Source organism: Mytilus edulis, chromosome 5 (genome assembly GCF_963676685.1).
Source record: "Mytilus edulis chromosome 5, xbMytEdul2.2, whole genome shotgun sequence".
In the NCBI taxonomy this organism is placed as follows: Eukaryota; Metazoa; Mollusca; class Bivalvia; order Mytilida; family Mytilidae; genus Mytilus; species Mytilus edulis.
In genome coordinates this window covers 79,588,460-79,649,407 of record NC_092348.1, presented here as the reverse complement: position 1 = coordinate 79,649,407, position 60,948 = coordinate 79,588,460, and the positions used below count along the sequence as shown (strand labels likewise).

The 60,948-nt window shown below is 32.6% G+C and overlaps 3 protein-coding genes across 6 annotated transcripts in view; all 3 read left to right on the top strand.

The window, feature by feature from the left end:
• Positions 1 to 3,621: 3,621 nt before the first annotated feature.
• LOC139525481 (uncharacterized) lies at positions 3,622 to 21,795 on the top strand. Of its 4 annotated transcripts, none has more exons than XM_071320856.1 (4): positions 3,622 to 3,704; positions 9,195 to 10,101; positions 13,937 to 14,078; positions 15,571 to 21,795. In XM_071320856.1, the coding sequence occupies exons 2-4, from the start codon at positions 9,229 to 9,231 to the stop codon at positions 18,936 to 18,938; spliced, it is 4,383 nt and encodes a 1,460-aa protein (XP_071176957.1). In that variant the 5' UTR covers positions 3,622 to 3,704; positions 9,195 to 9,228; the 3' UTR covers positions 18,939 to 21,795. The 4 variants fall into 4 exon arrangements, with proteins under 4 accessions (XP_071176957.1, XP_071176955.1, XP_071176958.1 ...); XM_071320854.1 differs by lacking the exon at positions 3,622 to 3,704 and adding an exon at positions 3,857 to 3,971; XM_071320857.1 differs by lacking the exon at positions 3,622 to 3,704 and adding an exon at positions 3,914 to 4,073.
• A 9,538-nt stretch (positions 21,796 to 31,333) lies between these two features.
• On the top strand, positions 31,334 to 43,645 carry LOC139525483 (uncharacterized). The gene is made up of 4 exons (XM_071320858.1): positions 31,334 to 31,406; positions 33,567 to 33,636; positions 34,846 to 34,996; positions 36,232 to 43,645. Exons 2-4 carry the CDS (start codon positions 33,574 to 33,576, stop codon positions 39,840 to 39,842), a joined length of 3,825 nt encoding a protein of 1,274 aa, XP_071176959.1. The 5' UTR covers positions 31,334 to 31,406; positions 33,567 to 33,573; the 3' UTR covers positions 39,843 to 43,645.
• Positions 43,646 to 58,610: 14,965 nt separating this feature from the next.
• Positions 58,611 to 60,948, top strand: part of LOC139524538 (zinc finger protein ZFP2-like) — a 13,454-nt gene continuing 11,116 nt past the window's right edge. The window contains exon 1 of the mRNA XM_071319383.1: positions 58,611 to 58,999. Coding sequence (XP_071175484.1) covers positions 58,805 to 58,999 — 195 coding nt within the window. The 5' untranslated portion in view covers positions 58,611 to 58,804. The remainder of the gene's footprint in view (positions 59,000 to 60,948) is intronic.

The following is a 60,948-nucleotide window of genomic DNA, read 5'->3' as shown; positions in this document are numbered from 1 at the left end:
TCATTTTAAAGGAAATTAAATGTATTTTCCATTCATATCAGTAACAGGTGTTAAAAAATTGAGATATAGTAGAATTTCGTTTGATAAAAAGCCTCTGAATTATTCTTTGTGTTATTTTGTCCATCGGGACATTTTATTGGACACGGGAAAAATGACGATGTTTTTAAAATAAGACCGCAGTTACTTAATGATGACTTCAGATAGCTTCTTCGGGACATGTATAATTTTTCTGATATTATTAAAATGCATTTTCGTCCATAATATCTTATGAAAGTGAAGACAGAAAAAAAATTACGGGTTGAGCAGCTAATTGGGACATTTTTTCTCTTTTCTATTTAAACTCTTTTGACGACCTTCCTTCTCTTAAAATCAAAAACGTCTGTTACTTCATTTTAGGTTAAATGTATACAAAACAATTGCAAAATATTTAACCATTCTACTTACTAATGAATTCGCACTGGGATTTTAAAGACTCACATAAAACAAAATTGTAACAGCGGGACACCCTTGAAATGACGTTAAAGGCATCAAAATGAGCAAAGTTTTTCATTAAAAAATAGAAAAAGCACAAAATCATCTATGTTATTGATTTCTGTGGTTTATTTCCTTTCGAATGATATGCATAACATGGATATTTATTGTATAGGATAAGAGCTTGGATTTGAATAACCCGCCTTCTAACCCATATTTCCAAAGTGACACCAATATCGTGCGCAACGTCTCGGCAAACGTTTTTCCAATTTTGCTAACCCTTTTCAAGCACCCTTGATCCGACCTAATTGATATGTTTGATAACGCAACCAAAGCAATGCAATGTTTATCCAACAAAAAAAGTTATCTGTATCATAAATTAAATTAGTTTTAGGAGACAACAATTTGATTCTTGGTGATGGGGAATTTTTTGTCACTTTTTGGGCAAGCAGAAAATGAATATTCTGGCCACGACCTCAATGAAAATAAACAATCTGGGTCGCGGCTGTTTTACTTGTAGATATAACTATTGAGCTGTTGATGTTTATGTTGTGTAATGTTGTCTTGAACTAATATTGATGTTTTTCTCAATCGCGATTGCCGAATATATATTTATCTAAAATTTCTAGATCTCGAAGCATATAAAATAGTTCCAAACTTTTTTATTTGATTTTTATAAAATCCATCTGATTGATTTAGATAGAAACCATATTTTAAATAGATTTTTTTTTAATTTTTGAATACTAGGTACATGTAATTTAACATATAAAAAAGAAGATGTGGTATGATTGCCAATGAGACAACTATCCACAAAAGACCAAAATGACACAGACATTAAAACAACTATAGATCACCCTACGGCCTGCAACAATGAGCAAAGCCCATACCGCATAGTCAGTTATAATAGGCCCCGATAAGACAATGTAAAACAATTCAAACGAGAAAACTAACGGCCTCATTTATGTAAAAAAAAAATGAACGAAAAACAAATATGTAACACATAAACAAAAGACAACCACTGAATTACATGCAGGCTCCTGTATGCTTTTCTTCTTTCAAACTTTGCTGCTTAACTATATGGCATGCTTTGTGTGAGATTCAACTTTGAATTAACTTTACATGTTTCTGTGATTTTTAGCGCTTGTGTCAAGTTGTTTATTTTTGACTGTATATATATTATTTTTTTCTTTTGACAGTCCACCCTTTATCAATTCCAGACATGATCAAAAGAGCATGTAAAATTTACTTTTTTTTTGAAATACCAATAACCTTCAGGGGGCTATCAGGTAACATCTGTCTCCTATGCATATATATTTTCTACAAAGTTCATTATAGGATTAAACACATTTTTTCTAGAGGTTATTGATGTGTAAACCGGGGCGATTAACTCACAAACTGAATAAAAGTCCGAAGGACTTTTATGTTGAGTTTGTGAGTAAGAGCCCCGGTTTACACATCAATAACCTCTAGAAAAAATGTGTTTAATCCTTATAATTCTTCAGCCAAACATTTGCCATATTTAATAAACATTTTTTTGTTGATGGCTACTAAATATATTTACCATCGTAACTATAGGAGTACGCCGCCATCTTGACTTTCTAAAAACCATTAATGTCCGATAAATACAACGGAATCTTAAATAAAATAGCACCTACCTCAAAAACTTCATTTTAATTAAATGTTATCCGAATTTGAAGCGTACACGTAACGAAATAATCTTTCCCTTGAAAATTTCTATTCGTATGACGTCGTGTTCTGCCATGACGTAAATTCGCCAAATCCTTCATGAAATTTCGCGGAATTTTATTAAATTTTATTTTTATAAATTTTCGAAGCTTTAGTGCATTACATTTATTTCTTTGTTTGTTATATATGCACTAGAATAGTCACAACTGTTATGCAATTGTTTTTAAATCACAATATGCTGAAAATCCCGGGATCACTGCAAGCTTGTGTATCGCGCATGAATAGATTACAAAAGTAGTTTCGGAAACATGGTTTATCGAAGTGTAAACTTAGAGAAAAATTCTAATTGACCAATCCAATTCAAGTATTCATAGATATGCAAATCATATAAGAATTATCAATTATTATATTTTCGTAATCCCAACTTTGTTAAGGATGTTCGCTACTCTGTTTAAAAATAACAAGCTTTTTGAAAGACTGTTATGAATTGAAAGTATATAAATTAAGAAATTAAAAAAGTAGAAAAAAATGGAGGGTCTGTGTGCTTGTTTTTAAGATATAAGCCATTGGAAATTTGGCGGGAAATAATTATCTCTAGATTGTTCATATGGGGACGAAGTCCCCAATTACGGTAGAAAAATCAATAAAAAAAAAAAAAAAAAAAAATCGGGAAAATTTCCCGAATTTTTCATTCTACTAATGAACTCAAAATCGTTAACTTTTTTTTTCAGATCTAGTTCCTGTTCCGGTTTTCCCCGCATTTGCGCAGAAATCTGTCTTGTTTGCATGAGACTTTGAAAAGAAAATTATATGTATCAGTCTAGTAAAATATAAGATTGGAACTCAATACAATTTCATTTTTAATAATTGTTTGATTTGAAAAAAACGTTACCTGATGGAAGCGTTTCTTTTGTTTACATTGAATATGACGTCATAACTTAAACAACGTCACAACTAAATCCCTAAACCACAGAACCGAAATCGGGAACGTTACGGTATTTCCGTTTCCTTTATTAACATGTTTGAAGTAAAAAAAATAATACATACAGACTTCGTCCCCATTCACAGGTTATGCCTGCCTCATATTACATTTAACATTGGCACATTTTTTGTTTCAAAAACTATGAAAAAATAACAAGGATTTTATAAGATTTTGAAATATGGCTTTTTAAACTTTATGTTTTAAAATTATGAACAGAAAAATAGGGTTAGTGTGCAATTTTTTTTAATGACAATACATGGATAAAACCAAAGGATTCCGAAAATCTGTCAAAAATTCAAAAAATAGAGGAGCAAACATCCTTAAACTACAAGAATCAATTTGAAAAAAAAATGTCGGGTCTTTAATTGAGATCATATTTGAATAGCCATGTAGACAAGTATAAAGCAGAGTTTAATTAAAAACAATTAGCCACTTTTCCATATTTTGATACTGCGCTGTTACAATTACGGAATAACGTAACCGTTCCGGATTAGAGCTGTTGGCATCTGCTTCCGGTTTGGATACCATATGCGCGCTTATTCTGACCTTTGTGGCTATTTTTATGGTATTAATATAATATCAGTCTCTTTTTGTATATTAGCGATATTATAATGTGTGCCACCTTTGTAACTATGATAGCACTATTTTCATAATATTGAATTCAGCATATTCGAATGACCATTCATACAAGAACACAAGAACAATAACTCAATTCCTGTTCTTGGCCTTTTCAAAATGGCGACGAACATTTACGAAAAATCCAAATTCAGGAGTTGAAAATCTGGCCTCTATCTGTTTATATTGCTGAGTTTCTTCTTCACAACACAATTATGTATGTTGTATAGGTTAAAATATATATAAAGTACCGTTCTATAAGCCCAACGAACTTTTGAGATGGTGATTTAAATTTTAAAATAACTACAGATTTTGGAAGGTACAAAATTTACAAGTAAAGAAAGTTACCTTTTATACAGAAAAAAACCGAAGTAGTTTCCGTGTCTGAACGTAAAAGATAAAAATTCTGACTTTAAGTCAACATGAGAAATAGCACATTAAAACTAAAATCTAGAGCTGATTTGAAGCTCATGACTTCCCTGCAGTAGATGTACATTGAATGATAAAAAAACTGAAAATTGTGAAAGAAATATTCACTTACAAAATGTTTCAGCCACACTGCTAGTCCAAATAATTATGACATCTTGAAAGGCTATTATATTTTTTTTCTTTGACTCCTTACATCGTTGCAGGAAGGTGTCAAAGCAAAAATTTAAAATAGCCTTCCAAGACGTCATAATTATTTGGACTACCACACTGTCAGATCAAGCTAAGGTTTTTTAAGGGCATACAATGCAGTTACAGTGGAGATGATGACGTTGCTAACATAAAATGTGATTTTCGCAACATCAAACAGTGGTATATTTGGAAAAGATGCATTTTTGATTGATTTTCATCATTCAAATTGATATACAACAAATGTACATGTAACATGAAAACGAGTTCATGGACGCCTCGTTTTTATGCCCCACCTACGATAGTAGAGGGGCATTATGTTTTCTGGTCTGCCTCCATTCGTCCGTCCGGTTAAAGTTTTTGGTCAAGGTAGTTTTTGATGAAGCTGAAGTCCAATCAACATTGAAACTTAATACACATGTTCCCCATGATATGATCTTTCTAATTTTAATGCCAAATTATAGTTTTGACCCCAATTTCATGGTCCACTGAACATAGAAAATGATAGTGCAAAGTTCAGGTTAAAGTTTTTGGTCAAGGTAGTTTTTGATGAAGTTAAAGTTACATCAACTTGAAACTTAGTACACATGTTCCCTATGATATGATCTTTCTAATTTTAATTCCAAATTAAAGTTTTGACGCCAATTTCACGGTCCACTGAACATTGAAAATGATAGTGGGAGTGGGGCATCCGTGTACTATGGACACATTCTTGTTAAAATGACATTTGGTTTAATTACGTATGAAGATTATTTGTACCAATTTTCATAAAAAAGTCAATAATGCAATTTTCTTTAATTTGATATATATTAATATAGAGTGGGTGGGAGGGGGGGGCTCATTTTCGTCATAACTTTCCATGTTTTCTGCAGTTTATGTTCAGATCTTTATGTTTTTGGAGTATACTGGTATTTCTATATGAAGATAACATCAAAAACAAAACATTCTTAGCTTGAAAATGTGTTTCTTTGAAAAAATTTGTCTGAAAAGTTAGATAAAAGGCTAATTGAAATTTCCTCATGGTTTTGTCAAAGGGGGACACACATTCGCCTATTTTACACATCTATTTAAAACCAAATACCTGAAGCTTTAAACAATATTTATCAAATCAATTTCATTATAGATGAATAGCAGACATTTCAAAGGTGTAAAGAACTGAAATTTAGGTCACTCAGTCAAAGAATAACTAAGAAATACTTCTTTGAAATAATTTTTTCATTCAGGGAATTGGCTGAAAGTCGTGGTCTGTTTTTCAATCCTTTGCGGTAAGTGCCAAAATTGTGTCTAAGTCATATTCGTATAATAATATAGTTTACCGGCATATTATTTCTTCCATTTCACCTATCCTTTGAAGCTTTTACACCTCAAAATCATAAAACGGCGAAATTGTGTCCCCTGCTAATATGAGCGCCCCACTCTACAGCAAAAAAATACTTTTTTTTTTTCTTAATTCATAGGATTTGATAAAAATGAGTTATTTCTTAGAAAAAAGCACAAATTTATTGGATACTTCTATAGAATAGATTTTACAAATAATTTAAAAAAAACAGCTTATGCTTAAATCTTTTAAAACAAAAAAGTTATGTAATTCTTGCGAAAGAAGACGTCAACAAATCTGAATTTTGAACAAATATCTGATATTTCAACCTCATTTTACACAAAAAGTAGCACATGAAGGTATATTTTTTAGAACATATTTGATTTAATCAGGTAAATATAGCCTATATATGCAAATTTTCATCAAAATTTCAATATTGGATGAAAACTGTATCATATGCCCTTAAGCCAAAGTTTGTAGCCACACTATTTTGTAATGTTCCTAACATGTTTAACCCTGCCACATTATTTATGTATGTGCCTGTCCCAAGTCAGGAGCCTGTAATTCAGTGGTTGTTGTTTGTTTATGTGTTACATATATTTGTTTTTTGTTCATTTTTTAGCTCACCTGTCCCGAAGGGACAAGTGAGCTTATGCCATCACTTGGCATCTGTCGTCGTCGTAAACTATTTCAAGAATCTTCTCCTCTGAAACTACTGGGCCAAATACTTTCAAACTTTAACTGAATGTTCCTTAGGGTATCTAATTTATAAATTGTATCCGAAGTTTTGATCTATCAACAAACATGGTCGCCATTGCTAAAAATAGAACATAGGGGTCAAATGCAGTTTTTGGCTTATAACTCAAAAACCAAAGCATTTAGAGCAAATCTGACATGGGATAATATTGTTTATCAGGTCAAGATCTATCTGCCCTGAAATTTTCAGATGAATCAGACAACCCGTTGTTGGGTTGCTGCCCCTGAATTGGTAATTTTAAGGAAATTTTGCTGTTTTTGGTTATTATCTTGAATATTATTATAGATAGAGATAAACTGTAAACAGGAATAATGTTCAGCAAAGTAAGATTTACAAATAAGTCAACATGACGGAAATGGTCAGTTGACCCCTTTAGGAGTTATTGCCCTTTATAGTCAATTTTTAACCATTATTCGTAAATCTTAGTAATCTTTTACAAAAATCTTCTCCTCTGAAACTACTGGCCCAAATACTTCCAAACTTTAATTGAATGTTCCTTAGGGTATCTAGTTTGTAAATTGTATCTGAAGTTATGATCTATCAACAAACATGGTTGCCATTGCTAAAAATAGAACATAGGGGTCAAATGCAGTTTTTGGCTTATAACTCAAAAACCAAAGCATTTAGAGCAATCTGACATGGGATAATATTGTTTATCAGGTCAAGATCTATCTGCCCTGAAATTTTCAGATGAATCAGACAACCTGTTGTTGGGTTACTGCCCCTGAATTGGTAATTTTAAAGAAATTTTGCTGTTTTTGGTTATTATCTTGAATATTATTATAGATAGAGATAAACTGTATACAGCAATAATGTTCAGCAAAGTAAAATTTACAAATAAGTCAACATGACAGAAATGGTCAGTTGACCCCTTTAGGAGTTATTGCCCTTTATAGTCAATTTTTAACCATTTTTCGTAAATCTTAGTAATCTTTTACAAAAATCTTCTCCTCTGAAACTACTGGGCCAAATACTTCCAAACTTTAACTGAATGTTCCTTAGGGTATCTAGTTTGTAAATTGTATCCGAAGTTATGATCTAACAACAAACATGGTCGCCATTGCTAAATATAGAACATAGGGGTCAAATGCAGTTTTTGGCTTATAACTCAAAAACCAAAGCATTTAGAGCAAATCTGACGTTGGGTAATATTGTTTATCAGGTCAAGATCTATCTGCCCTGAAATTTTCAGATGAATCAGACAACCTGTTGTTGGGTTGCTGCCCCTGAATTGATAATTTTAAGGAAATTTTGCTGTTTTTGTTTATTATCTTGAATATAATTATAGATAGAAATAAACTGTAAACAGCAATAATGTTCAGCAAAGTAAGATCTTCAATTAATTCAATTGACCAAAATTGTCAATTGACCCCTTAAGGAGTTATTGCCCTTTAAAGACTGTTTTCACAATTTGTTCATCATGTTGACTTACTTTAAAAAATCTTCTCCTTTGAAACTGCTGTATCAATTTCAGCCAAACTTAGGCTAAATGAGTTTCAGAGTATCTAGTATAAATTTTATATTTTATTTCCTTGTATGTCAAGAAACATAGCTCCTATGGCTAAAATAGAACATAGGAGAAAATGATTATTTTTTTTGGCTTTTGAAGAAAATAGGACGATCCAAAAAACATTTAAATAAATTGAAAAGCCAAAATAATCATTGATGAGAGATTTAACCAAAAGAATTAAGGTGAGCGATTCAGGCTCTTGAGAGCCTCTTGTTTACATAAATAAGGCGGTTAGTTTTCTCGTTTGAATTGTTTTGCATTGTCTTATCGGGGCCTATTATAGCTGACTGTGCGGTATGAGCTTTGCTCATTGTTGAAGGCTGTACGGTGACCTATAGTTATTGATGTCTGTGTCATTTTGGTCTTTTGTGGATAGTTGTCTCATTGGCAATCATACCACATCTTCTTTTTATATTATCTTGTATGTAATGGTTACGTCATCCTGTGAATGATAATACATGAATACTGCTTTTATTTTGTTGTGTGTGTTTCCTGTTGATTTTGTTTTATTACACATGTTACGTATATCATATCTATCATGTCTATTGTCTGTGTGTATTTCAATTGCTATTGTTCATGTTGTTTATGATATTGGTTGTATGCTATATGCCCTCCAGCATGTCCAGGGGTTCTAATTTGGTGAATAAACAATGATAAAAATATTCTATTCTATATATGTGTAACCAGAGAGCATGATTCTACATACAAAATCACTGGTCTGCACTGAGACTAGAACCTGAGAACTCTGTGTTACAATGCAGCCTGTATACTGACTGAGTGAAAGAAGTACTTTCTAAAGATGAACTGCTTCCAATGAAATCTATCTATCTTTCTATGACTGACAAAGTATCTTACACATTTACTAAGAGAAGCAATCCCGTCACATATGAAATAAGAGCTTTAACAGAAGCTTGTTTGAATAGGAATTTAACTTAACAAAAAGTTATATTATCATAAAGTGTGCATATAATTTATGCTGTGCAATATTAAAACACAAAACTATTTTTTAAAACAGAGAATATACGCTTTTGAAACTGAACCTGTTTCACCAAACACTTATCTGTGTAAAGAGTTATCTCCCCAAAAACTGTTTCTCTTGTTATGAGATATTCTTAGCAACCGTAAAAGAAAGCAACAAATTTAGTTTTTCAAAATGCTCATTATATCCTCGGGATGTTTCGTTTTATTTAAAAAATCCTTTGTTGTCAGATATTTCAAAATATTTTTATTTTCATTGTAGTAATGTCTGCACAACATGCACAAGGTAATGTGAAATGATGGAGATCTCTGACGAAGGAACAGAACATCAGATTCCTAATGTTGTTGAAGGAATAGAACAACAGATTCCTAATGGTGTTGAAGGAACAGAACATCAGATTCCTAATGTAGACCAAGGAACAGAACAACAGATTCCTAATGTAGAAAACAATACAATGGAATGCGAGCAAATAATTGAGGTTGAGAATCCACAAGGACAAAAAAATATCATAATCCTTGTAGACAGACCTATAGACAGTAATTCTACGGAGCAGGATGCTGAGGGTTCCAAAACTGTTGAGAATTCTGTCCTCGACTTTTACAGTTCTGAACCAGGTGTATTAGTAATGGATGAATCTAGTCAAGGATCTGAAAAAGAATCAAATCAATCCGACAAGGGTTCTACAAAGTCTAAAGAAGAATCAAATCAATTAAACAAGGGTTCTACAAAATCTGAAAAAGAGAATAGTCAGACTGGTATTACTGGTATTACTGACAATAGTAATGATAAAAGTCAAACCATAGAACAATCTGAAAATTTCAGTGAATCTGAATTGCATGAAAAGTCAGTTGATGTTGATAGTACTTGTAAGCCTGAAATAGAACAGGATGTCGCTGGGACATCATCATCTCAAATGGATGATAGTGAACCAGGATTGTGTACTCCAGAGACTGAAACAAATGAGGAAAAAAAGGATTTGAAGGTAGAAAATGAAATTTCAGATGAAAAAATAGAGGAAGAAAAAGATATGACAAATGAAAATAAAGAGGAAGAAAATGATATGACAGAAGACCAAAAAGATGATATGTCTGAAAAACAAATGGAAGAAGAAAAAGATATGACAGAAGAAGAAGCACAAGAAATCCTGATGAAAGCACTGCAGAAAATAGTAGGTCTATGATTAGACCCCATAAAATTAATTTGTAGATGATAATATCCCATTCACAAAAATATTGGGGATGCAAGGAAAAAAAGTTCATGTCCTTTTTTCACTGAAATGAATGGGAATTTTAAAGAAGTTTTTGAAAATGTAAAATAATGCATACAAATACATGATGAAATGGATAATCAGGTGGTAATGATGTAAAACCCTATGGCTTATGTTGAGAGAATGCCAAGCTCTTTGCACATGAACAAAAGTCATTACAGAACCATTAATTTATATTAAATTAACCAAGAGATTTCTGCAAGTGACCGTTTTAAAGGAAAGATTTCTGTCTCAAACTCTTATTTTCCATTGGCTATTAAATTTTTGCTTTTTATCCTGGTCCACCTACCTTGCCCAACATACAGTACCAATTTTATTTATTTATGATTTATTCTTGTACAGAACAGGCATGAGACATTTGCCACTGGACATAAAGCAAAACAAAAATCAATCATATACTAATACATATTATATGTCAGACATAACAGTACATCCTGTTTTTAGATGGTCATTTTCACATAAAAACATCCGTCACTCACACATTTTTATGCAGTTAAGCTGCATTATGCGAGCACCCTAGATTTGTGTTCTACCCAATAAATCCTGAAATACTTGCCATTGTTATTATCTAGCTTGTTACTATGTTATATATAACTAATTGAACACTTTTTTAATACTTTTTATTCTGGATTACAAAAAAAATGACCAGAAAAACCTTAAATGATCGTCGATTTATCCAAAAGTTTTAAAGTTACACATAGGAAGTAGTGCTTATTAAAAATCCTTGTGTAGTTCATTATGACTTGTGCTTTTAGCTAAGATGTCAAAGAACAATTGTATGAAATATTTAATCGCCGAAAATCTCTGAAGACAAGCAGTTTAGATTTCCTAAATGACAAAAGTCGTAGGAATATTGTTTGTCATCAATACGTAGTACAACTACGTCAGTAGTCTATTATATAATTCAACTGTTCATGCTGTTGGCGGCAATTTCAAATTAGAAAAAGAAATTTTCGTAGCTTTTCAATTTGGAGGCAGGTGTGCAAATTAGCGGTGGTCCGAGACCTTCCACTTTTGCAAGCGGAATTTCGACTAGGATAGTTGGTTTCTAGCTACGCCCGACGTAGTCGCCTTACATTTGAAAGAAAATAAGAAATTACTTTGCAAACCTTTTCACCATGTTCACCAAAGTCTCCAATTAAAAGAGCTAAAAACTTATTTTTATCATTATTATTCATGACGGCGATGTTCATTTTGTTCAACCGCTAGCTTTATACAGAAAATCGCCGACAAATATTGTATAAATTCGAGTAAAATCATATCTGATTGACAAAAACAACATTGTAAACACATAACAATGGCGGCCGTGAAGACAAAATTTTACAAAATCGGATCCGATTCCGGAAGCGGATAAGGGTAATTCCGGGTTTGACGATCATTTACAAAATAAATCCAAGCAGGTGAAAAAATACATCTATGCATGGTAAATGAATATAAACACTTGTATTGTAAACCAAAAGATATATGTAAAAGAAAGAAAAAGCAGAAAAATATTTTATTCAGAAACTAAAAATTACTTTTTGATAAATTTTAATTTAAAAATCCAATACAACGTGACAGCTGGGAACAGTATATCTAACAATATACATGTTCATGGTCACAGTCTAAATTTTCTTTATAAATGATAAATGATGATAATGCATGTGAGATGCTTTTAAAGTGTAAACATATTACTGCAATTTCGAGGGGTTATTTGTTTTTTCTCAATTTTGAAGGGTCAATTAAAGTAGCTGAAAGTTTCATTCTTTATTTTCACAAATAATGCAACTATATTATATGTACCTTAATGTAAGTAAATCATATGATATATAGGTGGCATTCTTTGGGCCACTCTACCCCCTCCTGTTTGATAACTTGGAAACGGTCGAGCTCCCCACCCCTAAACCATATGAGGGGCAGATCCAGGATTTTAGGTTAGGAGGGGCGCAAACTTAAATTTTCGCCGAGCAGAGCGAAGCTAAAAAAAAATTGAGGTAAAATTATCGGAATTTTCTTTATTAAGCTGAGAACAACCCATGCTTTGCAAATTTAAGGGGGGTGCAAGCCTGCAACCCTCCCCCGTCTGAATCCGCCCCTGCATATATTCAAGTATAGGACAATATAATAAATAAAAAATGAAATATAGGGGGAGTCCCTGGAGTTACCCCACCCCTTCCTGTTTGAGAACTTGGAAACGGTCGCGATCCACACCCCTTAACCATATATATTCATGTTTGTGACAATATGAAAAATCAAATGAAATATAGGAAGAGTCGCTAGGGGTCACCCCACCCCTCCTGTTTTAGAATTTAAAAATAGTCGAGATCCCCATCCCTAAACCATATATATTCATGTATGGGACAATATAACAAATCAGATTAAAGATAGGGGGAGTCACTGAGGTCACTGTTCACCCTCCTGTTTGAGAACTTGGAAATGGTCAAGATCCTTACCCCTAAACCATATATACTCATGTATGGGACAATATAACAAATCAAATGAAATATAAGGGAAGTCCCTGTGGTCATCCCAACCCTCCTGTTTGAGAACTTGGAAACGGTCGAGATCCCCACACCAAAACAATATATATTCATGTATGGATCAATATAACTAATTAAATGAAATATAGGGGGAGTCCCTTGGGTCACCCTACCCTTCCTGTTTGAGAACTTGGAAACCAATGAGATCCCCACTCCTAAACCATATATATTCATGTATGGGACAATATAACAAATAAAATGAAATGTAGGGGAAGTCCCTAGGGTCACCCTACCCCCAGTGGCGGATCCAGAAATTTTCATAAGTGGGGCCAACTGTCTGACCTAAGAGGGGCCCGCTCCAGTGATTCCCTATATAAGCAACCAAATTTTTTCCCAAAAAGGGGGGGTGGGCCCCCTGCCCCCTAAATCCTCTGCCTACCCCTACCTGTTTGAGAACTTGAAAACCGTTGAGATCCCCACCCCTAAATTATATATATTCATATGTATGGGACAAAATAACAAATCATTTACATTTACTATGGGCAAGTCAGTCAGACCTCATCTTTAATCCCTGTTGTAGTGAACATTTGTCTGATTCGTGTCTCATAACTTTTGTACTATAGAACACAAACTCAGTTTTCTTTCCAGGGAAACCAGTCCATTCATACTATTACATGTTCATACTACGTCAAATTGAACTTCTAGAAGTCAAATAAAACCAAGGTTAACTACCAAGTAGAACAACTGCAATCATTGGGAACTTGTACCACTGCAGACTCACCATAAAAAATATACATTGATATATGCATTGCTTTTGAAACCTTGATAACATATAAATTATTTGCCTTAATAAATAAATCACATGAATGTACTATATATGAATGTTTAATGTTGAGGCAACATTGCCACAGTTTTCATAATTACGGTTGCCTTGGTTTTTGGTTAACTGCCTTCAGCGCTTACAGCGCTTTGATTTTATTTATAAGTCAAATAGATCAGACTGACACATTTTAAGATTCAGTTGACTGACGTTTGATTGCACTGATCTACACAATCAAAGTCTCATAATAATACACCTACAAAATAAAAAAAAACAATATGATATAGAAAAAGTCATGTTTTCAGTCAATATAGATTAGAAAAGATATAAATCAGTATTAGAAAAATTTCTACTTTTTATATTTTGTATAAAAAAGTTTTATTACATACAAAATTTCTTATTTAAGCAAAACATAGATCTGCATTGTTGATAGTTTTTTTTTTTTTTGCATTTTCAGAGTCCAAAAATTGGGAAAGACTTTGTTCTGATGTTTAAAGACCCAAGTACATCTAAAGTGAAGGAGTTTTCGTCAGACAAAGGAAGAAAGTTTTTACAACATAATACAGACGTGGTTAAGAAATTCAGCAATGTTGTCAGTGGTAATGATTATTCTACTTAGTCTTTGCAATTAGGAGATATAAAAAAGCACACAATGAATTAATTCATCATAATCATGATAATAAGAAAACCATGATTAAATTCCTTTGAAGTAAATCTTCTAAAAAGAGGGAGTCTTTAGATAGATCAGGCAATTTATACATGAGCTTGGTGCAGAGTTTGTGAAATCTTTTTTCCTTGGTGGTCCTAGAAGAAAATCTGCTGGTTATAGATCACTATTATTTCTAATGCAAAATATTGAAATTGTGTCGGTCCTTTGTAAAATATTGGCGGTCAAATTCTTATAAGGACCCCACTATTCGAGAACTCTGTGGGTGATTATTGTCATGATTGTAGCTACTTTGAGCCTCTAACCTTATATATAGGTTTGTTCTGTTTCTATTACAAATGTATAAACTAAACATAAAACAATGTTTAAAGCATGTTTGACCTCCCAAAAAATGCTTGCATATATAAACAATTTTTAGTAGATTAAGGGGAGATAATTATCCTTACTTTGAAAAGAAAATTTAAATCTTACAATTTTGTTTATACAAGTAAACATTTCTTATAACTTCAATCATCCAATCTCTAGAATTAACGTTAACACATTTATAATCTGTAGTACTGAAAATTCAGAGGTTATTGTGATGCTTTTTTTTTTGCGAAAAATGCTACAGGATTATAATCGCATTGACATGTTAAGTTATACTTGCATTTTGAATTTTTTATACAAATTAATCAGGAATTTTCTCATTATCGCAATGACAAAATCGCAATAATAAATGCAAATTTATAGTATATGGAACTGGTTACATGTCAACATGGAAGCCCCTTGCTGTTTCAAAAAGAAACTGTTTTTAATTTTCTTTTACAATTGGCTGTAACACTAAGTGTTAGAACTGCTAGGGGCTGTTTTCATAAAATTTTCATTAACAGATACCATATAAAAGATAAGTTTTCTTCATAGCATGTAGTTTTAATAGATTTTATTATAATTTTTATTATAAGTTAGGACTCGAGTGATTGCAAATTTCATGGTACAAATCATGCAAATCTACATGTATAATTTTCAGCAGTTATATAGTGAAATTACAGCATACCTTTGATTTTGATTACACCAATAACTCAACATGATTAAAATTTTGGACAAATAATTTACACCCTACTATGTACTTTCTATTTAGAACAGATTGTTTTGTAGGAATAATCTATAGTTGGATATAATTCTTTTAGAAACTTTCCATTACCAAACATTATCTTGAGTGAACCAAAGATCTATCAAGTTTAAAACTGCCATTGATAAAATATAGGAGTAGATACACAAACAGGAAGGAAATTCTTAATTTTATTTTCAAGCAAAGTTCATTAAGCACATATTGTGAGATTTTACAGTTTTTCAAACCTGATTTTTTTTCTCTATTCTGGATTAGGGATAATAGTCCATAATACACGAACTATTAAATTGAAATTCTTATAAATTTTGTATTTCAGGTAAGAAAACTACAACCTCTGAAGAAAGTACATCCAAACGAGAAAGACACAGTAGATCAGAAGATGACAACACTGTTATGGAATCAGATCATGAAACTGATAGTGAAGCAGAAGATAAATCTCCTGTCAAAAAGGGAAAAAACATTAAAAAAAAGATGGTGGAAATAAAACCTGTAAAAAGGGTTCCAAGAACATCAGTTATAATGAAAAAGTTAGCAAAATTGGATGAAAAAGAGAGAATGAAGAATTTACAAGTTTTCTCTTGTAAAGAATGCTCATCCAAATTTGGAACAATGGGAAATTTAAATAAACATATGAAAAATAAGCATAATACAGACGATGAAGGCAAAAGCATTCCGAAAGTCAATGATAGTGATAACTCTTTATCAGACATGATTGAACATCCAAATAATGAAAAAATGGAGACTAATTTAAATGAAACAAACAAATCACTAGATGTAATAAAGAAAGTGAAAGATGAAAAAAATGTTGAATTTATGATGAAAGACTGTGGTGATTTTGAAACAGTGGTAAGCGTCTCTGACTATGTTGATCCTCATGGGGATATCAGTGATGATGATTCTGAGATCACTAATACCTCAAGAGTAAAAAGAGGACGAGGAAGGCCACCTAAACCTAAAAACCCTTTTCTAGAACCTAAAACACCAGAGGAAAATAAAAGCAATGATGTTGTTACCCGTGGTAGAGGTAGACCAAGGAAAAGTACAGGAATAAGTTCACCAAAAGACACTGTCACTGAAGTAAATAAAAAAAGCAAAACTGAGAAAAATTCTAAACTAAGTTACACTGATGAAGATATGGACTGTTTTATCCGTACTGTTGAAGAAGAAAATACAAGAATGAATTTAGAATGTAAACTTTGCCTTCTCCGATTTTCCAGTCATCGTATGGCACGAGAACATATTGTACAGGAACATTATCAAAACCTTATACAATGTACTAAAACTCTTGAGAAGTTTCCAGACACAACTAAAACTTCTAGATGGGACAATCATATTTATTACATTGAAGATGAAATAAAGGAGGAAATAATTCCTTCAGAACTGTTCACATCAGTTGCACGGGGAGGAAGAAAAAGAACGCCTAGTAAAAAATTACTGGAATCAACATCCGCTCTTAGAACAAAAATATATGTATGTAAAATATGTCATCGAAAAGCTATCCATAAAACTGGTATGCTTCAACACATGAAAAGGTTCCACATTGATGAACTGCCAGAAAAATCAGAAGATAGCGGAGAAGAAGAGGAGGAGGAGGAGGAACAACAAGAGGAAAGTGATGAGGAAATGGAGGTAAATGATGAAGATCTAGATTATAAACCAACACATAAAACAGTTGAAGACAATGAAGAGGAAACTATTAAAAAAACAAAAGGTAGAGGTAGAAAACGGAAGCAGCAATCAAATGTTGAACCTTTAGAATCAGAACACAAAAAGATAAAGAATGAAAAAGATCAGGAGAAGACAAAGGAAGTTCATGTTAAGATAGAGGTCGTAGAGGATGAAAATAGTCATGTTCAGACAAATGAAAATGTAGCAGAAAATGTAGATCTTCCGACAAATGAAGAGGCTGATGAAAGTAAAGATGACGTTGTTATGGATGAAGATGCAACAGACAACTCAAGTATGACGGTAAAAAAGAATACTTTAAACAGAAAGCCAAAATTTATAAATAATCGATCCAGAGCCAAAACTTTTAAGAAAGTTCCATCTTACTATAAATATTGTGATCACAGTGAAGAACATATCATTAAAAAATCCACTCAACAGCTTCCGTTCTGCAAAACATGTGACCGCTTCAAATGTATGACATGTACATTGACTTTCAACAAAAGTTCTCATGTCAATAGACATGTGCGAATTATTCACAACAAGGAAAAAAAATACAAATGCCCAACATGTGAAGCCTGTTTTACTACAAATGAATCACTACAATATCACGCTAAGTGGCACACAGGAGTCAAAGATGTGGAATGTCCTTATTGTGATATGAAATTCCTTGTACACAAAAACTTACGAAAGCACATGAATAAACACCATCCAGGACTTATATCGAAAAGGAGAAAGAAAACAAATTACTGTGAAATATGTGACTCAATATTCACACGTAAAGATCGACTTGAATACCACATGTTAGAAAAACATCCTGCAAATAATCCTGATAGAGAATGTCGTATTTGTGGACAGAAGTTTGAAACAGATATGGATTGTACGGAGCATTCTAATGCCCATGCAGATATGAAAAAGGTCCCTGTAGCAAAATGTCCCCATTGTCCTTTATATTGTTCATCAAAAAATAATTTAAAGCGACATGTTGATAGAGTTCACTTGAACATAAAGAAATACTTGTGCAATGAATGTGGAAAAAGGTTTAAAGGACGTGATGCCTATTTATATCATGCTAAAAGACATGTGGATCCTTTTGGTAGAGACTTTGAATGTCATATTTGTTCCAAGAAAATTGCAACAGAAAAAGGTTTGGAGATACATCTACGTGTGCATACTGGTGCGAAACCTTTTGTTTGTGAAACGTGCGGTAAAGGCTTCGCTCAGAAGGGTAACATGCTATCCCATCAGGCCATTCACTTCGATGATAGACCTTTTGAATGTGAAGAATGTCATAAAACATTTAAGAAGAAATTTGATTTGTATAAACACAAGAAGAGACATAAGGTAAAACACACTGTGGCCACGGGTGATGTGACTTTCTTAGAAGGAGCAGGGAAGATATATAACTGTCCATTAGATGATTGTGATGGTATCTTCTGCAGCACTACTGATCTTAGATTGCATATGAGAAGACATAACAATGAAAAGCCGTATGAATGTTCAATTTGTTTCAAGAGTTTTGCAGTAAAAAGTCGTTTGGTTCGTCACTTAAGAAATGTTCATTCTTTGACTCTACCTGATTCAAATCTGGAATCCATGAAAGATCCAGATTTCTTGAAAAAAATTGAAAATGCTCGTGAAATTTATGAAGACAGGAAAAGACGATTTCAAACAGTAATGATACCTCAGCCTAGCGGAGAACAGATTGAGGTTCAGATCATGACCGAAGATACAGAGGGGGTAGAAGATCTTCTTGCATTATCTAATGCAACAACCTTTCATAAAGACGTTGTAAAAGAGGAAACAGCGGAGGAAGAAGACCAGAACGAAGAGATACACTTAAAGATAGAAACCTCAGAGGACAACGAAGGAGGAGTACAGATAATAAATGTTCGGGAGGATAGTTCCGGAGAAGTGCAGATTCATACTGAGGATGAAAATATAGTTTTGGATCCTGCCATTATACAAACTCTACTTAACAGTGGACAACAAACTATTTATTATTATGTTGACCAGTGAATGGAGTCATTTCTCAATGTTAAGCATGTTAAGTCAGGTTTAGTAGATGGAGTCATTTCTCAATGTCAATTCAGGTTTAGTAGGCAACAAACTATTTACTGTTATGTTGATCAGTGAATGGAGTCATTTCTCAATGTTAAGCATGTTAAGTCAGGTTAAGTTGATGAAGTCTTAATGTCATGTCAGGTTTTGTAGATGGAGTCATTTCTCAATGTCTAAGTCAGATTTTGTAGACAAAAAACTATTAACTATTATGTTGATCAGTGAATGGAGTCACTTCATTTCTCAATGTCAATTCAGGTATAGTAGACAAAAAACTATTTACTATTATGTTGATCAGTGAATGTACATATTTCAATGAATGGGGTACTGCTCAATGTCAAATCTGATTGACATTATTTGTTTTCATCATTGTTATTTGGTGTAAATATGGAATAAATCAGAGATTTGATTTTTATGCCCCACCTACGATAGTAGAGGGGCATTATGTTTTCTGGTCTGTGCGTCCGTTCGTCCGTCCGTTTGTTCGTTCGTTCGTCCGTCTGTCCCGCTTCAGGTTAAAGTTTTTGGTCAAGGTAGTTTTTGATGAAGTTGAAGTCAAATCGACTTCAAACTTGGTATACATGTTCCCTATGATATGATCTTTTTAATTTTAATGACAAATTAGAGGGTTTACCCCAATTTCACGGTCCACTGAACATAGAAAATGATAGTGCAAGTGGGGCATTCGTGTACTGAGGACACATTCTTGTTATCAATGTTAAAGGTGCTGAACAGTCAAATTTTAGATTTCTTAGGTTCTTTAAAATATTTATTAAAAATCCGTAATTACATACAATATTTTCTGTTTAACTATCATTTATAGTTTTGTCCTACAGTTTTTAAACAGATTTATTTTTATTTGAAGTATTGTGGAATACTTATGATATTTTTTTCTCTTTACACTTAAATATAAAAATATTTATATAAAATTTTATAAATCTGCCAAAATCATATATATTGTATGAATTAAAGGGGAACAATGGCATGATTTAGATGCAGTCAGCAGATTAAAAGATTATTTTTTTCCAAAAATTTATTAAACATGTTAATTTAAAAAATGTAAATTTAAAAGTAATTCACATGTACAATAATTTGTCAGATCAGCTTTTTGTAGTATTAGTGTTGCATATGCATGATATGTAGTTGTAGATTTATAAAGGCTGTTCGTTGGCTAATTATGTTTCTGTTTTGTGTTATTTCAACATTTAATCCCAATGACCAACCATTGAGGTCCACATCACAGGAACATAAATTAATGTTAAATTCTCTTAATATTCAACGTTGAACAATCAATTATGTTTAAAATTTCATATATTTGACCAATCTTTCTTTTGTTTAATATTGTAAGTTTAGGATTCAGTCTACCATTTTGATAATTTAGAAATTTTTACAGTAAACATAATGCATGGATAATTATCACAATTTATTAAAATACTGTTAAAGAAAGGTTTTAGTTAAAAATAAAAGTGTGAATTTGAATTATTGTGATGTTTCTTTTCATTATTTTACAAAAAATAAACACAGATTTTTTTTCTCATTTACAGTATGTATGCCTTAATTCAAACAATTGGGTCATCATGACCTATATTAAAACTTTTAATTACTCTAATTCAATTTTGCATTTTGGATAAATGTGGTGAGTTCATTTGATATTGTCAAGTTTTTAAAAGTCATGTGACTGTTATATATAGATGAATACATGTGTGTCAAACAAAGTTTAGTATCATGTAAATAATGTGTAAACTATTCTTTTTTACAGTACATATTGCTGACATTGATATATGTTGTTAGTTTTTTATTGGGATAAAGATTGCAATTATACAAAGAAAACCTTTATGTGGCTGCTTTTAAAAAATCAATAATGTCATTGTTAAAGTTATAGTTAAAAATTGAGTTATCTTCCTTTGTCCATTATTGTAGATGACCAATTCATAGTGTAACACAATGCAAAGTTTAATTTTCAGCTCTAAATGAAAAATTAATGAAATATTTCTACCCTCTAGTGCTCATGACAAGCGCTTTTATTTGTAATTATGCATTTTATTTGCACATCTTTAATTAAGCGTACATGTACATTATTCATATAATCTGTTGAAAACTGAGATAATTTTGCTTAAATGCTGTTAGAACCACAATACTTACCTTGATTAAGTTCAAAAATTTCAAATCAGCTGAAAAAATCATAATTTTCCATTAATCATGCTAATTGTGAATCTATTTTAGTGTATGGCCAGGGGGGGGGTGTATTTATTGCTCTTTGAATAAGTACTGGATCAGTCTTGTTATTCTTTTTAAATTTGAATTTTTATTTGTTGCTGGTTGTTTAAGTCTGTATAGTGTTATTAAATTTGCATTTAGACAAAGCAAATATATTTACTGCAATTACTCAGTTGTACATGAATAAAAAAAAAATGGTAATTTTGTAAGAGGGGAAAACTTTTTCACAAAATTATTTCAATGAAGGGGAGATAACTTGCTGGATGTTACCAAAATCTCCAAATTTAACAATATATTGTGAATCGAATGAATTCATTATTTGTTTAGGAATTTACTTTTGTAAAATACTGTAAATTCATGTTTTGCATTTAAGGCTATGTTTTAGTCAATTGCTTTCATTAATTTTAACTATTTGAATATTATTTGTTTTACAAGTGTTACAAGTGTGTTCTGTATTAAAAATATTTCTCTACTTTGTGAATACTCTAGGACTTGCCATTGATAATTGAATATTCTTATGTAAATATTTAAGATAATGGTTAGCTTAAATGCATTAAACTGATGAAAAATTGTAAGAATGTTCAGTGTCTGCTTAAAACTTGGCTTCTTCATTAACACATTTTAAATCAGTTGTGTATTACAAAGAATAAATTGTAACAGAATATTTCTTCAAACCGGTGGATGGCTCATACTTACAGAGTGGGATATTACTACCCTTCCAGACAATCTGATGTAATTTCTTGGTTTTTGATGGAGTCTATGTTCCCTACATTTGATATGTTGTTGGGGCTTTTTTTTTGGTAAACAGTTGGGTTGTTAGGGAATTGATTTAGCAGAGGGAAGCAGAAGGATTTTATGGGGATTGTTTTACAATGATCACAAAATAAGTAATAAGATGTGGTATAAGTGCCATCAATACTCTCCTTCTAGGTCACAATGTAGAACGCTAATTATAGGTCAAAGTACTGACTTCAACAGGGAGCCTAAGCTCACACCAAACAACAAGCTATAATGGGCCCCAAAATTATTAGTGTAAAATAATAGCCATATTGATAATAGGAAATAATGAATTAAAATGTTATACTACTCTAGTACATGGTGGCCGAAAATAAGTTGCCCTGTAATTCAGATTTTCTCTGCACATTTAAGAATCATTGCAACAACTGAGGGGTCTATAAATGGCCTACTGCTTGGCACAGTATCTGCCCTCTACCCAATATTTATTTGCAGTGGAAGACCAAATATTCCACTCCTTCACCCTTCTTGGTCCTACCTTGTAGATTCTACAAATCATTGTTATTCAGAGTATTTATGTAAAGATTGCATGAAATGTAATCAAATCTTTGGTACTGACTTGATATCTAAATCTTCTAACTAAGGTTTATCACTACTTTTGAGATGCACAAATATAAGGCATTGACCATAACATTCTAAACATCATATCCGTAGTCCATAGATAAATTTATCAATGAAATATATAGATTTAGAAGATGAGTGCCAATGAGACAACTCTCTCACAATTCACAATTTGTAAAAGTAAACCATTATATATGCTCAGATAATCAAGTTGCAAATGATGTTATAACTGTCAAGAAAATTAAATAACGAATGCAAGGTGCAGGAATCTAAGATATGTCCTAAAAATATCAATGATGTCATTGTTAAAGTAAAAATTGGAGTTGTCTTCCTTTGTCCACAATTGTAGTTGATTTAACTACAACAATGCTGATAAATAACAGCAACTTTACCCTTCAGAGCTACAAGCACTTTGATTTCTGAATATGCATGAAATATTTGCCACTGGACTTGAAGCAAGCAACAATCATGCAATCAATCAAGGGATAAGGTTATATCCCAGACACAAAAATTTCCAAAACAATGATTATTAAATCTTAAGGTCAGTGTCAGCTGTCATTTACAAGCAGTATGCTAGACATTCATTTGAGATATTAAAACCATATTCCAAATGTCAAATGATTAAAAGTTATGGTCCTGAATTCACTTTAAAATGTCATCAAAATCGATAATATAAACTGATGGTAAATGGTCAAGGTCAGACTATAATGATATGTGCAAATTATCTAAAGATTTGATTTGGTTTGATGTTCTGTATTTTAACGCCACTTTTAAGCACCGTTTTTGGTCTGTTTCGTGGTGGACAATTTTTTATTGGTGGGGAAGCCGGAGTGCCCGGATAAAACCACCGACCTTCGATAGGAAAACTGACAATTAGACCGTTGGTTTTCCCGTTTGAATGGTTTTACACTAGTAATTTTGGGGCCTTTTATAGCTTGTTATTCGGTGTTAGCTAAGGATCCGTGTTGAAGGCCGTACATTGACCTATAAATTGTTATTTGGATGGAGAGTTGTCTCATTGGCACTCATACCACATCTTCCTATATCTAAGCCTAGTTAATTTTGATTGAAGCCGAGTGCACCCACACAAGTGGGGTTCGAATTCACAACGTGTTGACTGGCTAGTTGCATGAAATGCAATCAAAACCTAATGGGACTGACAAAATATAGTGCATTGATCATAACATTCTATACATCATATCCATGAAAATTTTCAGAAATTTATTGATGTAATATATGCTCAGATATTCAAGGCACAAAATGATGTTACACGTGTCAAGAAAATTACATAACTTTTTCAAGGTGCAAGAAACTTGTATCTGTTCTAAAAACATAAATGATGTCCTTTATAAATTGGAGTTATCTTCCCTTGTCTAGAATAACTGAATTGCTGTTAAATCAACAGCAACCAATGTTATGTACTTCCCCAGATAAATTGAAGCAATCTTTACCCTCAGTGCTTACAGGCACTTTGGTTAACAAGACAGGACTGATGTTTGGTGGAAGTTCCCTTGCAAACTATTATCAATGGAATCCGATTTAAAACATGAAATATTGATCTTAAAAAAAATAATAATAAAATAATAAAAAGGCGATAAGATTTGAAACTTTCAAGAATTGGTGAATTGGTGATTCGGAGACTCTCTGCAAACGATCTTCATTTCATGGTGGCATTGTGGCATATACAGTCATGTATGGTGGCGTTTGTTTGCGTTGCAATTAGGTGATTCTGTTGTTACGTTGTTTTCCTCTTATTGTTGATGTGTTTCTCTCGGTTTTAGTGTGTAAACCGAATGTGTTCTCTCAATCAATTAATGACTTCTGAACAGCGGTATACTACTGGTACCTTTATTTAATAAACTTATCAGTGTGTCGTTTGGGGTGCGTTACATTCTATCGTCAATTGCTACCGAGGCAATCTATAGTAATTATTTGCAATTTATTTTTTATAATAGGCAGTTAAGCTGCCTTATGCGAGTCCCTAGATTTGTGTTCTACCCAATAAGTGCTGAAATATGTGCCATTGTTATTATCTAGCTGGATGTTATGTTATTTATAACTAATTGGACAGTTTTTTCATACTTTTAATTCTTGATTACAAAAAATATGATCAGAAACAACTTTAATGATCGTCGATTTATCCAAAAGTTTTGAAGTTGCACATAGGAAGTAGGGCACATTAGGAATCTTTATGTAGTTTATTATCCCCCGAGATTTTGGCTAAGCTGTCAAAAAATAAATGTATGAAATGTTTAATCGCCGAAAATCTCTAAAGACAAGTAGTTTAGATTTCCCAAATGGCAAAAGTCGTAGGAATATTGTTCGTCGTCAATACGTAGTCAACTACGTCAGTAGTCTTAAAATAAGTTCCACTGTTCATGCTGTTGGCGACAATTTTAAATTATTAGACGAAAGTTTGTATCTTTTCAATTTGGAGGCAGGGGTTCAAATTAGCGGTTGTCCGAGGTCTGCGACCTTCCACTTTTGCAGTCGGACTTTCGACTTGGTTACTAGCTACTGGCGCTCAACATGCCCGACTTGAGAGGAAATAAAAAAATAACTAAACCTTTTTACCAAAGTCTCCTAATAAACGATCTCAAAACTTTGTTTTAGCATTATTATTCATGACAGCGATGTTCATTTTGTTCAACCACAAGCTTTATACAGAAAATCGCCGACAAATAATGTGTAAATTCGAGTAAAATCGTATCTTCTTCTTCTATTCGTAAATCCTTCCAGTTATGGAACACCTTCTCGGCTGATATCATCCAGACGGGAGTTAATTAAAATTTATACACTAAAAAAAAATCCCAACTAACTTAAAATTTTTAAATTCACTGTACACGGATAAAATCTAAAATATTTAAGGACTGACAAAATAATTTACGCCATAAAAGGTAAAAATATCTAGGCCCTATCAGATAAAATCAAAAATATGTAAGGACTGATAAAATAATTTACGCAATAAAAGGTAAAAATATCTAGGCCCTATCAACATTTACTTATAAGATTTACTGTACACAACTAAAATCTAAAAATATAGGGTGCTTTATACAATGGAAAGCAGGACACCGCTGCCTCAACCTATACACATATGTCTGTTGGAACTTTCAAGATTTTTTCTCAGTACTGTTTTGTTTTTTATAAAGGGACATAACACCATTACTAACCGTGTTAGTCTCGATTACCCAGACGCATATTTAAATATAGCGTCTGGGGTGATTAACCAGACTGGTCAAATATTTATAGGGGGCGTAACAAATAATTAAATATAGAACATATATATAAATAGCACTTCCGCTATCCCCAATATCTTTTTTTCTTTAAACAATAGTAAACAGTGTAGTAGTAAATGTACATGTATATATGACATTCTTGTAGCTTACTCTATGTTGATCTATGTTGGCCAACTTGCTGATGGGAAATTTTAATGCAAACGTGAAGTCAAATAAAATAGAACTACTGGGGGAAAAGAAAAAGCATTTCACACGTATTCATGTTCTCAAAGTTCTTGTCTGAAACTGAATGATTTATCAACATGTAATAAAGATCTAGAGTCAAAATTAAGCTTTAATTGGCCGTACTTTATATTCAGATTTCGGATATTTTTTTCGTTGATTAAAATTACTTTATATATAAAGTTTTACTCTTTTTTCTAGTCATGTTTTTATCTAATTTTTTATTGATCACTGTACTTTTCTAGTTTTCGGTCGGTTTTTTCACCCCTGGTTTCCCCATTACCTGGGTACCGCAGACGGCGGCACCTAAACGCCTGCCTCGTTTTATTCTGAGACCTAGTTACGGCCCTGTGTAAATATTTTAGCACTCGTCATAGGCGGACCCCCCCCCTTTTTTTTCGTAAGAAAAATGTGGTTGATTATATCGGGAAACACAGCATGAGTGAGTGTAGTTCCCCTCCCTAATGACAAGTTCTGGATCCGCCACTGTTCGTGTATAGAGAATACCAAGCTCTCTGCACGTTTAAAAATGAGTCCCTAGGTGGACCGTTATACCTAAATCTATATTTCTGCTTCAATACAATATACCCTTATTTTTTAGTGAGTCATAATTTCTCCAACCTGTATTCCGAACGGACTATAAATAAGAACCTCCATTTTATAATTATTGTTAATTTCTTTTCGTCGATCCTGAACATTATCATTATTTACCACAAGACGATAAAAAAGCAACCCAAGATCAAACTATTCTTATATTAGTGTACACCAGTCCATTGTTTCTCTCATCTTCATACTATAAAATACCACCATTCTCCAGCTTCTATTCTCTATTCTTTGTATTGTATCAAATCGTCCTAAACATGCATGAAATATTTGTCACTGGACATTAAGCAATCAACCATCAGTATAGTGTTTCACCGTAAGTCTCTATTCTTTAGTTTTTTTATCCATTTTTCCTTGCTTTGTCTCATTATTCTCAGTTCCTTTTTTACATATATATCTGACGCACTTACCTTACAAAAAAGCACACATCAAGCTACGTCTATGTAAAGAAAAACATCTCATACAAATACTAAGATTGCATATGTAGAAAAACTTCCTTAACAAGTATAACTGGCATATCAGCGAGATCACACAATGAGCCAACTCAATTTCCATTTACAAAATTAACTGATCTTAAAACTGCAAACGACAGAATAGTCTGAATGTTTCTTAGCTGTTACACCAATAATTGCCTAATCCTTTTGGGAAGAAAATATTTAGGAACCAACCTTCACACAAAACCACTTTGCCTATGTAGCCCGTATCCATGGAGAAATACAGAATTTAACCAGTTAGTCATGAAACCCAATACTCTTTGAATGCATGTTTGAATCATGTACATGGAAAAGATGGAATGGGATTTATCCCATACTGCATAGTAACTTGTAAAAAAAGATAATAACTTATGATCAAAAGTGTATTCTACTTCTCCAACTCTTATAATTTCCATCATGTATCAGCATGCAATAAAGGACAGCTTCACAAGAACAATAGCTTCTGCTGTGAATCTTTTATACAAAAATAAGGAAATTGGTATGATTGATCGCGAGGCAACAACCCAGCAGAGTTCAAATAACATGGATATACGCAAATGAGATCACTGCATGGCCTTCAATATTAAGAAAACTCCCTACCATATAGTCAACTATTAAAGGGCCTGACATGAAAATTAGATACAATTCAACCGTAAACACTAACTGTTTAATTGTTCATATGATTTTTAATTTGTTAATACAAATCTTATTTCTCTAACATATCTGACAACAATGAGTTTCTTGATATTTGTTCCATTTAATCAATATACGTCTGTGTATTTTTTTCGCTTTCTGGCGGCTGTCAAAATAATGTATACCCAACATTGTTGGTACTGTGATCTATTTATACTGATTGATGCTTCAGTAATTAAAAAAAATTCTTTCAGTTTGAATCTTGTTTATGTTTATAATACAATGATAATCCTGAGTATTACATTTTTTTTTAATTCTTCACATTTTACAAATAATATCTGTGTCCATAAATCATCATTGTTTTGTCTACAAAAGAAAGTAAATATTAAAATCATATCAATTTTTAGCCATAGCATATATATATTAAAAACAAATTGTTTAAAAAATCACCATAGAAATATATTGTATAAATTATTGTCCTGGGGCAAGCTGAATCCGGCTTCAGGGTGCAAGATTATTTCGCTGCGTTGAAGACCCGACCCATTGGTGACATTGGGCTGTTTACTGCTCTTTGGTTGGGTTGCCCAGTGTCTCTTTGACACATTCCCTGTTTGTATTCTTTATCCAAACCATGCATGGATTTTTCTCATTGTTGAAGGCCATACAGTTGCTTATAATTACTCACATTCAATTCATTTGAACTTGGGTGGATAGTTCTCATTGGTATTCATACCGCATCTCCTTATTTGTGTAATGTTGAGCTTTTGGCAATTTTATCTTCAATTTTTGTTTTAGTCTACATGATAAACTCTTAATCATAATTATGTCAACTTTTCGTAATTTATGTCATTGGGTTCACTGGTTGCTGCCTCATTGACACCTCTGTTCATTAATGCTGAATATATTGTTTAACTGTCTTTCGTTTTGCAGAAAATCGAATGTATAATTTCATTATGTAAAAAATGGCATCTTCTTGATTCACTTTGTTTTTCTCTGAATGTGTACATCATTGTGTATCTCTACTCCCCCCCCCCTTTTTTACACATATCAAAATGCAAATCCCCTTATTTAGATAGATACAACGAACTTATCTTGGATGAAGGTGATATTTCATAGCAGTTTTGCATCAAGTATTTATAAAGTGACGATACTACACATCCACCCAAAATGTATTTATAACTACGTACATGACCGTTCGAGTGGTCCCATTCAACATAACAATTAACATTTATTGTATAATTATAAACTCGTTTTCGTTGCACGGACATGCATGAAAGAATATAACTACTCGGTGTATCAGGTTGCATTGCAATTTATGTTACAGTGTGTGTTGTTATAACATCTTACCAAGGTTGGATGTGCTGGTTTTTCCTTCGCGTCCATGCCCATGAAAGCCATGCTGTATGGTGTTTTCCATGAATTGTATGTCGTCACAAAAATATATAAATAGCATTCAACAACAATCGGTACACTCGGGCTTTGCAATAATATTATCGTCATGTCATTTCTTCCGAAGTCAATAACCAACTTCTTGGTTATTCGTCTTGGACATTATCTCTTACAACAAGTTAAAAAAGCCGATACTATTCCGAATGTTATAAATTACCATTTTTACATCACTTCTCATCCAGACGCTCTACTTTGAAAAATAAAGCGGCTGGATGATCGAGACTATAACCGTGTATGAAATAAGTCCCGCCCCTTCTTACCTAATAAGGAATATAAAGGGACGTAACACCACTACTAGCCGTGTGTGAAATAAGCCCCGCCTCCCTACTAACCTTATATGAAATATACACGGTCTCCACGCGGACGCTTTTAACCAATCATATTCCTAGAAATGTATAGGAGGTAAGATAAACATATATACACTAATTACTCCAGCACTGACCAATATGTGGTTGACAAATGCACTTCTATTCCTATTGACGCCAGTTATATATAAAGTTACTATCGGTGGACAAAACCAGACTGGCAGTCTCAAATACACTTTACATGAACTAAAAACTGAGAACCACAAACCCCACAAAAAAGATTGTGGAAGGGTAAGCAAACACTGCTCTACTAGTGGTATCCGTCTTGTTGCTTATAGCAAGTAAAAATCGATCGCAATCAGATTGGTAAAGTCTTATTATTATGATATATATGATGATAACATTTTATATATTTGGAGGGTTCGAATTTCTTTTCAGAATTTACCTTTAGAAGGAAGGCTTACTGCTTATTATGTATAAATGCCTCAATATGTGAGGCGCTATATGATCGAAGGGGGCATAAAAAGATAAGCTTGATTTATGGCAATGTCATAATCAAGAAAATTGATAAGCAACACTGTGTCACCAAAAGCCGTGATCGATATTACTCCGGAAGGATAACCAGATTATGTTCAATGGAAAAGGTTAAAGTATTGTATATGTTGCAGAAATATTAAAACTTACTTTAAAAGTACAGAAAGCAATCATTATTGACAAATATTAAGCAGTTTAAAACACGATATAAGCAGTTATGTCAGATTAAGCAGAAAAGCACTATGATATTGTTTTACCAATACGACCAATATGTCGAGGCGGCTTGGAACTCATATGAAATAGCTTTCATTAAATTGAGTTTAACCCAGTCAAGCATTTTGAGACTATCACGTTCTTTTTATTTAACTCTGTATAATAAAATCAAAGAATAATAAAGGTGTTTAATTTCGTCAACCTGAGTATATACGTATACCTGTAAAGTACTATTGTCAATTACACCAATATTATAATGTCATTTAGGCATATTAAAAAGCATAGGTCCACGCATGGAACATTGAGGAACACCTTTGATCATAATTCCAAAATTACTACAATTTAAAAAAATATATAGTAATCTCAGAAACATATATATACACATGCGTATAATATAATATGTCTCTGGAAATATTCAACTTACACAGTTGTTTTCTAATTGTTATGTAAGTGGTGTGCTAAGTAATGAATCTTAAGGTGGTATGGGAGTCTAAAGTAAGAATGATAGAATTTGTTCATACTTTGCCAAAAACGTATTATATATTGATACATATTAAAAGCTACAGGTTGTGATTATACAGGAAAAGACACCCATATCACCTTAAACAGGGTTGAGTTCAATATCGTAGTCGCTACGTAGCTGCTATCAATATCTATGCCCCCCCCCCCCTTTCATCTATGTAACAACTAGTCTATAGCTACACGTTCAATAGTCAAAATCTACGTAGCACTACGTAGCTGCTACGATATTGAACGCAGCCCTGCCCTTATTGTCAATTTCTAGATATAAACCAAGATATGTCGCAAAATAAGTTGTATAACTTTATTGCAAGTTCGATTGGGGATAGTTTAGATCAGTTTAGTTCTACACGATTTTATCAGCCTCATAGCACACAGATATCCGTAAATCAGCACACACATGTTTTTATCTGCACTGGCACCTGTACATATGATTTTAAAAGAGCACATTTTGGATGACACAACTTTAATTTTAATACATTCGTGTGATGAGTCAACCGACTCTTTACGGATTACCCATGTAGATGTAGATGTAGATCAGTTGAAGTTCTTAATTTCCGGAATATGCCATTCCTAAACGTTTTTTCGTTATAATTTGTTTGCATTTCCGGTTCGTAAAAAAGTTCGAAATTTTTGTTTTGGGAGGAATATTGAGATAGTTTTGAGGTAAATGTTCATAAAATGAGAGAGCAACAAGTTCGATATCGATCAAATACAACTTATGCATATTTTCATTGTAAAAAAAAATGGTTGAAAAGAAAAACTGAGGCAAAAAATGTAAAGTGTGTCCCCCTGGCCCTGTAGGCTGTACTCGTCAGCCTGTACTGTCTGTACAACTGTACAGACGTTTGCATGCACAAACAAATAAAGTGGTAAGCTGTATAATTGTATTGCAGAAACCACATTTAGGTACAAAACTATATAGAGTAACAGCAAGTTGCCAACATAACAGAAAGGGGTTACAATACACAAAAAAGTCATAAAACAAAATATCTGACACCACAATGGAAAAGTGATTGTTGTATGCGTCAAAAGTTCAAGCGCCCAGGTCAGCCGGGATTAGCGATAAGGTGTATAGAAGTTCCTTACTAACGTCTGCACAATGCACATTTAAGTTTCTGGGTTTCTTAGCAGTTATAATCACATAAAATAATGTGATATCCCCTGTGTAATATTGTCCGCAAACAATATTTTATGTGTCTTATTTTGAAATACATGTAACTTGTACAGTAATTTACAGTGTGATTTTGTTAGAAAAAAGCATTATACAATAAACCCTACATGTATTTATAAAATACAAAAATACCCAAATGAAACTATGAAATGTAATTGATATATACATTCTAATAATAATATTATACAATATACAATGGCCTTTTAAAGTGGCAATTCTAATAGGAAATTTTGCCCAAATAACAATTCTGAAAGTATAATAGAAATGTGCCCCTGTAACATTCAGGATGACACTGACATTGAAACAACTATCATACATGCCAGGAAGCTTGTGCTGTCTGACCAATAGATCCTAGGACATAACAGTTGTGTGCATTACAAATATATTTAAGGGGGAAAATATCGATGGTGTAATTTTCAATCTGGAGAATTTGTCACAGGCTTCCTCTACCAATAAAAAACTGGTATCCTCGAAATACAATGTACATGTAGCCCAAAAGCAGTGCTTAAAATTGCCATTAAAAACACCAAAAATCAAATTTAAAAATGCCCTGGGCATTTGCAATAAATTATCAATTTTATGTCATAATACATTTTTGCCTGATAGATAAAATTGTTTGCCTATTCGGAATGTAAAAAAAAAAATTTGTGGAATGCAGATATAGATATAATGCAGCTTTCAAGTAAAACACATTCTGTTCATGGACGATTGCAATATTGCTAAAAAAAATCCAGAAACACTCACATTTTCATGATGTAGGATTCCTCCTGAAAGAAAAAATCAATTAGGAAATAGTCTTGTTCAGTAAAATATTGTCATGGAGAGTATTTCACAGCAAAAATATTATCCTGACCAAAAATTTAACAAAGGATACATAAAAAAATATTGTTCTGGACAGTACATGTACATGTACATGTACAAAAATGTATAAGTGAATTTTAGTCAAATTTTGTACAAGCACTTTTTGTACAAATTGTAATTTGTTTAAAGTCAAAATACAAATTATAATTTGTACTATTTTATTTTGTACAAGACGATAATTTGTACTCAACATATATATATACATTGTAGACCAAATATAACTTTGGATAACCTCCCTTTAACAATACCAAATTTCATTACATTTTGTACTACAATGCATCTAACTATGATGAAATATTGTTACTATAGGACACTCTTTTTAAGTCCACCCCATACATGTAGTGATAGTCAACCAAAATCAGCAATTGATTCCTTCTTTGAAAGACAATTTTTACCAAATATTGTATTTTAGATATTTTTGAGAAAACTGTTAAAAATGAAGATAGAGAAAACAGTTATCAGCTAGATAAGATCTACACATAAAAACCAAAACAGATTGTAATAAACGCATGATAAAGGTTGAAAAGAACATAAAAAAAGCAAAGTATTGCCAGATGAAAGATTAAGGTTTCTCAGGAGCCTCTTATAAAGTTATTATGTATTCTTTGTACAGGTCATCCGTTTCATATATAGTCAGAAATAGCAAGCTAAGACAGATTGGTTATGTCTCAACTTTATATAAGCAACAACTTTGAATGTGATCAACTAATTTGGTACATGTTAGTTGTCTTGATGAACCATACTTGTTTCATTTAATATTGTTTTGACTATTTATTATTTAATATTGATAGACAAAAGATGGAAGAAGAAGAAGAACTAAGTGCTGATGTGTCAAACATATTCAAGTCTATACAAGCAGCAGTAAGTCTTAGTTATATTATGTTAATACTGCTTTAACTACATCGTCGGTACCAATTTTCGTGGTTTGAGGAAAACTTTCATATTCATGGATATTTAATTTTGTGGTTTTGGCAAAGTCTCCATACATTTCTTTAGAAAATTTGTAATTCGTTGAATATTTAAATTCATGGTCAGTCTGCACCGTTAGCCACTAGTCCGATGCCCTAGATGAGTAAAATTTCATTGGCACCAGTAAGTTTTTGCAAAACTTTGTTTGGCCCAATCCGAAAAATGTCAGAATATTGGTCTTTTGACTAGTACATGTAGTTGAAAAGGTTTTTGGTGCAGACTGCAATGGTTCCCCTGTACCCACGAAATATGGTATCCAACAAATATAAATGAATCCACATAACAAAAGACATTAAAGACTTATTTTAATCAGTTTAAAATTTTGTTGGTCTTTGCTGTTTAATGACGTTGGGGCCTCTGTGTTTAAGTAGTTGAAGTAGTTCAATTACTGTATCATTAGCCTGTCCACACTAACCATGCACCTGGCAACTGTGGTCAGTTCCAATCTTGATTGTCCGTTTTCTTGTTAAAGGTCTGTGACTCTCTCAGGGCACTTCAGTTACTCCACCAATAAAAACTGCACACTTATAAAATCATGTTATATCAATTTCCTGTCTTATTATAGAATAACTTTAAGGAGATGTAAGATTGCCAATGAGACAACTATCCTCCAGAGTTAAAATAAAAAGACAATGATTTAAGCTATAACAGATTATTAAATAACATTAAACAATAAATGAACCCATGGTGTTTTGTAATCTTTAAAAGGCCTCTGCATGACAAATGTAAAACAGTTCAAAAGTTTGAACCAATAATCTGATTTATACTTCAACTAATATAGATATATATGGCAGACAGCAAGAAATTGACTTGATGCAATATTTTTTTATTATGTACATGTACCATGGTAGGAAGAGTAATCAGAGACAGAGTAAATATTACAGAATTTGAAGAATATTTGATTTGATTTACAGGAATTAATTAAAAAGTAAAATACATTAGAGATCATAGTTAAGCAGAGTTTTATAATTAAAGGTTGTATTTTAGAAGTATACATTCATTTTTCATGTTTGTCAAATAACTCTATAGCTTAAAGGAAAAAAAAATTCTTAAATATTTTATAATTTCAATATTATATTCAAGTTTTGAAACATATTTCAGTGTGAAGAGCTAACACAGAGAGGACAGGAATATCTGTTAGTAACAGCTGACCCAGCCAGTCAAAGTTGCATGAAAATTGGATCTGATAAAGGGAGACAATTTCTGGATGTCAACTCAGAATTAGTCATAAACTTCTTTTCATACTGCTTTGGTAAGACTTATAAAAATGTGAAATAAAGTAAGGGTTTACAAATTTTTCTGGCTAAGTCTCACCCAAGAACTTGCACCAAATGATACAGCCAAGCCTGAATAGAAAGAGTATACTCTTTTCCACTCAGGCTTACATACACGCAAAGGCCTATGTTTTTTGAAAGCTGAAATTTGTGAAATTTACACAATGTTTAGAACTGAATTTGTACAGAGAAAATAGTTTTTGTTTGATAATCATGATAATGTAAAATATTTTTCAGAAGTTGATACAAATGTTTACTACTATGTATAATCTTGCTAGGCACCTACCATTCATAATATGTGAAGAAGCATGTTTTTTTTTAATTATTTCTTTGAATTTATTTAGAGAAAAGTAAAAAAAAAAAATATAAAAATAGATTGCCTCTATCATATCTATAAAAAAAATTAGAAGAGAATATGAAAATAACATTGATTAAAAAAAAATGTTGTTCTGGTACATTGAAAAAAAAAGTTATTTATTACAGTTGAAAAAAATTATTTGTCCTTCAGAAAAAAATAACTTATTTCAACAAAAGGTGAATGGTAAAAGCCTGATACCAGGGGCAACTCTGTCTGTGCAACGTTGCTCCATATAAATCTTTCACACATCTAACTTATTTGGTCAGTCAGTTAATGCTGAATTCAAAGAGTTCAACTGTTTAGTATATTTTTTACTCCTGAGAAGCAAGTCTGGTGCTTTAATAACACAGTCATCATGAAATCCTTTATAGGGGACTCCTGGGCCTCTGGTTATTGAAATATTTTGCCCCTGAAAGATATTTAGCTATTATCTATGGTTTTGAAAATCAGCATGTGTGTATGGGCGGCAATTGTATCACTGAGCTTTTTTCTTAGGCAACATCAATGACATTGGTTGATCGGCTGAGGACATCATCATATTCTCAATATTATATACTCAAAAAACGCATTCAGTCGAGTAGCTGCTGATGGAAAATTGTCACATGAAAAGTTCAAAGTAAAACATTTTTAAAATAGTGATATATTTATATTAAAAAATTACATACACAAAAGAAAGAATATGAAACCATAACACAAAACTCCTCCATGCACTTGTCAAAACCAAAGGATAATCTACATGCATGCACTTGGCAAAACCGAAGGATAAGCAATTTTGAACTTATTAAGGGGATTTAAGCATGTGAATTTATGTCAGGAGCATGATACATGTACATGAACAATATGTATGTTTTTCAGGTGCACAAATAATTGAAGATCTTGGAGACCAGAATGAAACAACTAACCAGGCTGATATTCCTGGTAGCATAGTACTAGATAACTTAGTTACACCAATAGAAACAATTAATGCAGTGGATAAAGAACTAGGAAGTACAAATACTAATTTAAGTGATAACCATACAGAAGTATTACCTGACTTACAGTTAGTCACACAGACAGCTGATCATAAGACTTGTACTAGTACAATTACACATACAAAAAAACCTGAACAACAGCTTATAAGTTCAGGACTCCCAACAAGTCAGTCTGAGAAAGAGTTAATCACTTCTAGAGAACAAGAAGAAAAAGATCTTCAAAAGCTTGAACATTCTGAAAAACAAATTTCAAAAGAAACCATTGGTAAAGAACAACCCACAGAATTGAATTGTAACAATTTGTCTGCACAAAAAGAACTTCATGAAGACATATCTCTGTCATCTGATGAGAGTATATTACCTCAGATGTTCATTAGAAGTCAAACATTAGATATAGATTCAAATGAAAAGATAAGTGATGAACAAGCTGATATTGTTGATGTAATCCTTGCTAGTAATGAAAATTGGAATAGTTCAAAAACTGGTAATAAAAATGATTCCATAAAAGTACAACCTAAATCTGGTGGTCTGAATGATTCCACTGAAACACAACCTGAAACTGGTGGTCTTATTGATTCCACTGAATTACAATCTGAATCTAGTTGTCTGAAAGATTCAGCTGAAGTACAATCTGAATCTAGTTGTCTGGAAGATTCAACTGAGGCTCAGTCTGGATCTGGTGGTCTAAATGATTCTACTAAATCACAAACTCATCATGAATCTATTAAACAAGATAAATCATTCGTTGCAGAGAAGATGATCACTAGGAAAGGAAAACAAAAACATGAAAAAGAAAAATCTACAATTTCTTCTTTGGATGGTGAAAAGAAATCTCAAACTTTTAAAGAAGCTTCAAACTTGATGGATGAAAAGAAAGACATTTCAAATGGGAAGCCAACAAAGCAAGCTAAAAAGATACCAAAAACAACCACGTCAGAAGCAACATTGACAAAGCAAAAACAAGCTCAAAATAAAAATGTCATGACAATTCCTGCAGAGAAACCAGTAGATACCCCTACAAAACCAACTTGCACTGTGTGTAAAGCTACATTTTCTAGGATTCACAGTTTGAAAGGTCACATGCTCATTATACACCAATTGGAAGTTAGTATGGATGAGTTACAGAGGAATGCAGCAAAGACAACCATTGAGCAGAAAAAGGAAATTATGTCACCTACTAGTACTAAGAAGAAACAAGCTCAGAACTCTGCTTCTAAAAGTAAATCTGCTAAAGAAATTAAAATAACTTCTGACAAAAATGTAAAGTCTTTGTCTGTAAAGGAGACCGCAGAGACGTTATCAGAGAGTTATGTATCTTCTCAAGGTCAAATGATTGTGCAATGTGGCAGCATAGAGCAAGATGTAGAAATTATAAGACTTTGTGAAAAGGAGAAGCAGGTTAAAGGTAAACTTAAAATTAAAAGTGAGCCTCTATCTGATGAGGAACAAGATGATGCTGAAGTCCACAAAGTTAAACGAAGAAAACTTTTTACTAGAGACGAAGTGGATGACAATAAAAGAATTAAACTTGAAAACAGTGATCAAGAATCTACAGAACAGGATATAGTTGCACAAGCTACAATAGATTTGATCAATAGTCTCAGCAGTGGTACCAGTAGCAAGGAAGGAGCAAGCCTAGAGAATTCTTTGATACAGTCAGATGATAGCATCATAGTTTTGGAGGAGAATCATGATGAAAATGTTCCTTCACCGAATAAAGGAAAGAAAAATAAAAAGCCTGAAAAGAAACAGGAAGATGTCTATTGTGCACTCTGTGATAAAATCTTTCAAAAAGCTTTTAATCTTACCATTCACAATATACGATTTCATCCTAGTATCATAATGAAACAATTTGGTGTTGACATGGTAACAGAGGTGAAACAAGAGCAATTTTTTGATGATGAGGATGATATTGGGCTTATTGATGATCAGATTGAGGAAGATGACGACCAACATGAAAATCTGAATGATTCCACACAAGAGAATGAAGAAATGGATAACAGTGATTCCGTTGTAGATCCTATGGATAGATTGAATGAAATCAAACAAAATGAACAGATTAAAAAGTATATAACTATAACTGAGCAGGAAAACAATACTTTACTTCTAAATTGTAATAATTGTCAATTTTCTTGTGAGGAATTTCATCAGGTTCTTGTTCACATTGCTAGAATCCATCCAGAGTTATCTGCCAATTTAGATCTAATGATGAGTTGCTTCTATGGTATTAAGACATTTAATAAAAAATGTGATGAATGTCCATTGATATTTAAATCTGTATCTAGATTATGGAATCATATTGTACAAGAACATCCTGAGAGTGTAGAAAATTGTAGTAAGAAAAAACGTTTGCGTCATTTAATAAACAAATATAAAAGTAAGAAATCATTCGTTAAATGTGACATTTGTGGTGAACATTTACGTAGCATGAGGGCTCTGGACAATCACATGTCATTGCATCCTGAAGCAGGACGGAGATATCAATGTCCACAGTGTTCTCAATCATTCAGCACAAAACCAAATATGACTCGCCATTTTAAACAGATTCATTTAGAGGAGAAAAAGTTTCAATGTGACATATGTGGAAGATCTTTCTCGCAGAAGGAGACTTTAAGATACCATCGTCAAACTCACGAGGAGGAAAAAGACAAGCCCAGGCGGTTTGAGTGCCACATTTGTAATAAAAAACTAAGGAAAAAGGAATCATTACAAATTCATCTTCGCCAACATGAAGGCATTAAACCATATATTTGTGAATATTGTGGAATGGCTTTTACCCAGAATGGAAACAGAAATAAACATGTTCAACTCATTCATAATGAAGATAGAAGCTTAGAATGTACTAAATGTGGTAAAAGTTTTAAACTTCAGGAACATTTGAAACGTCACATGAAAATGCATCTCATCAGGGAGGGTGAGATACCAGCTGATAAAACCTACCTCTGTGAATATGCAGGATGTGGTGCTCGTTACACAACATCTACACAGTTAAAAGTTCATACAATGTCAAAACATACAAACGAAAGACCTTGGACGTGCTCCAACTGTAATAAAGGTTTCACAACTAGAGACAAGTTATTGAGGCATGAACAGACACATGTGGAAGGATTATATGACTGTGAAATATGTCATAAAAAGCTGCCAAGTAAGGAAAGTTTAGCCATACATACCAAATACCATGAAATTGGACATGAAAGTGATCACTTTGAAGTTTCTGTTCATGATTTTGAAACTGTTATCATTCCCCAAGAGAATGGAGCACCAATCAAAGTACAGCTAGCTCACTCTGAGCCAATCACAACAGATATTGCTAATGTAGGAGGAGTCAGTTCAGAGGATACTACATACTACCTCCAGACCTCAAAGTCAGATGAGGTTGAGGAGGACACGATACAAGATGATAATACTATATTAGTAGATCCAAGTGTATTAGAGTCTGTGCTAGGGGCTACCTCAGATGAACAAACTGTTTATTATTATGTTACTGGTAACTAGATATGTGCTTTGACCTTTGTTTTCTTAAGTGCATGTCTGTGGTTGTTGCTACCTCAGATTAACATTTGTATTATATCAAGTAGTTGATAACTTTATTTGCTCTTGATCTTTGAGTAGAATGTTTAGAGATATTCCTTGTGTTCTAAATCAGGTATACACCTTAATATACCGAGAGACAAAAGGAAGGATACACTTTTATATGCTAACTTACTGTGGATTCATTATTTTCGCTATAATCTATTTTACGAAACCCCCCTTTTTTTTTGGACATCAATGCATTTGAAAGTTGAAATATGATTGGAAACAACAGCCCCCCTTTTTAGCTCACATGACCCAAAGGGCCAAGTGAGCTTTTCTCATCACTTGGCATCAGTCGTCCGTAAACTTTTACAAAAATCTTCTCCTCTGAAACTACTTGGCCAAATTTAACCAAACTTGGCCACAATCATCCTTAGGGTATCTTATTTAAAAAATGTGCTACAATTTTAAGGAAATTTTGCAGTTTTTGGTTATTATCTTGAATATTATAAAAGATAGAGATAACCTGTAAACAGCAATAATGTTCAGCAAAGTTAGATCTACAAATAAGTCGATATGACCAAAATTGTCAGTTGATCCCTTATGGAGTTATTGCCCTTTATAATCAATGTTTAACCCTTTTTCTTAAATTTTAGTAATCTTTTAAAAAAATCTTCTTCTCTGAAACAACTTGATCAAATTTAACCAAACTTGACCACAATCATCTGTCACCAAGAGCCAATGCACGTCGAGTTTAAGGGGGACTATCGAACATGCACAGCCCAAGGCACAGGGGGTCAGTCTTTCACAAGACTTAAGCAATGGCAGGCAAAACTATAAAGCAAGCAGCAAGTTGTAACAATTTTATATAGTAACTGGTCCAAATAATAATAATGATGCCGAAACAATTTAGGAATAAATAAAGTTCAAATGTTCCAAATAATAAAGTCACTAATTTCACTAATCCAATTCACAGTTTAAAGTTAAAGTCCAAAATGTTCCAAATATTCTAAGTTGATGTTGTCTGGTTGAACGATTACAGTTGCGTTGAGCTGTCTTTTGAGTTAGCGTTTCTCCTGAGTAGCTGAGCCTGGTTGGCTTTGGAAGCACTCCTATCTGGATTACACCGACGAGACTACACTGGTAACTACATCATGACTACATTGTGACTACATCGTGACTTCAAAATTAATTCAAAAAAGTTGATGGTCCAATATATAGCACATCGAATAAAAACTCAAATTATGACGAGTATTACTAACTATAAATTTATGTAATTTGAGTAATCAAAATTTACTACAAAACTGCCAAAGGTAAAAACTAAGAATAGTGTCAATTTAATTAAGCTAATTAAAAGATAAGTTAATTATATTACTTTTGACTTGAGTAATTAGTGACATGCTGACAGAACAAAATTTACCTGACATAATAATTTTACAATTTTCCTTTTAATAAAATCAAAATAAAATGTTTTCAAAAATGACATAAAAAACTTTAAATACAAAAACTACCCTATAACACATCCTTTGGGTATCTATTTTGAAAAATGTGTCGGATGACCTGGCCAACCAACCAAGGTGGCCGCCTTGGCTAAAAATAGAACATGGGGTTAAAATAATTTGGATTATTTCTGTAAAAACAAAGCATTTAGAGCAAATCTGACAGGAATAAAATTGTTAATCAATATAAAAAAGAAGATGTGGTATGATTGCCAATGAGACACCTATCCACAAAAGACCAAAATGACACAGACATTAATAACTATAGGTCACCGTACTGCCTTCAACAATGAACAAAGCCCATACCGCATAGTCAGCTATAAAAGGCCCCGATAAGACAATGTAAAACAATTCAAACGAGAAAACTAACGGCCTTATTTATGTAAAAAAATGAACGAAAAACAAATATGTAACACATAAACAAACGACAACCACTGAATTACAGGCTCCTGACTTGGGACAGGGAAATACATAAATAATGTGGCAGGGTTAAATCAAGTCGAGATCTATTTGCCCTGAAATTTTCAGACAAATCAGACAAATTAAGGAGTTAGTCTATTTTTAACCAGTTTTCTAAAATTTAGTTATCTTTTTAAAAAATCTTCTCCTCTGAAACTACTTAGACAAAAACCAAACTTGGCAACCATCACTGGGGTAAAGCTGATTACCGTAACTGCATTCACGGTCATCCCAAGATGTCGGATGAAAAATTAGGTCAGTATCTGTATTGTCTGTTACAGTGTTTCTATATCATTTTCTTTACAAAGTTTACATTGATACGATGTATTTAAAATTTATAAAAGATTCACACAGAAATCTTGGGATGACCGTGAATGCAGTTACGGTCATCAGCTTTACCCCAGTAAACCATCATCTTAAGGGTATGTTGTTTCAATAATGTGTCCAATGACCTCGTCCACGAACCAAGATGGCAGACATTGCTAAAAATAGTACAAAGGGGTAAAATGCAATTTTTGGCTAACATATCTCTGAATTCAAAGCATTAAGAGCAAATCTCATCTGGATCTGCCCCTGTCTTGACATATGTTATTTATTGTTCAGAATTACTCTTTGAAAGCAACACTGACTTTTATTTTTCTAGATATAAAGTCCATTTTCTTATTTAAAGATGCCTGAACTAAATGGTTTTACTATGTGTAAATCTTTATAGGTTTTTTTTGGGGGGAGAGCATTTTAAGCAGTGAATTCTTTGTTTTGTTCTCTCTTATATCAAGTTGAGGAATATACTCAAAAATACTAGCAAAGAAAACCAAATCTGTTTTCTTGGATGTCAATGATGCAATATGTGCTGACTTAACCAACTTCACTGATTTAATTTATTATTAATTGAAGTTTCATAATTTGCCAAGTTTAAATAAAATGGACAGAAATAATTGTCACTATATGTGACCATAAAATATTGTAAATTATTTATTTATTTTATTTTGATTTCATTTCTTTCTAACATATAAAAGCTATAAGCGTATGAGATCCGGTATAACCACAATTTTTCTTCAGTTGCTTTTACTTTTCACATTTACAATGGCTGACCAAGATTTTGTTGACTGTTTATAAATATGGTGTACTTTCTACTTAGTCATGTTAGTACCAATTATACCTTTGATATTTTTTGGAACTATACTTTTTTATTTATTCTGGGCCCCCCTTTCATGGGAGAAATTGGTTGATTATAGAGAGAATCACAGAAGCATGACTGGACCACCCCCACCCCCCCCCTTTTAGGTCAGTCAGGCCCCCCCCCCCACCCCCCTTTACAAAAAGTTCTGTATCCGCCACTGCCTTTATCATGTTTATCAGGTATATAGATCTTTTAATTTTCAGCTGGATAAACTCTATGGGAAAAAATATTTTGTCTTTTCTGAAACTTCATCCAGACTTTGCCTGCTTGAAAATAAGTTTGAGGTATGAATAATGAAAAAAGGTCATTTTCTTTTTCTATATATGGATTATGTCTTTTTAGATGAAATCCAAAGCCCTCAAAACGCTTTAATTTTACTTTATTATTTATTTATGCTTCTGTGTGTTGGTCACTCAATGGTGTGTACATCTTATAATGATATTTATTTCATAACTAAGTAGTATAAATGGCTCTTAATAAAAGTAAGAAATCTGGTACACTGAAAGATTTTGGTTTCACTGACTATCAGTATGTGATGTGTATTTACATTTCCAATCATTAATATTACAGTGAGTGTAGCATGATATTATTTCATAAATATGTTTTTGAATTGTTATTACAATTATTAAAGTTTATTACAATCATTACACTGTTGTTTATATGTAATTTCTTAATTTAAAATCGTCCTGAATATTTGCCACTGGACGTCGAGCAACCAACAATCAATCCTGATTTTAAACAAATCAGCTGATGACAAGTTCATATGGCTTGCTTACAAAGTTCATTTTATGCTTTTTTATAGTACGAGGAAGTTATGTTTTTCAATGTTTGCATCTGTCTATTTGTTTGTGTAATCGTTCGTCATATTAGATAAAAGTTTATTTTGATTGGATACCTAATACAGAAAATTTGGATTCATTATTTTTTGTCGTATACCAATTTTTAATTTGATAAACAAAATTTGGTTGCTTATATAGGAAATCACTGAAGCGTGACGGGAGCGGCCCCTCTCTTAGGCAGTCAGTGGGTCCCCACTTATGAAAATTTCTGGATCCGCGACTGTTGACATCCGCCAATGTAAGTGAATTCTGACGAGTATATAACATATGAAAGTACAAACAAAGCAATAATGAACAAAAGTATAAATACCACTTCAAAGAATGCTCGCAGTAACTGAAAGCAAGCTCAAAAGTAATTAACATGCTGATGTAGTATTGAGTGACCCTACACGCAAATATTGGTTTCTGTAGTTCGGGATAGACGTCACGATTTCATATCTTAACAAATTCATGTATAACAGTACACGTCGTAACACGCGCAATGTCAAAACAAACTGTACAGAACTTCTATGCAGAATAACATCAGAAACATTTTTGGTGACTGATATTTATCCCCAAAAATACCAGACGCAGCGCTTGAAAATAGTAATAGTCAATAAACTTAAAGTGGTTCCTAACACAACAGGGAGATAACTCTGTAAAGTCAGCTTAACGTTTTAATTATGATGTGTTGTGAAGGGAATATTAAGCTTCTCAATGATCAAAATTGGTGTTTGTCAAACTGCTATATAACCAGTGTAATTTTTCTGACAAAATGGTTGGTTCAAAATTTTTTAAATTTTTATATTTTTGTTGAAGGGTCAAAGTAAATACTTTGACAAAATTTTATGAAAATTAAACGAGGCAAAGTAATTTTAGTGAAAGTGTTGGGTACCACCTTAATAAGCGGAAAACAATCGGACAACACATAATCTATATATAGATCAACAGATTATACTAGTCTGCCGTTAATACGAAATAAAACTGTCTATTAAATGCTTACAGATGCCTACATACCTCCACAACAAATCTCTATATAAGGGATAAAATGTAAATGTTTCGACTTATGTATGATATATATAAACAATTAAAACAGTTCGTTATAACTGAAATCCGAAACATCATTACAAACACTTACAAATGAAATATTATATATATTGAAGTGTACGCCTCCCAAGAAGGAGCCAGCTTTAACATCTGTAATAAGTAAAGGAAAAAGAAAGAAATTTGTCCCATTTAAGAAATATTTTTGTTTGAGATTACCCCAAAAAGGACACCAGCTTTATTGATGTTGAAGTTGATCATTTGTTTATCAAAATTATGATAAAAGATGACTCAACCTATAATTTCTAGAACTCTTGTTGTGCCACGTCTCAAACGGTGACTTCCACAACTGAATTTACAGGAAAAAAATGAATTATATAATGACAACTTTGAAAAATAATTTCAAAGTCAATAGAAAAGACGCAGAAGAAATCTTAATTTCACAATGACAAGTCTTTGAGTTACTTTAAAATATTGCTCATTGCCTAGCAATACAACCAGAGATCAGACATTCCACAAGTATCAAAAACATGTTTTACTAACGATATCAATTTACATCGAAAACCATATACCGGTATAGTTTTGAAAATTCCTATATTTCAAGATAACAGGCAAATCGTTATGTCTTTTAGTTCTGTATTCTGGATAAATATATTCAATATTTCTTTGTTGTCTCCCTTAATACGCAGAATTTATGAACTTTTATCTTATTTGCATTTATTTTGATTTGGCATTTGTCGCAATAATTCAAAAAAACATTGATTTTTTTTTAAATCTTCACTTTCCATAGAAAATAGCACCGATTCATCAGCATTCAATAAAAAGATTATCATGTTCAAGATCTGCTCTTATAGATAAATTAAGGCAACAGTAGTATACCGCTGTTCGAAAGTCCTAAATCAATTGAGCGAAAACAAATCCGGGCGGGTAACAAACTAAAACTGAGGTAAACGCATCAACTATAAGAGGAAAACAACGAAAACACTGAAGTGCAATAAAAAAAAACCGGCAATGCACACAGAAACGAACTGGTGGATTGAACCTGGTTTTGCGACTAGCCAAACCTCGCCCTTTTATGGCAATGTTAAATATAACACTAAAACGATAACACTACATGACAGGACTACAACTTACATAAATGAAAGAACATTACGGACAGAGAAATACCGTGACAAATAAACATTACAATAGGACATTTCGGTATTTAAAACCAATCAATTGATACTAAATTACACAATTTATCAATCTACAAAAAATATGAATATACATTTTTTTGTCTTACTTTTCTCAAATCTTAGACACGATGCTTCTCAAATTATAGCATAAAAAATGTTATATTTTGAAAAACAGAAGAAGAAAAAAGAAATGAACTAAAACCAGTATAATGTTTCTTTCAAAAAACGTTTTGTATAAAAAAAAATCAAAATGTTGCAAAAAGAGCAGGAGAAAGATTTTCTTCGAGTCTATAGATATAAGAAGATGTGGTATGCGTGTCAATAAGCAACTCTCCATCCAAGTCATAATTTGTAAAAGTAAACCATTATAGGTCAAAGTACGGTCTTCAGCATGGAGCCTTGGCTCACACCAAACAGCAAGCTATAAAGGGCCCCAACATATGACTAATGAAAAAACATGCAAACGGGAAAACCAACGGTCAAGCTTTATGGTATATGGAGAGCTAGGCGCTTATCCTATGTCAGTATATGTGGAACACCGTATGGTATCTTTTTGGTCTAATATTGTAAACAGTTCTGATAGTAAAATGACAAATATTCTATATAAGTAGATATATTTATAAACTTAACGTAGATGGTGGATTTACTTTCGAATGGTTGATTTGTATAAAAAATATCTTAAATAAATATGGATTTTCAAATATTTGGTTAAATCAGGGTAACTACAGTTTTAATCCAAAATGGTTAAAGTTAAGCATTAAACAAAGAATTTTTGACCAATTTAAGCAGACTTGGAAATCAGAAATGGAGAATTCTCCAAAAGCATTATGTTACAAACTATTTAAAGAAAACTTTGAATTTGAAGAATATTTAGATTTATTACCTTATAAAGATAAAATAACGCTATGTAGGTTTAGAACTGGAAATCACCGGTTACCTATAGAAACCGGTAGATGGCGTAAAATTATTAGACAGGAAAGGTACTGTGTACTTTGTAATTCTCATGTGATAGGTGATGAATTTCACTATATTTTAAACTGTACAGCTCTAACAGAAAGTAGAAGAGCTTTTCTTAAACCTTACTATATAAGCCGAGTAAATGTTTTGAAATTCGGCAGTTTATTTATTTCAAAAAATATTCGTGTATTGAAAAATTTGTGTAAATTAATTAGAATTATCAATGTAGAAGTATGTTCTCCTGGTTGAACAATAATCTCTCATTCTTGTTGCTCGTTTTTGTGCAAACTTGTCATGCGCAAAATCTGTATGTTAGTGTATGTAAAAATATCTTTCTTTGTACCATTTGCTTGGTTTTATAAGAAATAAAGAATCTTGAATCTATATATAAAAAAAAACGAGAAACAATTATGAACCACATGAACAAACTGCAACGACTGAACATCAGATGCCTACAAAGGCACAGTAATGTTTAATCGATAAAAAAAAAAACCAATCATATGTTTGGTTGCATCAGAGACATGTATACTGTATTTATATGTCTCTGGTTGCATGCTGTCTTTTTACGTGTATTTTTTTAAGTCCACTGGGTTAACGCGAAAACTGTAACCGTTCTTATTTTGGTATTTTGAACAGTTACACAACTTCACAAATTTTAACAGCTATCAGAGACGTATAGAGTTCCCGAAGTTGATTTTCAACAACATAAAAGAGTGTAAAACAACGTATGTCTTTGGTTAAAATATGGAAACAGCTTCAGAAAAAAAGAAACAGGATATCAATGCGCTAAATTTAATCAATTTGCCTTTATACTATATTTAAATCTATGGACATCGCTTCAAATCTTTAATCGTATATGTTTCTCTCTTTGTTGTTAATGATAAGAGCTACAAATGATTATTTAAATATCTGAAAATACATGAACATAAAGAAAAGACAGAAAGTTTCATTTCAGTTTTGATAAAGAACAGGAAGCCGGCGACAAAGCTTAGGAGCAAAAGAAGAAAATAATTCCGATATCATCTATGAAATGGGTGATGGATGAGCTACGTCATAATTGTTATATTTCAATTAGCGCCCGAATCAACACGCTTTTATTTCCCCTACCACTGTGATAACGCCCATCCGTTGTAGCTCACAGAGATCAAAGGCTAATTTTACCTGAAAGGTGTCAATCTGTTAAATGAATTGCCGATTCATATGATCACCTGTTTTATTTTCAAACATACTTGTTGTACAATAAATATTACTCCTTTAATTGCGCAAGGTATTATCTACTTGAATTTGAAGGCACAAATTCAGAATGGAAAAAAAATAACGCAGGTTTTCAGTTTAAGCTGTACGTTCTGGAAATCTATTAACTTTTGAAAAGTCATCGGAACATGATCAAAGGTTTGCGACTCATTCTATTAAAACAAATAACATTAAAAAAAATACTCGTAAGTCATGAACATTTCAGTATAACTTATAATCAATTAGTATCTCAAGATTACCAGTGCAAAGCGCCCCGGCCCTGCTCTAAAGTATAATAAATCTTATAATGGAAGCGTTATGTCATGCTTAAGTCAGGAGCCTGTTTTTCAGTGGTTGGTTCGTTTGTTGCTTTATATCATATTCGTTTTTCGCTCATTATTTTGAATATTAATCAGGCCCGTTAGTTTTCTCTTTTTATTTATTGTTTTACATTTGTCAATCCGGTGCCTTTTATAGCTCACTATGTGGTGTGAGTTTTACTCACTGTTGAAGGTCATACGGTGAACTGCAATTGTTAATTTCTGTCACCATTTGGTCTCTATTTGAAGAGTCGTCTCATTGGCAATCATACAACATCTTCTTGTTTTTATATTAACAGTGATTCTTGTTGGTTCATGTTTGTCATTTTGTTTTTAGTAAACTATTTTGTTATAGATTACCATTAGTTTTTCGTTTGATTTGTTTCAGATTTTGCATGTCGATCGAGGCATTTCATAGCCGACTAAAAATAAAGTAAGGTGTTTTTTTATACTTTGTTGAATGCTGTACGGTGGCATATAATTGCTTACATACGCTTTATTTTAACTTAATTTTTTGTGTGCAAATATAGTTAGCTAATTGTCTCATTGGCAATCTTACCACATCTTCACATTTTTTCTCATCACTTGGCGTCCGTCGTCCCTCGTCGTTAACTTTTACAAAAATCTTCTCTGAAACTATATACTGGGCCAAATTTAACCAAACTTGGCCACAATCATCATTGGGGTATGTAGTTTAAAAAATGTGTCCAGTGACCCGGCCAACTAACCAAGCCGATGGCCACCATTGCTAAAAATAGAACATGGGGGTAAAATGTAAATTTTTGCTTATAAATATCTCTGAAACCAAAGCATTTAGAGCAAATCTGACAGGTGTAAAATTGTCAATTGACCCCTTAAGGAGTTATTGCCTTTTATAGTCAATTTTTAACAATTTTTCATAATTTTTTTTAAATTGTTATGCCCTATTTATTGGCAATATGTTTTCTGATCTGTGCGTTCGTTCATGTATTCGTTCGTTCGTCCGTTCGTTCGTTAGTCTGTTCCGCTTCAGGTTAAAGTTTTTGGTTGAGGTAGTTTTTATGAAGTTGAAGTCCAATCAACTTGAAACTTAGTATACATGTTCCTTATGATATGATATGTCTAATTTTAATGTCAAAATAGAGTTTTTAACCCATTTTCACGGTCCACTGAACATAAAAAATGATAATGCGGATGGGGCTTCTGTGTATTAGGGACACATTCTTGTTACACATTATATTGTCCACTGTAACTACTGGGCCAAGTTCATTATAGATAGAGATAATTGTAAGCAGCAAGAATGTTCAGTAAAGTAAGATCTACAAACACATCACTATCACCAAGACTCAATTTTGTCATGAATTCATCTGTGTCCTTTGTTTAATATGCAGATAGACAAAGGTGAGCGACACAGAGCCTCTAGTTATATTACAGTATCGTACCTTAAATTTAAATGCTTTCAATTGATATTTCATAAAGCTTACGTTTTCTATACGGATTTCTTTTGTTACTGTATAAAGAGTTTATTCCTATTGGTTAAGTCGAGCTCTTTTTTATTTTACGGACTCATCATGACATGAACATCACAAACGGTGCATGTCACTATAGTGGGTTTGCTTGCCTTTCCCCAGCACCTGCATGCATTCGCTCTCTTCATGTCATCACCACATGACCACCACAAACGGTACATACCACAAAAGCGGAACTGCTTACCCTCCCCGAGCATCTACATTCCCCCCTTATCATCATCATATGAGCATCTCACACGGTGTATGTCACAATAGTTCAACTGATTACCCTTCTCAAACACCTGCATTTTATCCCTATATGTCATCCCCACATGAGCATGGCTACTGTAGCGGACATGTTTACCCGTTCTGAGAATCTGCATTCGCTTCCTCCTAGTCATCATCACATGAGCATCACAAACGGAGCGTACCACAATAGTGGAACTGCTTACCCGCCCTGAGCATCTGCATTTGCTTCCTCCTTGTCATCATCACATGCATTAGCATGCACCACAAACGGTACATGCCAAAATAGTTGAACTGGTTACCCTTAACATGTGCATTAGCTCCCCGATGTCATTATCATATGAGAATCACAAACAGTGCATGCCACTATAGACTAGTTGTTACATTACTGCTACGATATTGAAGTCAACATAGCTAAATAATGCTACGTAGTGCTGTTTAGATTTTAGTCTACTGAACGAGTAGCTAGCCTAGCTGGGTTGAGTTCAATATCGTAGCAGCTACGTAGCGCTACGTAGCTGCTATCAATATCTATGTAGCAACTAGTCTATAGCTACACGTTCAATAGTCAAAATTTACGTAGCACTACGTAGCTGCTACGATATTGAACTCAACCCTGCTTTCAATATCTATGTAGCAGCTAGGCTAGCTACTCATTCAATCGTCATTCATCTACGTAGCACTACGTAGCCGCTATGATATTGAACGTAACCCTGCTTACCCTTCCCGAACACCTACATTCGCTCCCCGATGTCATCATCATATGAGCATCAAAAATGGCGTATGCCATAATAGAGGCTTACCCTTCGAGACCACCTACATTCACTCCCTCGTATTCATCGTCACATGAGCATCACAAACGGCGCATGCCACTACAGGTGAACTGCTAATTTTTTCAGAGTACCTGCAGTCGCTCCCCAATGTCATCATCACATATCGGAATCACATATCGGAATCACATATCGGAATCACAAACGACGCTGTCGCATGTCATTATAGCGGAACTGATTATCTTTTCCGAGCATCTAAATTTGCGCCCTCCCATTTGTCATCATCACATGAGAATCACATACGGTGCATGCCACTATAGAGAAACTGTTTATACCCTTCCCGAGGACCTGCATTCGCTCCCTCCATGTCATCATCACATGAGAATCACATACGGTGCATGTCACAAAAGTTGAACTGCTAATTCTTCTCGAGCACCTGCATTCGCTCCCTCCTTGTCATTATCACATGTGCATCACAAACGGTGTATGCCACATTCATGGAACTGCTTACCCTACCAGGGCACCTGCATTCACTGCCTCCATTTTATCATCATTAAAGCATCACAAACGTGTATATCAAAATAGTCGAATCATCTATCCTTTCCAAGCACCTGCATTCCATCCTCCCATGTCATCATCACATGAGAATCACAAACGACGCATGTCACTATATGTGCATTGAACTGCTTATGAATTCCCGTGCACCTAATTCGCTCCCTCATTGTCATCATCATGAAGATGTATTATTGTAAAGGAATATCTATATTTCAGAAGTACGCAATTTTGATCATAAAAATATAATACATGTTTTCGATGATCGATATCAAATATATTTTCTTCAATGGGCCGAACATTTATTTTATAAACGTATTGCGAACATTTCAATCCAAAGGTACCGTGCATTTAAGGCCGTTAAATGTATACTTATAGATTAATAATCTGAAATTTTAAATCTAGAATTTTCGTTTTCATTGCAATGGTTTAGGATTATATTCAATATGTTGTTATGCTTTTTGGTTCTTCGTCACGAATTCTTATTTTCTAAGTGATCCAAATATATTTTATTCATTTTTTGTCCTATCAAAGTTGTCAGGACAGACCGATGGTTGATCCATTAGAAGTTCTATTAGATTTGGATTTCTAACTGTGTATAGGTGTGGGCATTTATATCATTTAATAAGCAATACGAAATAACTGCAAAGGTTTACATTTGAAGACTAGTTTACTTTCTTAAAATGACTACCTTTGTGCGGTGAATCTGAGTACACCATCATCTAAAATAATAAATATAAAATCTTTCTTTCTAAGCATATAACTAAATTAAGCCTTTGAAGAGGGATCCAGACTGCGATTTTGATATATATAGTTGGGTACTTTCATAGTATGTTTCAGCACTGTAATAAGATCATTGAATATTGTTTTTATTGGTATACATATTGATTTTGTTATCAGTAAATTAAAAGCAAACTAAATATTACTAATATGTTATATACATACACATTTATGGATCTACAATCTGTCGATACCTGTAACTTGACATTGCACAAGGTCATGTTTTTCTCTTGCTGTTTATGATGTCTTTACACTAAATCCATTGGTTGTTGGATGTGTACCGATTGATAGTTTAGTCTTAGATGCATGATTTTTTTTTATTAGTTGTTATTGGCTTTGAACTAGCTGTTAGATAACTGCAAGTACTCTCAGATCTGTTCCTAGTGTCTTTTTGTTGTCGGGATGTACAAGTACCCGGACACGTCCACTTGTATTTTTGTCCATCTGATGAGTTAAGCCTTTTTCAACTGATTTTTATAGTTCGTTCTTATGTTGTACTGTTATACCACTGTCCCAGGTTAGGGAGAGGGTTGGGATCCTACTAACATGCTTAACCCCGTCACATTATTTATGTATGTGCCTGTCCCAAGTCAGGAGCCTGTAATTTAGTGGTTGTCGTTTGTTTATGTGTTACATATTTGTTTTTCGTTCATTTTTTTTTTTTATTTAAATAAGGCCGTTAGTTTTCTCGTTTGAATTGTTTTACATTGTCATATCGGGGCCTTTTATAGCTGACTATGTGGTATGGGCTTTGCTCATTGTTGAAGGCCGTACGGTGACCTATGGTTGTTAATGTCTGTGTCATTTTGGTCTCTTGTGGACAGTTGTCTCATTGGCAATCATACCACATCTTCTTTTTTATATTTAGGATTAAGTGCTGTTTTTTAGATACCTACTACATGTTTGTCATTTTAGTTATATATCTTTAAATGTAAAATACTAGCTTAACATAAAATTCATAAAATTAAGAATGGAAATGGGGAATGCGTCAATGAGACAACCTGACCAAAGAGCAGACATTAGCAGAAGGCCACCAATGAGTCTAGAATTGTCTTCAACATATTGTAATATTATAGTTAACACTTTTTATTTTAATAGAAAAATATAAATTTGATAAAAAAAAAATATATATATTTATTAAACTCAGAGAAGGGACTCTTGTAAAGTTTCAGAAAGCCTCATATATATTTTTCTCATATTGACCATGTTGCCACGGTAAATTCGGTACAGTGGGAAATCATTTCATTGTGAAATTAGCCGGCTATAAATTGTTTATGAAAATAAGGATGTATGAGAATCGGACAGCTATTCATCAGAGACCAACGGATATGGATTTAAGCAACTAAAGGTCACAGTATTCGGCCTTTAACAACGAGTAAAACCCGTTCCATATAGTAAGCTAGAAAAGACACTTCCGTGAAATAATGGAGAAAAAAAACGAAATATAAACCAACAGTTTATATGCTTTAAACAAAAACCAAATGTTACAGACAGCAACCAACGTCAACCACGGAATTGTCGCCAGCTTTCACTAAGGACAGTCAAAGAAATAATGAGGCGTGTTTTGGAGCGCTGACCCAGGACATCCAGTGAATGACATAACAGCTTAAAATAAAAAATAGTTCAGATATATTGAATAATTTTCCTTAAATCAAGATTCATAAGTTGTACTAAGAAGTATTAAAGCAATTATAAAACATGCGTTTTTGAATAAAACTTTGAAATTGAATAAAACTTATAGAAACCATGAACGTTTTAAACGCGTCGGTATTTCATTTTCCTGAAATTGTTTTATATTATATTTTTAATTGGATTATATCATACGTCCCTTGAGACCCGTCTCTTTTGGTACAAGAAATTTCTTTTATATTTGGAAAAGGAACACATTAGAACTTTGTAACGATATATCTCAAAATTAAAATCATGTATCGATGACTAATTATTACCATAAAGTTTTCACAGATTTTATTTGTGAAAAGTAAAGTTTATTTTTTTTTCTCACAGTAAGCGGTGAAAATATTGCTATTCAAAGATAATTAGTTGATTAATTACAATAAGGTGTGTTAATTGAAGTATTGAATAATTACAAGCTGTTAATTAATAGAGTATTGACTGCCTATCAAACCGTTACTGTTCCTTACAAGTGTATAACGAGATCAAAGCCAGTAGATTACAGGTGTGAAAAGTGCAATAAAACAAGAAGTGTGATATATCTTCCCTGCGGTGACGAAAAAAAAATGTTTCTCATAATAAACACAAGTAGTAATGTTCATTATCAATATTGAAGCCTTCAATATATTAATAAATATCATTTGTAGATTTGTTATTCTTTTAATAATTTTTAAGCCATATCAATATGCATACAGTTCTAAAGTTCTATACACAATATTTGAAACAATACTCTTAATTAATTCTTTATTCTGTAAGCAAATACAGCTCATAGGATTAAACAAACACACAAATTATACAGTTTACATATACAGCATTAGTACCTATCTCGTTTGCTTTTTTGTTGTTGTTTACTTTAAGTTTATTAAAATATAGATTTAGGAAGATGTGGTGTGAGTGCCAATGAGACAACTCTCCATCCAAATAACAATTTATAAAAGTAAACCATTATAAGTCAATGTACGGCCTTCAACACGGAGTCTTGGCTCACACCGAACAACAAGCTATTATAAAGGGCCCCAAAATTACTAGTGTAAAACCAATCAATCGGTCTAATCTATATAAATAAACGAGAAACGAAAAACACGTATACATCACATAAACAAACGACAACTACTGTACATCAGATTCCTGACTTAGGTCAAGTGCGAACATTTGCAGCGGGATTAAACGTTTTAATCCATTTTTTTAAACAAGCCTTTTTTTCCAATTATTTATTGTTTTGTATTTCAATGACACACGTGACGATATATATGTTGGCCATATTCTATTTTTAAGATTGAAAAGACGTCTTGAACATAATTTCGCTTTTCCGGTGTTATATCATTATTTAGTCTACCAGTATACATTACATATTGTCCCTGTTGTTTAATTAACCCCTTGTACCGGTGTCAACCAGTAGGGGACAGACCGTTACAGGACACTGGAGGGGACATTTGTAACTGACCGTTACTCTGGTCATTATGGACTCTCCATGCTATCGGGGTAGACCGTAACGTGTCTTGTTAACGCTATTGTATGGGTACTTGTCACCAGTGTATGACAAGTCAAAATAAGATGTTGTCTTTTATCAATACAAGATATCGGAAAGAAACATACTTCAGGATGTTGTCGTGTCACCGTGACAGTAAGATAAATAAAATAAATAATAATTAGGGCATTTAACATATTTAATTAAAGATTTGTAGTATAATTAAATAATCATGTAAAATGGTTATCTTAAATAAAATCTGTCGCTGTTATTTGTTCTTTATTGCAACCGCTGTTATATATGATCTTTTCTGTTTGTTCCTGTATGTTTTTTCTTCATTTCTATGCATTTATATAGATTACTCCTATTGTTTAAGTTAAGTGTTATATTGAATATCTACACTATTAAACGAGAAGACCTCATTTTGTGTGTCGCTTCTAGACTAGAAACGCGAAAATAATGGAATTTAACAGAAAGGAAACAAATAACGGACTTTGGAAAAAAGTGAGAGAGCTTTTGATACCTTTTCTGAAATTCTCCAGACATAGTTTTTTTTTCAAAAATTCGTCCTACAACAGTTTACAAGCTGTAAATTCCCGCGATTTCGCTGGTGTGTTCTAGAAATACTTATATGGTGACGGGGACAGTCAAAATACGACTGGGATGACCATACAAGTACTATGCAAATATTTGAAAGATATAAGCTTTCCAGAGACACGTCTCTGGCTTTTCACATAAATAGGTCTATCTATAAAAATAAAGTAAAATAGATCTATGAGACTTCTTTATGGCCCCTTTCTGTCGGTATCTTTCAAGATCCTTCTTGAACATTTAAATCTTAAAGAAACCTATAAGCATCTTTTTAACTCATATCGGAACTATTCTAAATATTTTAATAAAAATGTAAATAACTGGATATATATCCATCTGTTCTCAATGAAATAGATCCACTTAACCGTTATCTATTATATGGTCATCCTCTTCAACGATAGCTTACATGTCTCTAATCGGATGAAAATACACCAAAGGGTCACAATTCACAAAACCGATCACTTATGTTACAATAACTTGAAAAGGAAATATTTCACCGAGACAAGATCATAAGTCTGGTATAATGAACCAAATTAAAAAATATCAACCCATGGATAAATTGCTTATACTTATATTTCCCTTTAAAATAAATATTATTATAAGTTTGTGTATTTGGTCAGGGTATTTGGCATTGATTATAATCGGGTTTGAAGCACAACACAGACTTAAACTTCTTAAAATTCCGTTATTATTATTCAAAGAATTTAAAAGCAGTAGTTATAAGTCGTTTATAGATATAAGAAGATGTGGTATGAGTTTAGTAAATAATGCAATCATTATATACGCATCATCTTCCTTGATGATTAATTTAATCCACATTGACAATAAGTACAATGAAAAACGTTAAAAGAGGAGGTTTAAACAAAAGATTAGTCGATGAACTAAGAAGTATATTATTTATAACAAGTGGTATGCTCTCTTTAAAAGGGCAAGTACAAATATTTCTTTTAAAAATGACGTATTCTATTTCTTTTTTAATTATTTAAAAATGTATTTTCCGTTTTCAAATTTGATTTTGAAACTGATTTAACCTTGATAATTACGTCATGCATGGTGTTTGCCAAACTGAGATATTTACAAGAAACACTTGTATCATAAAGATGGGTCACTAATGTATTCCAATGTCTTAATGTGCATATAATGTGACACTTAACACATTGGATTTGTAACGGTCAGTTGTAGGTCCATTTTTCACCTACATGAAAACCACCCATATAAACGGACAAATTAAATATGTAAACCGTTACCTATTATAAAGATGTCAGATAATAGCTAGCAGCAGAGAATCGCACTGTGGTACTGAGGCTGACACATATTATTCAATGTGGTCATCAAAACAGCTCCAACTTTGAATACAGAAACAATTGTTTTAATAAGTTCTTCCTACAAGTGACACTTTCCCACCAATGTTGTTTTCTAACTTTCAAGACTGACGTTTTTGAAAAATGTAGTTTCTCCTTATGTCTTGGCTTCATGAAAATCCATAAAATAAATTTCAAAGGACTTTGAACGTGTAATGTTTTTAGCAAGTACCGTTTATATAGGATGTTCTTCCTTTGAATCAGACAAGGAGTAAAATACTTCAATGTTGGTGACTTCAAAACAGTCACGCCAATTATTATAACTATCAGTGAATTCTTTTGACTTACAAATGACATCCTTGGTCTTACATGAATTTTTTCTATATTATTTGAAATTAACAATTATTTTCGAAATTTCGAACACAAGCTGTAAGAATTTTTTTACACTTTAATCATGGAAGTATTATATTGTCAATATAATACTTCCATGCTTTAATGGAGGAAGCAAAAATGTCTGAAAAATATTTAAGATTCTGTAACTCGTAAATAGTTATTCAATGTTCCCGGGTTTAATAAGAGGAATTTAAAAAATGCGTGTTTATGCTTATCTTAAATTTTTATATAGTTCCTATTGACCATTTACAGCTATATGGCTGCATACCTTTATGAAAAAAAAATATTTGCATATTTTTTATAATCGTATTTTATAATTCTGATACGTATGTCCTTAAATTATTCAGATGATTAAATAAAGTATTATTGAACTCTTAAAAATGTTTATTAATTAATTTCTGAAAGTTTTTCGAAATACACTGTTTCCGTTTTCAGAGAATTTTTTTTATGGTATTAATGTTTTTTTTTATTTCATTTATTTTTTTTCCTCGTTTGTTTGGAAAAGATTGTAAATATAAACATAATCTTAATATTTTATTATAATTATTGATATTTGCATATTCCTTAAGGCAATAACTGTTCTTGTGACAAACGACAACCAATCATTTACCTGCTTTTAGACAAACAGAAAAAACCTAGTAAAGGCCTCAATGAAGTGTGAAAGTCTCACATAGAGAAAGCAACAAGTCGCGAAATCAAATCAGCCAATCAAATAACAGCAAATAAGATGCTATTCATTACATCACATATATACAGGGTGGACAGTGGTCACTACAATCATAATGATGAGTTAAATAGTTAGTGACCATTAGGATATAATTATATCATCCCGTAGGCAAAGTTATAAGAAAACTTTTTACGCGACTAGACACTTGTTTAAACTTTAAATCAATTTTAAAAAAAAGTTTCAAAGAATTGAACTTACAACCGCAAACTACGGTTATAAATGTTTTTTTCGTAAAAAGTGAATTTAAAAAGAACATAGCAACTTTTTTTCAAAATGGATTCGTGTGTTTTAATACCAGAAGAGTTTAGTTTAGTTTTGACATTGCATCCAAATCCTAAGAACATTTTAGAAATGTCCGTAGCTGTATGGAGCAATACATTTATTCCTGCTGGTACGATATTCAGACCGGACGAAGGTGTCTTCAAGTTAGACAAAATAGAAGTGTTTTCCAAGCTTCCTGCTACTGATGTAAGTTTAACTTTAGTTTTATATATTAGACACTTATTAGTCACAGAGAAGTACTTGTATTTGTATTTGTTTGAAGATATATAGTCATTTGTCACTGCCATGATTTATTACAGAATTATAGCACTGATTTCTTGGAAAAGGAATTGCGAAAATTAACGCTTATCTAAAAATATTCTGCAACCTTATATATTGCATGTGACACTATATGAAAAAGTTTCTTTGAATTTTTGTACTTCTTTTAAAACTTTGGTATTTAGTTATCAATGTAAATGAAATATTTACAACGGGGTCGAGTATAAATAAATCTTTCAATATCATCCATTTTGAGAAACACACAAAGTTTTGTATTTGATTGGGTTATGACGTAAAAAAAACATTATTTTTATAATTATTTTTAATTTAATTTAATTTAATTTTCCGATTTCAAGCTAAACATTTAATGATGTTTATAAAGATTTCTTGTTTCCTTGTACATTTGTATTGTATAGTTATAAATATACAAAGAAGTAAAAGTTTAAGAAAGTCCTAGAAAACTTGAAATTTGTGGCATTATAGCAATATGAACCGTACATAATTTAGATCATTAGTAACTATATACTTTTCGAATGATTTAATAGAATTATACTTGTTTACCATCAGACCACTGAAATTTGTTATAAATTATCCCATAAAAAAGTGGAAAAAACGGATTTCAAGTTTTTGGAAATTGTTTTCATGTTGAAGATATATTTTAAGGTAACGTACCCGACTGGTTTTGTCTATTTAATTGTATGTCATCTATCCACGTTCTAAGATGTACAAATAATATATGGCCTTATATAGCAGACCATACGGTATGGGTCTTTCTCAGTGTTAAAGGCCGTACGATGGCCTATGATTGCTTGCATCCACTTTATTTGAACTTTGATGGATAGTTGTCTCTTTAGCAATTAAACCACATCTCCTTATTCTATCCTAGTATACCAGAAGTAAGGAATGTCTTTCGTTATGATTTATCTTTGGAATTATGTATATGTATACACACTGTATAAGGGAAGGCATTTTGTTTTTATACTAAGTTTAAATTCAAACACGATATGTACATTTTGTTGGCATTTGTTTTGGGTTTTTTTCCCCTAATATTTTCCTTCAAATATTAACACCTACATAACTGCATGTAGACTTAAACATCAATAAAATAGAAGATAATCCGATCCCTACACGATTATCCTATAACACATAGTACTTTATGAATCGCATCTTCCTTCTTAACATAAACACCAAGAGTGAAAAACAAAGAAATTTAACACAATCCTGTTGACACTTTCGATCAACCACCTCGATTTTTAAGACGATTAGTAAAAAATCTCTCCAAAAAAGCGAGAAACAATCTTAAAGTACAAGATGACATCTGAAAAAGTCTTTTGTTAAATAGGTGTTTAATAAGGAAAGAAAAGGATATATATTTAATTTATAGGGTGCATAGTAAGTTTTTGGTGTTGACACTGGCTAAATATTAAACACCTTTCTAAATTTTAATTGCATTTAAAACTTTATTACGTTTTAATTTAAACAAATTCTAAATCTTAATGAAAAGAAAATTTAAAAGTATATAAAAAAAAACTTTTTAAGACAGGAACAAAAATATATGCTTTATTAGCTATATGAATAGTAAAAACATAAGATTTTACAAAAATATCAAGCGCTACGTGCATGTATTTTTTGTGTTACTGGGTTGCCGTCTCATTTAATCTTCAGTCAGTGATGGTTGATTATATGTGAGTTATATATAACTACAACGTTATTATTTCTATATATGAAACGCTCTTTATAAAAAATACTAAGTATGAATAAGATAAGAGATGTGGGGCATACGTCTATACGACAGCAACCAAACGACAACTAAAAGACATCTAGAGATCAATACTGAATAACATAAGTCTATTCTATATATATGTCTAGTGCTAAAC

Excerpts from the sequence above, each read along its gene's own strand:
- LOC139525483 (XM_071320858.1), top strand. The coding sequence starts at position 33,574 with ATGGAAGAAGAAGAAGAACTAAGTGCTGATGTGTCAAACATATTCAAG. Across the intron at positions 33,637-34,845 it reads TCAAGTCTATACAAGCAGCA|TGTGAAGAGCTAACACAGAG; the intron begins GTAAGTCTTAGT and ends AACATATTTCAG. Across the intron at positions 34,997-36,231 it reads CTTCTTTTCATACTGCTTTG|GTGCACAAATAATTGAAGAT; the intron begins GTAAGACTTATA and ends TATGTTTTTCAG.
- LOC139525481 (XM_071320856.1), top strand. The coding sequence starts at position 9,229 with ATGATGGAGATCTCTGACGAAGGAACAGAACATCAGATTCCTAATGTT. Across the intron at positions 10,102-13,936 it reads TGAAAGCACTGCAGAAAATA|AGTCCAAAAATTGGGAAAGA; the intron begins GTAGGTCTATGA and ends TTGCATTTTCAG. Across the intron at positions 14,079-15,570 it reads ATTCAGCAATGTTGTCAGTG|GTAAGAAAACTACAACCTCT; the intron begins GTAATGATTATT and ends TTTGTATTTCAG.